The following is a 63,437-nucleotide window of genomic DNA, read 5'->3' as shown; positions in this document are numbered from 1 at the left end:
ACATGAGACAGTGATGGTGGGTTGTGTTTAGGAGTAGTATTAACATATTAGAGACAGTGATGGTGGGTTGTGTTTAGGAGTAGTATTAACATGAGACACAGTGATGGTGGGTTGTGTTTAGGAGTAGTATTAACATGAGACACAGTGATGGTGGGTTGTGTTTAGTTAACATGAGACACAGTGATGGTGGGTTGTGTTTAGGAGTAGTATTAACATGAGACACAGTTAACAAGTATTAACATGAGACACAGTGATGGTGGGTTGTGTTTAGGAGTAGTATTTGAGACACAGTGATGGTGGGTTGTGTTTAGGAGTAGTATTAACATGAGACACAGTGATGGTGGGTTGTGTTTAGGAGTAGTATTAACAAGAGACACAGTGATGGTGGGTTGTGTTTAGGAGTAGTATTAACAAGAGACACAGTGATGGTGGGTTGTGTTTAGGAGTAGTATTAACAAGAGACACAGTGATGGTGGGCTGTGTTTAGGAGTAGTATTAACAAGAGACACAGTGATGGTGGGCTGTGTTTAGGAGTAGTATTAACAAGAGACACAGTGATGGTGGGCTGTGTTTAGGAGTAGTATTAACAGGAGACACAGTGATGGTGGGTTGTGTTTAGGAGTAGTATTAACATGAGACACAGTGATGGTGGGTTGTGTTTAGGAGTAGTATTAACAAAGACACAGTGATGGTGGGTTGTGTTTAGGACCTATTAACACACAGTGATGGTGGGTTGTGTAGGAGTAGTATTAACATGAGACACAGTGATGGTGGGTTGTGTTTAGGAGTAGTATTAACATGAGACACAGTGATGGTGGGTTGTGTTTAGGAGTAGTATTAACAAGAGACACAGTGATGGTGGGTTGTGTTTAGGAGTAGTATTAACATGAGACACAGTGATGGTGGGTTGTGTTTTTGAGTAGTATTAACATGAGACACAGTGATGGTGGGTTGTGTTTAGGAGTAGTATTAACATGAGACACAGTGATGGTGGGTTGTGTTTAGGAGTAGTATTAACATGAGACACAGTGATGGTGGGTTGTGTTTAGGAGTAGTATTAACATGAGACAGTGATGGTGGGTTGTGTTTGATGGTGGGTTGTGTTTAGTATTAACATGAGACACAGTGATGGTGGGTTGTGTTTAGGAGTAGTATGAACATGAGACAGTGATGGTGGGTTGTGTTTAGGAGTAGTATTAACATGAGACACAGTGATGGTGGGTTGTGTTTAGGAGTAGTATGAACATGAGACACAGTGATGGTGGGTTGTGTTTAGGAGTAGTATTAACATGAGACAGTGATGGTGGGTTGTGTTTAGGAGTAGTATTAACATGAGACACAGTGATGGTGGGTTGTGTTTAGGAGTAGTATTAACATGAGACAGTGATGGTGGGTTGTGTTTAGGAGTAGTATTAACATGACACAGTGATGGTGGGTTGTGTTTAGGAGTAGTATTAACATGAGACACAGTGATGGTGGGTTGTGTTTAGGAGTAGTATGAACATGAGACAGTGATGGTGGGTTGTGTTTAGGAGTAGTATTAACATGACACAGTGATGGTGGGTTGTGTTTAGGAGTAGTATTAACATGAGACAGTGATGGTGGGTTGTGTTTAGGAGTAGTATTAACATGAGACACAGTGATGGTGGGTTGTGTTTAGGAGTAGTATTAACATGAGACAGTGATGGTGGGTTGTGTTTAGGAGTAGTATTAACATGAGACACAGTGATGGTGGGTTGTGTTTAGGAGTAGTATTAACATGAGACACAGTGATGGTGGGTTGTGTTTAGGAGTAGTATTAACATGAGACACAGTGATGGTGGGTTGTGTTTAGGAGTATATTAACATGAGACACAGTGATGGTGGGTTGTGTTTAGGAGTAGTATTAACAAGAGACACAGTGATGGTGGGTTGTGTTTAGGAGTAGTATTAACAAGAGACACAGTGATGGTGGGCTGTGTTTAGGAGTAGTATTAACAAGAGACACAGTGATGGTGGGTTGTGTTTAGGAGTAGTATTAACAAGAGACACAGTGATGGTGGGCTGTGTTTAGGAGTAGTATTAACAAGAGACACAGTGATGGTGGGCTGTGTTTAGGAGTAGTATTAACAAGAGACCCAGTGATGGTGGGCTGTGTTTAGGAGTAGTATTAACAAGAGACACAGTGATGGTGGGTTGTGTTTAGGAGTAGTATTAACATGAGACACAGTGATGGTGGGTTGTGTTTAGGAGTAGTATTAACCTAAACACAGTGATGGTGGGTTGTGTTTAGGTTTAACATGAGACACAGTGTGGGTTGTGTTTAGTAGTATTAACATGAGACACAGTGATGGTGGGTTGTGTTTAGGAGTAGATTTAACATGAGACACAGTGATGGTGGGTTGTGTTTAGGAGTAGTATTAACAAGAGACACAGTGATGGTGGGTTGTGTTTAGGAGTAGTATTAACATGAGACAGTGATGGTGGGTTGTGTTTTTGAGTAGTATTAACATGAGACACAGTGATGGTGGGTTGTGTTTAGGAGTAGTATTAACATGAGACACAGTGATGGTGGGTTGTGTTTAGGAGTAGTATTAACATGAGACACAGTGATGGTGGGTTGTGTTTAGGAGTAGTATTAACATGAGACACAGTGATGGTGGGTTGTGTTTAGGAGTAGTATTAACATGAGACACAGTGATGGTGGGTTGTGTTTAGGAGTAGTATGAACATGAGACAGTGATGGTGGGTTGTGTTTAGGAGTAGTATGAACATGAGACAGTGATGGTGGGTTGTGTTTAGGAGTAGTATTAACATGAGACACAGTGATGGTGGGTTGTGTTTAGGAGTAGTATGAACATGAGACAGTGATGGTGGGTTGTGTTTAGGAGTAGTATGAACATGAGACAGTGATGGTGGGTTGTGTTTAGGAGTAGTATTAACATGAGACACAGTGATGGTGGGTTGTGTTTAGGAGTAGTATTAACATGAGACACAGTGATGGTGGGTTGTGTTTAGGAGTAGTATTAACATGAGACACAGTGATGGTGGGTTGTGTTTAGGAGTAGTATGAACATGAGACAGTGATGGTGGGTTGTTTTTAGGAGTAGTATTAACATGAGACACAGTGATGGTGGGTTGTGTTTAGGTATAGTATTAACCTAAACACAGTGATGGTGGGTTGTGTAGGAGTAGTATTAACATGAGACAGTGATGGTGGGTTGTGTTTAGGAGTAGTATTAACATGAGACAGTGATTGTGGGTTGTGTTTAGGAGTAGTATTAATATTATGAGACACAGTGATGGTGGGTTGTGTTTAGGAGTAGTATTAACATGAGACACAGTGATGGTGGGTTGTGTTTAGGAGTAGTATTAACATGAGACACAGTGATGGTGGGTTGTGTTTAGGAGTAGTATTAACAAGAGACACAGTGATGGTGGGTTGTGTTTAGGAGTAGTATTAACAAGAGACACAGTGATGGTGGGCTGTGTTTAGGAGTAGTATTAACAAGAGACACAGTGATGGTGGGTTGTGTTTAGGAGTAGTATTAACAAGAGACACAGTGATGGTGGGTTGTGTTTAGGAGTAGTATTAACAAGAGACACAGTGATGGTGGGTTGTGTTTAGGAGTAGTATTAACAAGAGACACAGTGATGGTGGGTTGTGTTTAGGAGTAGTATTAACAAGAGACACAGTGATGGTGGGTTGTGTTTAGGAGTAGTATTAACATGAGACACAGTGATGGTGGGTTGTGTTTAGGAGTAGTATTAACATGAGACACAGTGATGGTGGGTTGTGTTTAGGAGTAGTATTAACAAGAGACACAGTGATGGTGGGCTGTGTTTAGGAGTAGTATTAACATGAGACACAGTGATGGTGGGTTGTGTTTAGGAGTAGTATTAACAAGAGACACAGTGATGGTGGGCTGTGTTTAGGAGTAGTATTAACATGAGACACAGTGATCGTGGGTTGTGTTTAGGAGTAGTATTAACATGAGACACAGTGATGGTGGGTTGAAATGTACATTTACATTTTTGCACATTTATAAAAAAATTTAAACTGAAAAATCACATTTCCATAAGTATTAAGACCTTTTACTCAGTACTTTGTTGAAGCACCTTGTCAGCAATTACAGCCTTGAGTCTTCTTGTGTATGATGCAACAAGCTTAGCAAACTTGAATTTGGGGAGTTTCTCTCATTCTTCTCTGCAGATCCTCTCAAGCTCTGTCAGGTTGGATGGGGAGCGTAGCTGCACAGCTATTTTCAGGTCTCTCCAGAGATGTTCCATCAGGTATGTCCTGCCTCTGGATGGGCCACTAAAGGACATTCAGAGACTTGTCCCAAAGCCACTCCTGCGTTGTCTTGGCTATGTGCTTAGTGCCATTGTCTTGTTGGAAGGTAATGCATGGTCTGGAGCAGGATTTCATCACGGATCTCTCTGTACTTCGCTCCGTTCATCTTTCCCTCGATCCTGACTAGTCTACCAGTCCCTGCTGCTGAAAAATCCCCACAGCATTATGCTGCCACCACCATGCTTCATCGTAGGGATGTGCCAGGTTACCTCCAGACGTGACACTTGGCTATTCAGGCCAAAGAGTTCCATCTTGGATTCATCAGACCAGAGAATCTCATTTAGGTGCCTTTAGGCAAGGTTCAAGCTTGCTGTCATGTGCCTTTTACTGAGGAGTGGCTTCCATCTGGCCACTCGACCATAAAGGCCTGATTGGTGGAGTGCTGCAGAGATGGTTGTCCTTCTGGAAGGTTCTCCCATCTCCACAGAGGAACACTGGAGCTCTGTCAGAGTGACCATCGGGTTCTTGGTCACCTACCTGACCAAGGCCCTTCTCCCCCGATTGCTCCATTCTTCCATTTAAGAATGATGGAGGCCACTGTGTTCTTGGGGACCTTCAATAGTGCAGACTTTTTGATACCCTTCCCGAGTTCTTTGCCAAGACCCAATCCTGTCTCGGAGCTCTACGGACAATTTCTTCGACGTCATGGCTTGCTTTTTGCTCTGACATTTACTTTCAAATCATGTCCAATCAATTGAATTCACCACAGGTGGACTCCAATCACATTTGAAAGATAATGAATGGGAACAGGATGCACCTGAGCTCAATTTCGAGTCTCATAACAAAGGTTATGTATACTTATGTAAATTCAAAAAACAGATTATGATTTGTCTTTATGGTGTATTGTGTTTAGAATGATGAGGGAAATTGTTTATTTAATCCATTTTAGAATAAGGCTGTAACGTAACAAAATGTCAAAATAGGTAAATGGGTCTGAATACTTACACTGTATGAATGTTTTGAGGGAAATAGTGACACAAGGAATGAATACAGAGTGAATAACTAATATCAATAACGAGTAAAAATTACATGTCTGTTTCACTGTACCGAGTTGATGTGCAGGGTTACGAGGTAATGAGGTGTTTGTGTACAAACATATAAGGGAAAGGGGGATACCTAGTCAGTTGCACAACTGAATGCATTCAACTGAAATGTGTCTTCTACATTTAATTCAACCCCTCTGAATCAGAGAGGTGCGTGGGGCTGTATAAATGGACGTAATTGATGCCCGGGAGCAGTTGTTGTTGTGGGTTAACTGCCTTGATCAAGGGCAGAACTGCACAATTTACTGCTTTTGCCAGTTCAGGAAGTCAAAACAGCAACCTTTACTGGCCCAACGCTCTTAACCGCTAGGCTACCTGCTGCCCCATAGGGAGGGGTAAAGTGACTAGGCATCAGGAGCGATAATAGACTAAGTGAGCATAGACGTAACTTACTGTAGCTCGTCTGGTGGTCTTGTGTCACTGGGCAGCTCGCGGCTGGATTTCCCTTTGTAATCCATGATAGTTTGCAAGCCCAGCCACATGCTTCTCGCTTCAGAGCCACCAGAGTAGGATTCAGCCTTAGTCCTGTATTGATGCGTTTACGGTTTGATTGCTCATCGGAGGTCATAGCAGAATTTCTTTAACCGTCCGGATTAGTGTCCCGTTCCTTGAAAGCGGAAGCTCCAGCCTTTAGCTCTGTGCAGATGTTGCCTGTAATCCATGGCTTCTGGTTGGTACGTCTGTAGGTCACTGTGGTGACAATGTCGGCGATAAACTTATTAATGAAGTGGTGAATGACGTGATCAATTCCTCAATGTTATTGGATGAATCCCGGAACATATTCCAGTCTGTGCTAGTGAAACAGTCCTGTAGCTGAGCATCCACCTGATCGGACCACTTCTGTATTGAGCGTGTCTCTGGTACATCCTGTTTGTTTTTGCTTGTAGGCAGGAAGCAGGAGGATAAAGATATGGTCTGATTTGCCAAAGGGAGGGCTTTTTATGCATGTGTAGAGTATAGGTGAACTAGAGTTTTGTTGCCCCTAGTTGCACAGGTGAGGATGAAAAAGAGGAGCACCCTTTTTGGTTCTAGATAGAATTATTTTTGGTTCCAGGTAGAACCTTTTTGTGTTCCATGTAGAACCCTCTGTGGAAATGGTTCTACATGGAATCCAAAAATGTTCTACCTGGAAAGATAAAGGGTTCTTCAAAGTGTTATCCTATGTGGAGAGCCAAATAACCCTCTAAGGTTCCAAATAGCACCATTTGTTTTCTAAGAGTGTAGACAAATCAACAAGATGTATATGTCCTCGTTCAGCCACGACTCTGAGAAACATATATTACAGTTATTCAGGTCCTGTTGACAGGAGAGTCTCGAGCTCTTCCAATATGTTGGTCTATTTGGGGGTCTATTTGATGACCGACGTAATCTCGTCAGGATGCCTGCTCGCTTGACTCTCTGTTGCCGGGGATCAGGGTCTGGTCCGGAGTAAGCAGAATGTCCAAAGTTGCAGACTCGTTGAAGTAGACATGTTCATCCAAATCAAGTTTAGTGATCACTGTTCTGATGTTTAGAAGCTGTTTCGGCCATAGGAAATGATGGCAGAGACATTAAGAACTAAAAAAGTTAAGACCAGCATAAAAAACACAAAATAGCATCCACTGCAGCACCATCTCCTTCTATCACCAGCCTCCTCTGCTGTACATAAGGGTCAACAGTGTAACAGAATATGATAGTGGCTAATACTACTATAGATATCAGTGTTTGTGTGTTAAATGTGACTTGGTCAAGTACTAGCCAGTGCTGTGTTTCATTAGTTTATTATGTTGTTATTGACCCAACATCATTGAGGACATTATTATTAGGTACCAGTACTAAACACAATGGCCAACAGTGTCTGTGTCCCAAATGGCACCCTATTCCCTAAATAGTGTACTACTTTTAACCAGGGCACATAGGGTGCCATTTGGGACACATTCAGTGTAACAGAATATCACCGTGGCATTATATTACTGCCCAAATGTATAAGGACAATGTTTGATGAGAGGAGGCTGCAGTAATGTTGAGATGCCAGTAGGAGGAGCTATTGTCTAGAACACTGGAACCTTCAGTAGCACTATGATGCAGCTGATGAGGAGTGATGGGATTTAGTCACATTTTGCCTGTTTAAAAATGTAGGTCCACTCCTCAACATAAGAAATATAACTGTGCTGACTTTCATCCATTTTCAATTTACACTGAAATGCTTCCTATTCACAAGAGACCTCACCACACATAGAATAATGCAGTCCTAAACCACAGTCAATGTGTGTGTGTGTGTGTGTGTGTGTGCGTGCGCGCGTGCGTTTGTATGGTTTTACTATCCTTGTGTGGACCAGAAGTCCTGACAAGGACTGTAAAACAAAGTTGGACAAGTGGGTGCATTTCACAGGTCCCCACAAGTAACAAGGCTATTTTTGGAGCAGGATGTCTTCCCTTAAGCCTATAGGTTCCCCTACAGGAACTCCACCCTCCCGTTCAGCTGAAACAGTGGCGCAGGGAATACAAAAATATTCTTAGAAATATTTAACCTCCACACATTAACAAGTCCAATACCTCAAATGAAAGATAAACACCTTGTTCATCTACCCAGTGTGTCAGATCCCGTTCCAGAGTACAGGCCTCGGTGTAACGCTCAGTCCTTTGACGATGAACGCGAATGAGACCATCAACCCTGTTGATACAAAACCACGACTCGTCAGTGAAGAGCTCTTTTTGCCAGTCCTGTTTGGTCCAGCGACGGTGGGTTTGTGCCCATAGGCGACGTTGTTGCTGGTGATGTCTGGTGAGGACCTGCCTTACGACAGGCCTACAAGCCCTCAGTCCAGCCTCTCTCAGCCTATTGCAGACAGTCTGAGCACTGATGGAGGGATTGTTCATTCCTGGTGTAACTCGGGCAGTTGTTGTTGCCATCCTTTACCTGTCCTGCAGGTGTGATGTTCGATTGTACCGATCCTGTGCAGGTGTTGTTACACGTGGTCTGCCACTGCGAGGATGATCAGCTGTCCATCCTGTCTTCCTGTAGTGCTGTCTTAGGCGTCTCACAGTACGGACATTGCAATTTATTGCCCTGGCCACATCTGCAGTCCTCATGCCTCCTTGCAGCATGCCTAAGGCACGTTCACGCAGATGAGCAGGGACCCTGGGCATCTTTCTTTTGGTGTTTTTCAGAGTCAATAGAAAGGCCTCTTTAGTGTCCTAAGTTTTCATAACTGTGACTTTAATTGCCTATAGTATGTAAGCTGTTAGTGTCTTAACGACCATTCCACAGGTGCATGTTGATTAATTGTTTATGGTTCATTGAACAAGCATAGGAAACAGTGTTTAAACCCTTTACAATGAAGATCTGTGAAGTTATTAGAAGTTATCTTTGAAAGACAGGGTCCTGAAAAAGGGACTTTTCTTTTTTTGCTGAGTTTATATGACATATATGATGTATACTGTATATATATTAATATATATTAAATATAATGTATATATATATTTATATTTGATATATATTGTATATATTTACAAAAATTATAAATAGGGAATTGGAAAAGATTCAGACAATTTCATTGATTGAAGCCACAATCTATCTGCAATATTGAAGCTGAGCTACCCCCCTAAAAAAAGTGTGTGTGTGTGTGTGTGTCACTTGCTGTTTATCCTCACAGCTTGGTGATAGCAGCTATCATTCAACCTGGTGGTCAGTCTTTAGGCTGCTGTACAGCTTGACGGATCGTAAAGGATGGAACATTTATCCTCCTATATTTGTGGTTCTGAGACTAAAACAGCTTCAGAACGATCAATGTAGAAGTACAGTAATACAGATCTGTTCGATAAGCGATTGTTGTTGTTTTTGTTGATGATGATAATGATGATGACTTTACTGTATCCATTAGGACATTGTTTTACATCATACATCATGTCATCTTAAATAGACAGATGTAGACAGACATGCAACACATCACACACATTACAGACAGACAGTATTCACATAGACAACCATATAGCACAATACAACACAACACAATATGAGCCTGGTTCATTTTCAGTAATGAGGCCCTGTACCCCATTTACAGTTTATACTTCAATGTATCAGGTGGAGTTATTTACCAGCTATAGAGTGAGTCGTTGTTTATGTTTCTAAGACTGCAGGGTGGGAGATGCAACAATGGCCTTGAGAACAGCAGGAAGTGTGTTGGTGGTCTTTCTCTGGTCTGTAGCAGGTATGGTCTCATTCTTATCTTTAAGCTGATCTGTTTATCAGTCTACAGAATTTTCTAAAAGCATAACCATTTTTATGTTCTACTGGCGACACATTTGGCGTCTCCACTCCATTTTAAACAGTTGTCTTTCACACCTCACTGAGTGAAGCTTATCTGTGGTTTCCATTCACACTCAACCAAAGAGTATCAATGTCTCAACTCAGCAACTATGGAACAAAGTGTTAGTGTGAGTCAAAAGACCTTGAACTTAATGTAACGTACTTGTGATGTCTGTGTTTCAGTGGCACTGGGTCAGAATGGCTGGAGTGTTACATACACCACTCAGAGTATCTGTACCTTGAAGGGGTCAACAGTGGAGATGTCCTGCTCTTACACATATCCCAGTGGTTATATCGTCACATCAACCTTCTGGTTCATAACAAATAATGCTGAGGGGAATCCTGTTAGTCTGAGTGGTGACCCAGACTACAAAGGTCGTGTGATGTACCATAGAGATAAGAAGAATGGCCACACCCTGACAATCACAGACCTGAGAGAGAGTGACTCAGCTACGTACATGTTCAGCTTTATAACAGATCAGACCAGAGGGAGATATCCTGTTAGTCCTGGAGTCACTCTGTCTGTAACAGGTAACATTCTATATACTGGCAGTCCTGGAGTCACTCTGTGTGTTACAGGTAACATTCTATATACTGGCAGTCCTGGAGTCACTCTGTCTGTTACAGGTAACATTCTATATACTGGCAGTCCTGGAGTCACTCTGTCTGTAACAGGTAACATTCTATATACTGGCAGTCCTGGAGTCACTCTGTCTGTAACAGGTAACATTCTATATACTGGCAGTCCTGGAGTCACTCTGTCTGTAACAGGTAACATTCTGTATACTGGCAGTCCTGGAGTCACTCTGTCTGTAACAGGTAACATTCTGTATACTGTCAGTCCTGGAGTCACTCTGTCTATAACAGGTAACATTCTATATACTGGCAGTCCTGGAGTCACTCTGTCTGTAACAGGTAACATTCTGTATACTGGCAGTCCTGGAGTCACTCTGTCTGTAACAGGTAACATTCTATATACTGGCAGTCCTGGAGTCACTCTGTCTGTAACAGGTAACATTCTATATACTGGCAGTCCTGGAGTCACTCTGTCTGTAACAGGTAACATTCTATATACTGGCAGTCCTGGAGTCACTCTGTCTGGAGTAACAGGTAACATTCTATATACTGGCAGTCCTGGAGTCACTCTGTCTGTAACAGGTAACATTCTGTATACTGGCAGTCCTGGAGTCACTCTGTCTGTAACAGGTAACATTCTATATACTGGCAGTCCTGGAGTCACTCTGTCTGTAACAGGTAACATTCTATATACTGGCAGTCCTGGAGTCACTCTGTCTGTTACAGGTAACATTCTATATACTGGCAGTCCTGGAGTCACTCTGTCTGTAACAGGTAACATTCTATATACTGGCAGTCCTGGAGTCACTCTGTCTGTAACAGGTAACATTCTATATACTGGCAGTCCTGGAGTCACTCTGTCTGTAACAGGTAACATTCTGTATACTGTCAGTCCTGGAGTCACTCTGTCTGTAACAGGTAACATTCTATATACTGGCAGTCCTGGAGTCACTCTGTCTGTAACAGGTAACATTCTGTATACTGGCAGTCCTGGAGTCACTCTGTCTGTAACAGGTAACATTCTATATACTGGCAGTCCTGGAGTCACTCTGTCTGTAACAGGTAACATTCTATATACTGGCAGTCCTGGAGTCACTCTGTCTGTTACAGGTAACATTCTATTGTCTGATGTTCTGTTTAATCTTCATTGCCCCTTTAGGTCTGGAAATTGTGTTGATTTTTATTAATCTAATACAAATAATGAGCTGGCGAACAGAAAATGATTTAGTGTAGAGGTGCTGACTAACGGAGAATAAACTGGAAGCTGTAACAACAAAGAGAGTCACACTCCATATGTATAACCTCTCAGTCATTTATTGGATAAAAAACACCAACGTTTCGACATCACCTTCTTCAGGGTAAATGTATTGCATCATGTGACGACACTAGACAACAGGTGATTCAGGTTGATGTTGTCTACTCCAGACCTGCAGGTGAAGGTGACTCCTACATGGTGGGCAACATGGAAGACACTGACCTGTAGCACCACCAGCTGTCCTCTGACTGGTAACCCCACCTACATCTGGTACAAGAACGGACAACATCTAGATGAGAGTACCTCCCCCCAGTACAAATACTCAGTCTATAATGACTATGATGCCAGTTATTCCTGTGCTGTAAAAGGCCATGAGGATCTCCACTCTCCTGCAGTGTGTGAGTGTTCATTTAATACATTATACTGTGTGTTGGTTTCACTATGAGAACTTGAGAACTTTGAGCATTTCTAGAAAGAACTGAGAACACAATCCAATTGACCTCTTGTTATGTCACTGTGTTTCAGGTGTTCAGGGTCAGAGCTGCAGCAGAGTGACTTACACCAAGAGGAGAATCTGTGTCTTGAAGGGGTCAACAGTGGACATATCCTGTACTTATGTTGGTTATTATTCCACCACATCAACTTTCTGGTTTAGAAGTGATAAGTCGACCCCTGAAGACCTAACCACAGACCCAGGGTATGCAGGTCGTGTGGAATACACTGGAACATACAGAGGTCCCTTCACCCTGAGAATCACAGATCTGAGAGAGGAGGACTCAGCTGAGTATCGCTTCACTTTTAAAACATACAGCATTGAATGGGGTCATAGTTTCCCAGGAACAACTCTGACTGTCACAGGTAATACTACACTTACAGAACATGATGATATACTGGTAATACTACACTTACAGAACATGATGATATACTGGTAATACTACACTTACAGAACATTATGATATACTGGTAATACTACACTTACAGAACATTATGATATACTGGTAATACTACACTTACAGAACATGATGATATACTGGTAATACTATACTTACAGAACATTATGATATACTGTCCCTACTTTATCTCTAGTTGTAGTAGGTTGAAATGATGAGGTTTGTTATTTTATGTTGTTATTCTCTCTTCATTCAGACCTGCAGGTGAAGGTGACTCCTGGCACAGTGACAGAAGGATCATGGGTTATACTGACATGTAGCACCACTTGTACTCTGACTGAAATCCCCAACCCCACCTACATCTGGTACAAGAATGGAGAAGAGCTATTTTCTGACTCCTCTCCCCAGTATCAATACTCAGTCAGTAGAGGAGGTTCTGACAGCTACTCCTGTGCCTTAAGAGGCCATGACAAACTCAGCTCTTCCAAAGTCACAGTGGGTGAGTTTGGTGATTTACCTCCAGAGATTTCCTCTCTTATGGTAAACAGACTTGATATTTTCAGTCAATTCAGATTACTGATTTATAAGTAACTATAGCTCATTACTATCTAACATGTTAGTCATACTGAGAATCATACAAATAAGCTAATATCATCACCATCTTCACCATCATCATCATCATCATCATCATCATCATCATGTGCTTCATCATTTGTTCCAGATACTTCTTCTCTGAGCTGCTTAAAGGTGACCTACACCAGTAGAGGCATCTGTTCCTTGATACCATCAGTGGACCTGCCTTGCACTACCATATATCCCACAGGTTAGACTGTGTTATATTTAAGTCTGGTAGAGTCATTTTGGAAACCAGAAAGTGTGTTTTTATATGATCTCATTCAGACCTGCAGGTGAAGGTGACTACTGACACAGAGGCAGGGAAGAGGACACTGACCTGTAGCACCACCTGTACTCTGACTGGTAACCCCACCTACATCTGGTACAGGAATGGACAGTCTCTTGCTTGGCTCACTTCCCAACAACACTCTGTCTGGAGTTCTGAAACAGAAAGTTACTCCTGTGCTGTTAAAGGCCATGAGGATCTCCGCTCTCCTGCAGTGTGTGAGTCTGGATTCTATTGGGATCATTTGTAGCTAACCTTTCTTTATAACAAAGTAAGGCAATTTTCTAACTTCAAGGTATATCTGAACAAAACTATTGAATGTATTTTCAGGTAATCAGGGTCACAACTGCTGGAGGGTGACTTACACCAAGAGGAGAATCTGTGTCTTGAAGGGCTCCACAGTGGACATATCCTGCTCTTACACTCATCCCACTAGTTATATAGAACAAGGTTCATTCTGGTTTACACAGAAACACCCTGTAGATCTCAGTTCATATCCAGAGTCTGCAGGTCGTGTGCAGTACAATAGGAAAACAGAGAAACACCACACCATGACAATAACACACCTGACGGAGAAGGACTCAGCTGAATACAAATTTAGAATAATAACAACAGATGAGGGGAGATTTTCTGGTCTTCCTGGTGTGATGTTGACTGTCACAGGTAATACTTCACCTACAGTTGTTACTGTAATAGGACAAGTCTAATCACATGACAAGCCTGTCTGGAGTCAAATATGACTGATGTTTCCTCTTAGATATCCTGTTGGAGATGGATCCTACGTCTGTGTCAGAGGGGGAGAGAGTCACACTGAGATGTAGAACCCAATGTGCAGTCGGTCTCAACCCCACCTACATCTGGTACAAGAACGGACAAAGTCTGACCAACCCAATCACCAGTTATAACAGCCTGATCCTAGACCCAGTCACCAGTTATAACAGCCTGATCCTAGACCCAGTCACCAGTTATAACAGCCTGATCCTAGACCCAGTCACCAGTTATAACATCCTGATCCTAGACCCAGTCAGCAGTGAGGATGCAGGGAACTACTCCTGTGCTTTAGAAGGCTTAGAGAGAATCCTCTCTCCAGAAGAGACTCTCACTGTCAGATGTGAGTACATGGAGTGTTGATATATCTACAGTGAAAGTCATTGATATCATCTCTGCAATACATGGTTCTACATGTCAGTGTAATATACTAATCTCTCCTAATTTACATCATCTCTGTAATACATGGTTCTACATGTCAGTGTAATATACTAAGCTCTACTCATTTACATCATCTCTGTAATACATGGTTCTACATGTCAGTGTAATATACTAATCTCTACTAATTTACATCATCTCTGTAATACATGGTTCTACATGTCAGTGTAATATACTAATCTGTACTAATTTACATCATCTCTCTAATACATGGTTCTACATGTCAGTGTGATATACTAATCTCTACTAATTTACATCATCTCTTGCTTCCTTACATGGTATATGAGTTCTTATTTGTTCTGTCATCTTCAACACCAGATGGTCCAAGGAACACTTCAGTGTCAGTCAGTCCCTCTGGTGAAATAGTGGAGGGCAGTTCAGTGACTCTGACCTGCAGCAGTGATGCCAACCCACCTGTGCAGAGTTACACCTGGTACAAGAAGAATGGAGGTCACTATCAGTTCTCCAATGTGAACACAGGACCACATCACGTCTTCTATCTTATCAAGTCATCTGACACTGGAGAGTACTACTGTGAGGCCTGGAATGCGATTAAAACAGGGAGGTCTGAGTCAATCAACATGGATGTGAAATGTGAGTAAAGTCCAGCTCAGTATCACATGTGTTCCTGTTAATGTTTTGTATTAGTGGATTCTATTTTTAATAGTCTGGCTTCACAGATTTTGATATGTCATGTGAGGTTGTAATTGCACCTTTATAACCCTCTGACAAATTCTCCTTTACTAGATGCTCCAAAGAACACCTCAGTATCAGTCAGTCCCTCTGGTGAAATAGTGGAGGGCAGTTCAGTGACTCTGACCTGCAGCTGTGATGCCAACCCACCTGTGGACAAATACACCTGGTACAAGAAGAACGTAACCTCACCAAAAGCATCAGGACAGAGTTACAACATCACTAACATCATCTCTGAGGACAGAGGAGAATATTACTGTGAAGCTGAGAATATAATATCATCTAATAACTCTACAGCTCTGATGATCATTGTAGCAGGTAAAGTTACATATTCAATACAAAACTACATGTTTCAATCTAATCTCACTATACTTTGGATTATTACACCTTAGTTTATAACTATATTAGTATATTTATAACTACAACTATATATTTATAACTATAACTACATTGGGTTATAAGATCCCTTAACAAGTATTGCATTAATGTCCTGTATTATAGTGTAGTTTATTATATGATGCCATGTACTCATATCATCTGTATTATATTATAGGGAAACAAACCTCAGTTCTGACTGCAGCTGTAGGAATCATAGTGGTTGTTCTGGTTCTCATCCTCTGTCTCTCTGGACTCATGTGGTTCAGGTGAGTGAAAATGCACATTATCATGTTGTTCATTATTTAAACGTAGCAGTCTGTTTTGTTGTTAACTTCATTAATTAATTAATTAATGTGCAAAACAGGAAGAAGGCCTCCAAATCCACCTCTGACACAAGAGACACAGCAGACGATGGACAGGTGAATCTGTTGGAATCAGAAGATGACTGTGTATTCTTTGTGGAACATTTTCTTCCTCATGTTGTCTGTCCTCTCTTCCCATCAGGGAGACTCTAGTCCAGTGTATGACAACGTCTCAAGCCTGGCCATGAGCCCTACAGACAACCCCACAGACAACCAGGATGACATTCACTACGCCAGCGTCCACTTCTCTCATTCCAAAAACCAGGAAGTGCCTCTGTACTCCACCGTCCAACTGCCTCCATCCCAGAAACAGGAAGAAGATGTCCAGTACTCTGCTGTGAAATTCAACCTCCCCAGTGCTGCCACCTGGTGAGCATATTCTGCATTAATGTCATTCATATGCTGCAGTTTATTGTAGGAGATGTCATCAATATGCAAAACAGTTGACCCCTAGTGACCACTAGTGATGTCATTTCCTAACACTTGTCTATTCCCCAAAATACCAACCCAACAATGGACATCTCAATACAATTACATGTCTATAATGTGGGAGTGATTTGATGATGGCTTTAAGGAAATGTTCTTCTGTGTTCCAAATGGCAGCCTATTCCTTATTTAGTGAGCCCCACAGGCCCTTGTCAAAGTAGTGCACTTTAAAAGGTATAGGGTGCCACCATTTGGGACACAAACTTTGTTTCATTTCTGTTTCTCTGCTTCAGACCCGCAGCAACACAAGCATCTGAGGAGAACCCATCTGTTCTCTACAGCACAGTCAACAAACCATGAAGACCGGAACATTACAGAACCAAGAAAACCTGAACAGAACTAACCCCGAACCAAAAAGACCTGAACAGAACTAACCCAGAACCAAGAAAACCTGAACAGAACTAACCCCGAACCAAAAAGACCCGAACATTACAAACCCAGAACCAAGAAAACCTGAACAGAACAAACCCGGAACCAAGAAGACCTGAACACAACAAGTTTAACAAAAACCTTTTATATCTGGACCCGTATATTATAACTAAGTGGTATAATTAAGCAATAATGTCAGAGGGGGTGTGGTATATTGGCCAATATACTGTACCACGGCTAAGGACTGTTCTTAAGCACGACACAACGCAGAGTTCCTGGATAGAGCCGTTAGCTCTGGTATATTGGCCTATATACTGTACCACGGCTAAGGACTGTTCTTAAGCACGACACAACGCAGAGTTCCTGGATACAGCCCTTAGCTGTGGTATATTGGCCTATATACTGTACCACGGCTAAGGACTGTTTTTAAGCACAACACAACGCAGAGTTCCTGGATACAGCCCTTAGCTGTGGTATATTGGCCTATATTTATTTTATTTTTTATTTTTATTTATTTCACCTTTATTTAACCAGGTAGGCTAGTTGAGAACAAGTTCTCATTTGCAACTGCGACCTGGCCAAGATAAAGCATAGCAGTGTGAACAGACAACACAGAGTTACACATGGAGTAAACAATTAACATGTCAATAACACAGTAGAAAAAAAAGGGGAGTCTATATACATTGTGTGCAAAAGGCATGAGGAGGTAGGCGAATAATTACAATTTTGCAGATTAATAACACTGGAGTGATAAATTATCAGATGGTCATGTACAGGTAGAGATATTGGTGTGCAAAAGAGCAGAAAAGTAAATAAATAAAAACAGTATGGGGATGAGGTAGGTAAAAATGGGTGGGCTATTTACCGATAGACTATGTACAGCTGTACCACGGCTAAGGACTGTTCTTAAACACGACACAACGCAGAGTTCCTGGATACAGCCGTTAGCAGTGGTATATTGGCCATAAACCACAAACCCCCTGAGGTGCCTTATTGCTGTTATAAACTGGCTACCAACATCAATAGAAAAGTTTTAAAGTATTTTTGCGTCATACCGTGCTGTATTGTCTGATATACCAACACAATCTCACACTCAATTTGTGCAAATATGAACAAAAACTATTTCAGCAGATTTCATGTTTTTTTGCGTTTTTGTGTGGATTAATTCATGGGAAAAGACACTCCTTTTTTAGCGATTTAATTTTTAGGAAAATACACACATTTTGTGCGACTTCATTCATTGGAAAATACATTTTTGGCGGCAAACTTTTCAAAATGATCAGAGCAATTGTCACGACTTCTAAAGAAGGTAACTCCTCTCCCCAGCGATCCATTTTTCCTTTTCTGTTTGTTTTGTCTTTGGTTCTTTTTCACACCTGGTTTCATTTGCGTTAATTTCTGTGTGTATAAGGGTAACCTGTTGCCTGCCTAAGTTTGTGCGCGATTAGTCTTTTTATTTGATGTGCTCAGTGTTATTTGTTTTCACGGTTACGTAAGTGTATATAGTGTCAGAACTGTGTTTGTTCCTCCGTGCGTTTGCACGGGTTCTCTGTTACGAGGGCGTTGTCCTCTTCGATTGTGCCATTCCAGTGTTGGTGGACTGTCTTCTTAAAGCACGCTTCTCAGGCATCCCTGCTCTCCTGCGCCTGAAAACATGATCATGATTTATAAAAAGAGCTAATAAATTATAAAACCTGCTCCAAAAATATTAAAACGTGTGTGTGAATTTATATGAAACGTGCTCATGACTGCTAGTTTCTCATGTCTGAGGCAATTCTGGATACGTCTGATGAATGTAGGATAATACAACACATTAGATCTGGATACGTCTGATGAATGTAGGATAATACAACACATTAGATCTGGATACGTCTGATGAATGTAGGATAATACAACACATTAGATCTGGATACGTCTGATGAATGTAGGATAATACAACACATTAGATCTGGATACGTCTGATGAATGTAGGATAATACAACACATTAGATCTGGATACGTCTGATGAATGTAGGATAATACAACACATTAGATCTGGATACGTCTGATGAATGTAGGATAATACAACACATTAGATCTGGATACGTCTGATGAATGTAGGATAATACAACACATTAGATCTGGATACGTCTGATGAATGTAGGATAATACAACACATTAGATCTGGTAAAAGATAATTACAGAAAAACGTTGAACTTTCTGTACCATAATCTTTGAAATGCAAGTGAAAGGCCATAATGTATTATTCCAGCCCATGATCAATTTACGTTTTGGCCACTAGATGGTAGCAGTGTATGTGCAAAGTTTATAACTGAGCAAATGAATGATTGCATTTCTGTTCATATGTTGTATCAAGACTGCCCAACTGTGCCTAATTTGTTTATTAATAATCAAGTTCAAAACTGTGCACTCTCCTCCAACAATAGCATGGTGTTCTTTCACTGTAATAGCTACTGTAAATTGGACAATGCAGTTAGAATAACAAGAATTTAAGCTTTCTGCCAATATCAGATATGTCTATGTCCTGGGAAATGTTCTCACCTTCAATCTCATGTTAATCGCATTAGCCTACTTTAGCTCAATCGACCCAACGATCCTGAAGAAGTTAAAGCCATCATCAACAGCAGCGTGGAAGAATGGAAGAACAGTCTAGCTTACTACTGTACAGTTCCCATTCATTTGATCTACTAAGTGGAGTGTGACAGTGGGGGCACCTTTCCATCCCTTTCCTGCTCCTTCAGTAATCAAGGTATTTATCTTAAGTCTACTAGCTACATGGCCTGGTTTTGTGGTTGTGTCCATTTGTGTGGCTCTCACTAACTCCATGGTGTTGAATCCACTCAATGGGTAAGTTGTGTGTGTGTACTGCTTCTGCAAACTTTACATTATGGCCAGCCAGGCATCCAGCTTAGGATGCTCCTCCATTGTTCATGAATTCACTCACAAACACACAAACACTCAACGTGTACATGGTCATCCACCTGAACTCAACCCTGTTGGTGCTGTCCTCTATTGAGTTGAACCTGTCCTTTATTGAAGCTGGGTTGTGTTCATTAGTGCACACATCATAACAAAATGTGTTGCAACCAAGGGGAAAAAAGCTTTTAATATTGCACAAGTTCAGATAGTTTTCTACTTTCTGTTTCTCAGTGTTTCTTCTGTGTTGTGCCTTATGAACATTACCCCGTCCTTTACTGACTTCTTCTCTGTAGTGGCCTGTTGTTGTTATTGTTGTATTGACCATGTTGTCTTCTGTTGATATTTCCCCAGCGGCCTGGCTGCTTTGGGCCGGGCTGTGAGGTGGTGGTGGTGGTCTCTGGGGGCTGGTCTAGGCGGAGAGGTAGAGGCAGGAGGAGCCTGCAGTGGCTGTGGGTGTTGCCCATGTCAAGCCACGCCCGGGGCCTGGCGGGGGCTGAGTACATAACAGCTGAGCTGGACTGCTCTGCCCTCCCTACAGACTCTGGTAGGAGGCAGCCAAGCAACGGCAACAGACCCAGGAACAGGTGAAGAATGGATGAAGGGGGACGACACACAGAGAGACACACGCATGGCTGGGGTACAGTACTGTCCTACAAGAAGCAGACTTAACATCCCCTAACTAAACACACACACATGGCTGGGGTACAGTACTGTCCTACAACAAGCAGACTTAACATCCCCTAACTAAACACACACACATGGCTGGGGTACAGTACTGTCCTACAACAAGCAGACTTAACATCCCCTAACTAAACACACACACATGGCTGGGGTACAGTACTGTCCTACAACAAGCAGGCTTAACATCCCTAACTAAACACACACATGGCTGAGATACAGTACTGTCCTATAACAAGCAGACTTAACATCCCCTAACTAAACACACACATGGCTGGGGTACAGTACTGTCCTACAACAAGCAGACTTAACACCCCTAACTAAACACACACACATGGCTGGGGTACAGTACTGTCCTACAACAAGCAGACTTAACACCCCCTAACTAAACACACACATGGCTGAGGTACAGTACTGTCCTACAACAAGCAGACTTAACATCCCCTAACTAAACACACACATGGCTGGGGTACAGTACTGTCCTACAACAAGCAGACTTAACACCCCTAACTAAACACACACACATGGCTGGGGTACAGTACTGTCCTACAACAAGCAGACTTAACATCCCCTAACTAAACACACACACATGGCTGGGGTACAGTACTGTCCTACAACAAGCAGACTTAACACCCCTAACTAAACACACACACATGGCTGGGGTACAGTACTGTCCTACAACAAGCAGACTTAACATCCCCTAACTAAACACACACATGGCTGAGGTACAGTACTGTCCTACAACAAGCAGACTTAACATCCCCTAACTAAACACACACATGGCTGGGGTACAGTACTGTCCTACAACAAGCAGACTTAACATCCCCTAACTAAACACACACATGGCTGGGGTACAGTACTGTCCTACAACAAGCAGACTTAACATCCCTAACTAAACACACACATGGCTGAGGTACAGTACTGTCCTACAACAAGCAGACTTAACATCCCTAACTAAACACACACATGGCTGGGTTACAGTACTGTCCTACAACAAGCAGACTTAACATCCCTAACTAAACACACACATGGCTGGGGTACAGTACTGTCCTACAACAAGCAGACTTAACATCCCCTAACTAAACACACACATGGCTGGGGTACAGTACTGTCCTACAACAAGCATACTTAACATCCCCTAACTAAACACACACATGGCTGGGGTACAGTACTGTCCTACAACAAGCAGACTTAACACCCCCAAACACACACATACTTGACTTATTTACACAAGGCTCCATGGGAAATTAAATGCGTAGGCCTGTTTGATCAGACCCCCTTTTGAGAAACATGTTAAAGTTGACAATCAGTCTGCAACTACCACAAGACAGTCATATCTTCTCCCTTCCTGTCCTGCCTGTGATGTAAGATACCTGACTTTCAGTCTCCTCTCCCATCTTCTCTAACTCTAACATAATAGAGGTTAGATTAGTCAAATAAATCCCTGACTGAAGGGGAGTAGAAATGTAATTACACTGTAACAAGCATTGCAGTTCATTGTAATAACAAAATGTAACTGGTGGTAATTGCAGTCTGTAATTACAGAGATGTAACAACAAATGGTTGTTACCATGCTTGTTTCAAAAAGTGTTCACTAAATTCAATCATTTATTTTATTTTAATTTTACTTTATTAAACCTTTATTTAACTAGGCAAGTCAGTTAAGAATAAATTATTATTCACAATGATGGCCTACCCTGGCCCAACCCCGGCAAATTCTGCCCGCCCTATGGTATTTCCCAAACACTGCCGGTTGTGTACAGCCTGGAATCGAAACAGGGTTAGTGCCTCTAGTATTGAGATGCAGTGACTTAGACCCCTGCACCACTCGGGGGCCCCACATTTAGTATTTTGTTTCTTCTCAGCTGCATCTGATTAAGTAATAACTATCACAAGGTTGTAATCTCTCGTGGACTGATGCGGTGGGTGTCCCGAGATTAGATCGGCTCTAATTACCTACCCGTGAACACACACTCTTCAAAAGTTCCACTCAATGTTGTTGTTAGCACTTGCACCCAAAAAGTGTACCATCTGGGTTAATCTTAAGCCTACCCCCTACTTTTTCGAACATTCTGTTAAAAATCGCGCAACATTTTGGCGTCCTGCTACTCATGCCAGGAATATAGTATATGCATATGATTAGTATGTGTGGATAGAAAACACTCTCACGTTTCTAAAACTGGTTAAATCACGGCTGTGACTATAACAGAGCGTCTGTTTCATCGAAAAGCGCAGGAAAATCTGATCACTGAAAGTGGAAAAAAATATCCATGCGCCACTCCCAGGAATTGTTAAAGGTGAACCGTATTAAATGAGGCCGAGGTTGCAGTACCTACAGCTTCCACAGGATGTCTAGAGTCTCCTCATTTGCTTCGGATTTGATTCTTGGTAGAACCGACCCAAGGGCACCGATTCCCTCCGACCTCCAACTGGATGTATTGGCTCAGTTTTTTCCGGACATTTTTTCCAGACGACCACCTATCGAATTTACATCGCCTCCTGATGAATTTGATCGCTTATTAACGTGTACTAATACCTAAAGTTGCATTACAAAAGTATTTCGAAGTGTTTTGTGAAAGTTTATCGTCGACTTTTTTACTTTTAAAAAATGACGTTACGTTATGAAACGCTATTTTTTTCCGTTTATCACAGTCTTCATAGATCGATATCTAGGCTATATATGGACCGATTTAATCGAAAAAAAGACCCAGTATTGATTATGGGACATCAAGGAGTGCCAACAAAGAAGATGGTCAAAGGTAATGAATGTTTTATATTTTATTGTGCGGTTTGTGTAGCGCCGACTATGCTAATTATTTTGTTTACATCCCCTGCGGGTCTTTTGGGGTGTTACATGCTATCAGATAATAGCTTCTCATGCTTTCGCCGAAAAGCATTTTAAAAATCTGACTTGGTGCCTGGATTCACAACGAGTGTAGCTTTAATTCAATACCCTGCATGTGTATTTTAATGAACGTTTGCGTTTTAACTAATACTATTAGCGTTTAGCGTAGCGCATTTGCATTTCCAGAGCTCTAGATGGGACGTCTGCGTCTCAAGTAGGAGCAAGATTAACAGATCAGATACAGTATAGGTCAACCTCACTGACTGGCGTCTACCATGTATAGTTAGCTAGTTAGCTAGTGTTTAGCTACATTCAGAAGTAACTAATGTTACTCATAGTGTGCTGACATAAGTATATAGCTAGCTAACTAAGGTTAACATGCTAGGTGTGTCTTACATAATACCATTGAGGTACCGATACCCTGTGAACAAGGTTCAGGGAAGATTAGACCATTGAGGCCAGCTAGCTTTAGAGTAGTCATTACAGCATAGCTATTTGCCAGCTTAGGTAGCTAGCTAGTCAACGTAAAAAAACTAGCATAACAGGTAAGAAGCAGTTGGAGAGAAGTTTTTAACAGTACAATGGCAGGTTCTTAAAGTAACTGTCCAGTGAAACTCTCACTTTTAAAAGTTAATATTCTGTTAAAAAAATTATTGAATTATTTTATCAATTTGAGAAAAAGTTTGAAACATCACAAAATGTGGAAAAAGTCAAGGGGTCTGAATACTTTCTGAATGCTCTGTAAGATATAACTGGAACTCAAGGTTTCCTACGTCAGGAATAAAACATTTTTCAATGTAAAAATAAGTATAAAAAATGTTAAGGTCCCTTTCATATTCATAATTGTTTCAAAGTCATAACTGACCCTAGAACTCCTACTCTAAGTGTGAATAGAGTCGTCCTGTGGCTCAGTTGGTACAGCATGGAGCATGGGTTCCATTCCTGCTGGGACTTCCCATACAAAAAATATATTCATGCATGACTGTAATGACCGTGTGAATTTGGATAAAAGTGTCAACTAGATGGCATATATTATTAAATACTATTATAAACTGGGTAGTTTTGGTCCTGGATGCTGATTGGCTGAAACAGCATTTCAGAAGACTATACTGTATATCAGACAATATACCACAGGTATGACGTAAAAAGGCTTGTTTACTGTTCTATTTATGTTGTTAACCAGTTTAAAATAAGCCGTGGAACAGTATGTTGGTCATATAACACAAACCTCTGAAGTGCCTTGTTGCCATTATAAAGTTAAGCAATAAGGCTTGAGGAGGTGTGGTATATGGCCAATATACTACCGCTAAGGGCTGTTCTTATGCACAATCAGCTAATCAGCATTCAGGGCTCAAACCACCCAGTTTATAATGGTCAATATTCCACACCTCCACAGGCATTATATCACTTAGTTTAAATATACAGGTCCTGAGTCACAAGGTTATTGTCAAACTTCTTCTGTTCAGGTCTTTTTGGTTCTGGGTTTGTTGTGTTCAGGTCTTCTTGGTTCTGGGTTTGTTGCGTTCAGGTCTTCTTGGTTCTGGGTTTGTTGATTTTGGGTCTTCTTGGTTCTGGGTTTGTTGGGGTCGGGTCTTCTTGGTTCTGGGTTTGTTGCGTTCGGGTCTTCTTGGTTCTGTGTTTGTTGCGTTCGGGTCTTCTTGGTTCTGGGTTTGTTGCGTTCGGGTCTTCTTGGTTCTGGGTTTGTTGCGTTCAGGTCTTCTTGGTTCTGGGTTTGTTGTGTTCAGGTCTTCTTGGTTCAGGGTTTGTTGCGTTCAGGTCTTCTTGGTTCAGGGTTTGTTGACTGTACTGTAGAGAACAGAGCAGTCCTCCTCTCCTGCTTGTGCTGCTGCGGGTCTGAAGAGAGAAACAAAAATGAAACAAATACAGTGTCCCAAATGGTGGCATCCTATAGGGCTCTGTATAAAGTAGTGCACTAAATAGGGAATAGGGTGCCATTTGGAACAGAAGAACAGTTCCTCAAAACTATCACCACATCACTCCCTCATTATAGACATGTCATATTAACTGTCTTGAGATGTCCATTGTTGGGTTCATAGTTTGGCTTCATAGTGTTCATTAAGGATCAACTATTTTTCTTATTCATGACATCTCCTACAATAAACTGCAGCATATGAATGACCTTAATGCAGAATATGCTCACAAGGTGGCAGAACTGGGGAGGTTGAATTTCACAGCAGCGTAGTGGACATCCTCATCCTCTTTCTGGGGTTGAAGCACTTGGACGGTGGAGTACAGAGGCACTTCCTGGTTTTTGGAACGAGAGAAGTGGACACTGGCGTAGTGAACATCATCCTGGTCGTCTGTGGACTCTGTCTGTGCTGCAGTAGAGTTCTTGGCCATGTTTGAGATGTTGTCATACACTGGACTAGAGTCTCCCTGATGGAGAGAGAGGACAGACAACATGAGGAGTGGAATGTCCCACTAAGCATACACAGTCATCACAGTCACCTTCTGATTCCAACAGACTCACCTGTCCATCGTCTGCTGTGTCTCTTGTGTCAGGGGGATTTGGAGGCCCTCTTCCTGTTTTATAAATGAATGAATGAATGAATGAATGAATGAATTATTGAATCTTCTAAAGTGAAATAATAAACAACAAAAAACTCACCTGAACCACATGAGTCCAGAGAAACAGAGGATGAGAACCAGAACCACTGTGATTCCTACAGCTGCAGTCAGAACTGAGGTCTGTTTCCCTAAAATAAAATATGGATGATATGAGAACACAGCATGTTCTAATGAACTGAATATTATTATGATAATAAAACAGAATATCAATGTAATACTTGTTAATACTTGGGGATTTTATAAACAAACCTGTAGTTATTAACAGAAGAGAAATAATCCAAAGTATAATTATTAAGATTTATCTTGAAAAGTAATTTTGTATTGACTGACACTGAGGGGTTCTTTGGAGCATCTAGTAAAGGAGAATATGTCAGAGGGTCAGGATTGTAGTATACTACCTCAAATGACTTCATGCCAAAAATAAATCATATCTAGTCAGAGAACTAACTATCACTTACACAAAACATGAACAATAATACATTTGGAGATACTTTAGGACTTGAGTGTCTCTACTAAACTATTCTTCAAGTGTCTGAGGTACTGAACATTCTAACTATAGACATGCAAACATCTATGACATTGTCTGTAATTTCTATGTAATTATGAATATTTATAGATAAAGTTTTGACCTTAAATGTTTTATATTTTCTAAGTAGAATAGTAGTTTAATTCATACTCACACACTGCAGGAGAGTGGAGGTCCTCATGGTGTTCTACAGCACAGGAGTAACTGTCCACAGAATGACCCAACACTACTAGGGTATTACTAGAGTATTGATGGGAAGTGGGCTCATCTAGACGTTGTCCGTTCTTGTACCAGATGTAGGTGGGGTTGTCAGTCAGAGTACAGGTGGTGATACAGGTCAGTGTCTTATCCTGATGTCCACCAGTCACCTTCACCTGAAGACCTGGAGAAAAAACAATATCACTGTAAATCCCTTTATCACTGACTTATCACTCTAATACAAAGATGGAAGAAATCCTACGTTATAGAGACTATTGTACATACACACCACAACAATTTTCAGAACTAATTGTAATTGAACATAAAAACACCTTTACTGTACCTGTGACAGACAAAGTCACTCCAAGTTTGCCAGTAAATGTCCCTCCTTCCTGATCTGTTAATAATCTGAACTTGTATGTAGCTGAGTCTCTCTCTCTCAGGTCTGTGATTCTCAGGGTACAGTCTTTCTTCTTATCTCCATTATACACCAGACGACCTGCATACTCTGGGTTCTGACCTAGATCTTCAGTCTCAATTTTAGTGAACCAGAAGGTTGATGTGACTTTATGACCTCTGGGATATCTGAAAGAGCAGGTCAGATCCACTGTTGACCCCTTCAAGGTACAGATACTCTGAGTGGTGTAAGTCACACTCCATCCTCTCTGACCCAGTACCACTGAAACACACAGTCACACAACACAACATTTATTAAATGAAAATTAATGCAAAAATACATAAAGTGAAGTAGATGCCAAACAGAACAACATTATGACTCTTAACCTTTTAGACATGTTTATAAATTGTAACACAGGGCAACTAAAACAGTTATGAAAGGGACCATACCTGCTACAGACCAGAGAAAGACCATCAACACACTTCCTGCTGTTCTCAAGGACATTGTTGCATCTCCCACCCTGCAGTCTTAGGAACATAAACAACAACTCAATAGCTGGTGAAATACAACATACATCATCATCTTTACAACAACAACAACAACAACTTTTTGAACAGGTCTGTATTATTGTAAACACATATTTCTACATGGATTATTCTGAACCTGTTTTATTCTCAGAACCCCAAATATAGGAGGATAAATGTTCAATCCTCTACGGTCCGTCAAGCTGTACAGCAGCCTAAAGACTGACCACCAGGTTCAATGATAGCACCTATCCCCAAGCTGTGAGGCTAAACAGCAAGTGACACACACACACACACACACACACACACACACACACACACACACACACACACACAGAGATCATCTGTATTGAAGGCACATTAGGCCCATGGAGTCTGTATCAAAGTCTAGAGAGCTGGTTGTTATGGATGTAGAAAAGTTAGAACACACTTCTTACACAGTATAGATGTCAACCCTCCTCCCTATCAGTCTGGTCCTAAAGGGCCCTCAGATAAATCCACTGTGTAACACACACACTTACCCACACCGGGGGAGACACTTTATGAATACTGGCCCTGACCAAAACACAGCTCATAACATAACAACAAGTAAAATGATACATTACCCTCAAGAATATGACAAAAACAAATAACCAGAAACTATATTTCAAGATATTGTCAAGAGTAGTTCCAGAGTGAAGTGAAGAGGAGAGGTCTTGTACAGTGAGTCAACTGTCTGGCAGTGAGTGAAGTGTTGAAACCTTATAAAAGCAGTCGGAACACAAGTAGTGGATGCAGAACTGTCCTTCCTGTTTAGTAAAGACATTAACATCCACGACAACCAGACCAACACGCCAGAAAAGGACTGTTACTGTAATAGAACAGAAATTGTGTAAAAGACAAGTCTGGGCATATATATATATATATTTTTTTAAATGTGTCAATTTTCACTGTGGTCTTTTATACTACATACAGAACCATGTAAACAATGTGTTGACTATACTATTTATAACGTTAACATTTTAATGACCTACCTTGCCCTTCTGAGTTCTGTATATACAGGTCAAAGTTCCATGATGTTATTCAATTAGAACCCATTCAATTTAAACACCCATGACCATCACTCCTAATTAGCTGCATCAAAGTGGTACTGAAGGTTCCAGTGTTCTAGACTAGAACTCTCCCTACTGGCATCTCAACATTACTGCAGCCTCCAGTCCTCATGATGTCCTCATTCATTTGGGAAGTAATGGGAATAAAATGAATGATGTTCCTGTCATTCCAGCCATTATAATGAGCCCATCCTCCTGTATACCAGCCTCCTCTGTTGTACAGTACTGGTAGAAGCTGTATCTAGGAGAGGCAGGAATGAACATCACCATAGCCTGCTGTACTGACTGTGTGGTCTATGGTAGTCTGCTGTCCATTCATATTGTAATTAGGTTATCAAAAGCAATGTACAGTCTTTGTGCATATATTTGACCTATGGGTGGTCCCGGGAACCAAACCCATAACGTTGTAGGTGCCATGTTCTACCAACTGAGCTACAGAGGAACATATTCTGAATAGTGTAATGGGCATATATAGATTTCTGATATGATTCAGGAGGCCTGTGAGAGGACAGACAGGAAAGTAGAACAGGGAAGTGACACTGAGTGTGTGCATCTAAACCAACAAAACCACAACCCACCATCACTGTGTCTCATGTTAATACTACTCCTAAACACAACCCACCATCACTGTGTCTCATGTTAATACTACTCCTAAACACAACCCACCATCACTGTGTCTCATGTTAATACTACTCCTAAACACAACCCACCATCACTGTGTCTCATATTAATACTACTCCTAAACACAACCCACCATCACTGTGTCTCATGTTAATACTACTCCTAAACACAACCCACCATCACTGTGTCTCATGTTAATACTACTCCTAAACACAACCCACCATCACTGTGTCTCATGTTAATACTACTCCTAAACACAACCCACCATCACTGTGTCTCATGTTAATACTACTCCTAAACACAACCCACCATCACTGTGTCTCATGTTAATACTACTCCTAAACACAACCCACCATCACTGTGTCTCATGTTAATACTACTCCTAAACACAACCCACCATCACTGTGTCTCATGTTAATACTACTCCTAAACACAACCCACCATCACTGTGTCTCATGTTAATACTACTCCTAAACACAACCCACCATCACTGTGTCTCATATTAATACTACTCCTACACACAACCCACCATCACTGTGTCTCATGTTAATACTACTCCTACACACAACCCACCATCACTGTCTCATGTTAATACTACTCCTAAACACAACCCACCATCACTGTGTCTCATATTAATACTACTCCTACACACAACCCACCATCACTGTGTCTCATGTTAATACTACTCCTAAACACAACCCACCATCACTGTCTCATGTTAATACTACTCCTACACACAACCCACCATCACTGTGTCTCATGTTAATTCTACTCCTAAAACATTCACGAAACATTCACTCAATCACTCTTACTCTTACCGTCACTCTTACTTTAGGTCATTTTCAAAAAGTCCCCACTATAATGTACTCTTCTCAAACCGAAAAAAATATTACTGTATAAGCAACATGTACAGGATATATCTCTCAATCAAATGTTCAAAAAAAGTATCCACTATAATCTACCACTGTCTGAGCCCTTAAAATAACATGCAAACCTCTCCACCACAGTCTACTGCTCTCAGAACCCTCACAAGAACATGCAAACCTCTCCACCAAAGTCTACCACTCTCAGAACCCTCACAATAACATGCAAACCTCTCCACCACAGTCTACTACTCTTAGAATCCTCACAAGAACATGCAAACCTCTCCACCACAGTCTACTGCTCTCAGAACCCTCACAAGAACATTCCAAAAGAGGAATACCTATGTGAGAATGCTGTTCATCGACTACAGCTCGGCATTCAACACCATAGTACCCTCCAAGCTCGTCATCAAGCTCGAGACCCTGGGTCTCGACCCCGCCCTGTGCAACTGGGTTCTGGACTTCCTGACGGGCCGCCCCAGGTGGTGAGGGTAGGCAACAACATCTCCTCCCCCGCTGATCCTCAACACTGGGGCCCCACAAGGGTGCGTTCTGAGCCCTCTCCTGTACTCCCTGTTCACCCACGACTGCGTGGCCATGCACGCCTCCAACTCAATCATCAAGTTTGCGGACGACACAACAGTGGTAGGCTTGATTACCAACAACGACGAGACGGGAGGAGGTGAGGGCCCTTAGAGTGTGGTGTCAGGAAAATAACCTCACACTCAACGTCAACAAAACTAAGGAGATGATTGTGGACTTCAGGAAACAGCAGAGGGAACACCCCCCCCATCCACATCGATGGAACAGTAGTGGAGAGGGTAGCAAGTTTTAAGTTCCTCGGCATACACATCACAGACAAACTGAATTGGTCCACTCACACCGACAGCATCGTGAGGAAGGCGCAGCAGCACCTCTTCAACCTCAGGAGGCTGAAGAAATTCGGCTTGTCACCAAAAGCACTCACAAACTTCTACAGATGCACAATCGAGAGCATCCTGGCGGGCTGTATCACCGCCTGGTATGGCAACTGCACCGCCCTCAACCGTAAGGCTCTCCAGAGGGTAGTGAGGTCTGCACAACGCATCACCGGGGGCAAACTACCTGCCCTCCAGGACACCTACACCACCCGATGCTACAGGAAGGCCATAAAGATCATCAAGGACATCAACCGCCCGAGCCACTGCCTGTTCACCCCGCTGTCATCCAGAAGGCGAGGTCAGTACAGGTGCATCAAAGCTGGGACCGAGAGACTGAAAAACAGCTTCTATCTCAAGGCCATCAGACTGTTAAACAGCCACCACTAACATTGAGTGGCTACTGCCAACACACTGTCAATGACACTGACTCTACTCCAGCCACTTTAATCATGGGAATTGATGGGAAATGATGTAAATATATCACTAGCCACTTTAAACAATGCTACCTTATATAATGTTACTTACCCTACATTATTCATCTCATATGCATACGTTGATACTGTACTCTATATCATCGACTGCATCCTTATGTAATACATGTATCACTAGCCACTTTAACTATGCCACTTGGTTTACATACTCATCTCATATGTATATACTGTACTCGATATCATCTACTGTATCTTGCCTATGCTGCTCTGTACCATCACTCATTCATATATCCTTATGTACATATTCTTTATCCCCTTACACTGTGTATAAGTTTTTTTGGAATTGTTAGTTAGATTACTTGTTCGTTATTACTGCATTGTCGGAACTAGAAGCACAAGCATTTCGCTACACTCGCATTAACATCTGCTAACCATGTGTATGTGACAAATAAAATTTGATTTGATCTGATTTGAACAGACTGTTTCAAAAATGCTTGCTATTTCCTAATAGAATATGATGTCATACTGAGGAGGATGAGCTGGCCAATAAGTGATCTAGAGGAGTATGAGCTGGCCAATAAGTGGTCTACTGTAACTATTCTGTCAGCTAAATAGCCCTCACAGTTAACATAACTCTAATACAGGATGGCAGAACAATTTTACAGGCTGCGTAACAAGGCTGCACTACCAGACCCCACCACAGGGACATAGTATAAATGGCCTCCAATACCAGACCCCACCACAGGGACATAGTATAAATGGCCTCCAATACCAGACCCCACCACAGAGGTCATAGTATAGACAGCCTGCACTACCAGACCCCCACTGGGACATAGTATAGACAGGCTGCACTACCAGACCCCCCCCACAGGGACATAGTATAGACAGGCTGCAATACCAGACCCGACCACAGGGACATAGTATAGACAGGCTGCACTACCAGACCCCACCACAGGGACATAGTATAGACAGCCTGCACTACCAGACCCGACCACAGGGACATAGTATAGACAGGCTGCACTACCAGACCCCACCACAGGGACATAGTATAGACAGCCTGCACTACCAGACCTGACCACAGGGACAAAGTATAGACAGGCTGCAATACCAGACCCGACCACAGGGACATAGTATAGACAGGCTGCACTACCAGACCCAACCAAAGTGAGATAGTATTGGCAGGCTGCAATACCAGACCCCACCACAGGGACATAGTATAGACAGTCTGCACTACCAGACCCCACCACAGGAACATAGTATAGACAGGCTGCACTACCAGACCCCCCACAGGGACATAGTATAGACAGGCTGCAATACCAGACCCGACCACAGGGACATTGTAAAGACAGGCTGCACTACCAGATCCGACCACAGGGACATAGTATAGACAGGCTGCACTACCAGACCCCACCACAGGGACATAGTATAGACAGCCTGCACTACCAGACCTAACCACAGGGACATAGTATAGACAGCCTGCACTACCAGACCTAACCACAGGGACATAGTATAGACAGGCTGCACTACCAGACCCAACCAAAGGGAGATAGTATTGGCAGGCTGCAATACCAGACCCCACCACAGGGACATAGTATAGACAGTCTGCACTACCAGACCCCACCACAGGAACATAGTATAGACAGGCTGCACGACCAGACCCAACCACAGGACATAGTATAGACAGTCTGCACTTACCAGACCCCACCACAGGGACATAGTATAGACAGTCTGAACTACCAGACCCCACCACAGGAACATAGTATAGACAGGCTGCACGACCAGAACCCAACCACAGGACATAGTATAGACAGGCTGCAATACCAGACCCGACCACAGGGACATAGTATAGACAGGCTGCATTACCAGCCACCACCACAGGGACATAGTATAGACATGCTGCACTACCAGACCCCACCACAGGAACATAGTATAGACAGGCTGCACTACCAGACCCAACCACAGGGACATAGTATAGACAGGCTGCACTACCAGACCCCACCACAGGGACATAGTATAGACAGGCTGCACTACCAGACCCGACCACAGGGACATAGTATAGACAGGCTGCACTACCAGACCCCACCACAGGGACATAGTATAGACAGGCTGCACTACCAGACCCTACCACAGGGACATAGTATAGACAGGCTGCACTACCAGACCCCACCACAGGGACATAGTATAGACAGTCTGCACTACCAGACCCCACCACAGGAACATAGTATAGACAGGCTGCAATACCAGACCCGACCACAGGGACATTGTAAAGACAGGCTGCACTACCAGATCCGACCACAGGGACATAGTATAGACAGGCTGCACTACCAGACCCCACCACAGGGACATAGTATAGACAGCCTGCACTACCAGACCTGACCACAGGGACATAGTATAGACAGGCTGCAATACCAGACCCGACCACAGGGACATAGTATAGACAGGCTGCACTACCAGACCCAACCAAAGGGAGATAGTATTGGCAGGCTGCACGACCAGAACCCAACCACAGGACATAGTATAGACAGGCTGCAATACCAGACCCGACCACAGGGACATAGTATAGACAGGCTGCATTACCAGCCACCACCACAGGGACATAGTATAGACATGCTGCACTACCAGACCCCACCACAGGGACATAGTATAGACAGGCTGCACTACCAGACCCAACCACAGGGACATAGTATAGACAGGCTGCACTACCAGACCCCACCACAGGGACATAGTATAGACAGGCTGCACTACCAGATCCGACCACAGGGACATAGTATAGACAGGCTGCACTACCAGACCCCACCACAGGGACATAGTATAGACAGCCTGCACTACCAGACCTGACCACAGGGACAAAGTATAGACAGGCTGCACTACCAGACCCCCCCCACAGGGACATAGTATAGACAGGCTGCATTACCAGCCACCACCACAGGGACATAGTATAGACATGCTGCACTACCAGACCCCACCACAGGAACATAGTATAGACAGGCTGCACTACCAGACCCAACCACAGGGACATAGTATAGACAGGCTGCACTACCAGACCCGACCACAGGGACATAGTATAGACAGGCTGCACTACCAGACCCCACCACAGGGACATAGTATAGACAGGCTGCACTACCAGACCCTACCACAGGGACATAGTATAGACAGGCTGCACTACCAGACCCCACCACAGGGACATAGTATAGACAGTCTGCACTACCAGACCCCACCACAGGAACATAGTATAGACAGGCTGCAATACCAGACCCGACCACAGGGACATTGTAAAGACAGGCTGCACTACCAGATCCGACCACAGGGACATAGTATAGACAGGCTGCACTACCAGACCCCACCACAGGGACATAGTATAGACAGCCTGCACTACCAGACCTGACCACAGGGACATAGTATAGACAGGCTGCAATACCAGACCCGACCACAGGGACATAGTATAGACAGGCTGCACTACCAGACCCAACCAAAGGGAGATAGTATTGGCAGGCTGCAATACCAGACCCCACCACAGGGACATAGTATAGACAGTCTGCACTACCAGACCCCACCACAGGAACATAGTATAGACAGGCTGCACGACCAGACCCAACCACAGGACATAGTATAGACAGTCTGCACTTACCAGACCCCACCACAGGGACATAGTATAGACAGTCTGAACTACCAGACCCCACCACAGGAACATAGTATAGACAGGCTGCACGACCAGAACCCAACCAAAGGACATAGTATAGACAGGCTGCAATACCAGACCCGACCACAGGGACATAGTATAGACAGGCTGCATTACCAGCCACCACCACAGGGACATAGTATAGACATGCTGCACTACCAGACCCCACCACAGGGACATAGTATAGACAGGCTGCACTACCAGACCCAACCACAGGGACATAGTATAGACAGGCTGCACTACCAGACCCCACCACAGGGACATAGTATAGACAGGCTGCACTACCAGACCCCACCACAGGGACATAGTATAGAAAGGCTGCAATACCAGACCCGACCACAGGGACATAGTATAGACAGGCTGCATTACCAGCCACCACCACAGGGACATAGTATAGACATGCTGCACTACCAGACCCCACCACAGGGACATAGTATAGACAGGCTGCACTACCAGACCCTACCACAGGGACATAGTATAGACAGGCTGCACTACCAGACCCCACCACAGGAACATAGTATAGACAGGCTGCACTACCAGACCCAACCACAGGGACATAGTATAGACAGGCTGCACTACCAGACCCCACCACAGGGACATAGTATAGACAGCCTGCACTACCAGACCCGACCACAGGGACATAGTATAGACAGGCTGCACTACCAGACCCCACCACAGGGACATAGTATAGACAGGCTGCACTACCAGACCCTACCACAGGGACATAGTATAGACAGGCTGCACTACCAGACCCCACCACAGGAACATAGTATAGACAGGCTGCACTACCAGACCCCACCACAGGGACATAGTATAGACAGGCTGCACTACCAGACCCCACCACAGGGACATAGTATAGACAGGCTGCACTACCAGACCCGACCACAGGGACATAGTATAGACATGCTGCACTACCAGACCCCACCACAGGGACATAGTATAGACATGCTGCACTACCAGACCCCACCACAGGGACATAGTATAGACAGGCTGCACTACCAGACCCCACCACAGGGACATAGTATAGACAGGCTGCACTACCAGACCCCACTCCAAGGTGGCATAGCCATTGACTATAGAGGAGTTTGATTTATGATTTACCCAAAATACTACAACAATATAGGAATACATTCTGTTTTTTTTATTTTTTTTATTTCACCTTTATTTAACCAGGTAGGCTAGTTGAGAACAAGTTCTCATTTGCAACTGCGACCTGGCGAAGATGAAGCATAGCAGTGTGAACAGACAACACAGAGTTACACATGGAGTAAACAATTAACAAGTCAATAACACAGTAGAAAAAAAAGGGGAGTCTATATACATTGTGTGCTACCCTGGGGCGGCAGGGTAGCCTAGTGGTTAGAGCATTGGACTAGTAACCGAAAGGTTGCAAGTTCGAATCTCCGAGCTGACAAGGTACAAATCTGTTGTTCTGCCCCTGAACAGGCAGTTAACCCACTGTTCCTAGGCTGTCATTGAAAATAAGAATTTGTTCTTAACTGACTTGCCTAGTAAAATAAAGGTCAAATTACATTTTTAAAAAAGGCATGAGGAGGTAGGCGAATAATTACAATTTTGTAGATTAACACTGGAGTGATAAATGATCAGATGGTCATGTACAGGTAGAGATATTGGTGTGCAAAAGAGCAGAAAAGTAAATAAATAAAAACAGTATGGGGGTGAGGTAGGTGAAAATGGGTGGGCTATTTACCAATAGACTATGTACAGCTGCAGCGATCGGTTAGCTGCTCAGATAGCAGATGTTTGAAGTTGGTGAGGGAGATAAAAGTCTCCAACTTCAGCGATTTTTGCAATTCGTTCCAGTCACAGGCAGCAGAGTACTGGAACGAAAGGCGGCCAAATGAGGTGTTGGCTTTAGGGATGATCAGTGAGATACACCTGCTGGAGCGCGTGCTACGGATGGGTGTTGCCCTCGTGACCAGTGAACTGAGATAAGGCGGAGCTTTACCTAGCATGGACTTGTAGATGACCTGGAGCCAGTGGGTCTGGCGACGAATATGTAGCGAGGGCCAGCCGACTAGAGCATACAAGTCGCAGTGGTGGGTGGTATAAGGTGCTTTAGTGACAAAACGGATGGCACTGTGATAAACTGCATCCAGTTTGCTGAGTAGAGTGTTGGAAGCAATTTTGTAGATGACATCGCCGAAGTCGAGGATCGGTAGGATAGTCAGTTTTACTAGGGTAAGTTTGGCGGCGTGAGTGAAGGAGGCTTTGTTGCGGAATAGAAAACCGACTCTTGATTTGATTTTCGATTGGAGATGTTTGATATGAGTCTGGAAGGAGAGTTTACAGTCTAGTCTTTGGCAGTTTACAGTCTTAGTTTACAGTCTTAGTTTACAGTCTTACAGTTTACAGTCTACAGTCTAGTCTTTGGCAATGTTAACACATTTCCCATGCCAATAAAGCCCCTTGAATTGAATTGTAGACCTCTCACTCTCTCTCTCTCTCTCTCTCTCTCTCTCTCTCTCTCTCTCTCTCTCTCTCTCTCTCTCTCTCTCTCTCTCTCTCTCTCTCTCTCTCTCTCTCTCTCTGTCTCTCTATCTCTCTCTCTCTCTCTCTCTCTCTCTCTCTCTCTCTCTCTCTGTCTCTCTATCTCTGTCTCTCTCAAGCCTGACCAGAGAAGACGAGACATGACACCATTGCAACCCTGACCACCGTGCATCAAGGGAGTAAGAGCAGTATGAGGAAGAGCAGAATAATGCATTTTGAAGAAGAGGATGAGGGACTGTGTGATGAGGATAAGGGACTGTTCCCTATTTTAAAAGGGAACAGGAGGCTTGGATAGAATGGGGGTGTTGGGTTGTATCACCCCTTTTGTAGTCCTCTGACACACAGCACAGACAGAACACTGGACATACAGTATGAGTGTGTGAAGTGTCAGTCAAAGTGAAGAGTGCACCTCTGATTTCCGTCTCCCTCGACCTGAGCTGTGAAACATGTCATCATTGATGTCACATGATCAACATCATCTTTAGACCCTATTGTGGACACTGTCTGACCTGCTAATTTACTGACAATTCAAACTTCTGCCTGGACAAGACAATTCAACCTTCTGCCTGGACAAGAAAATTCAAACTTCTGCCGGACAAGACAATTCAAACTTCTGCCTGAACAAGACATTTCAAACTTCTGCCTGGACAAGACAATTCAAACTTCTGCCGGACAAGACAATTCAAACTTCTGCCTGGACAAGACAATTCCAACTTCTGCCTGGACAAGACAATTCTGTCGGGCAAAACAATGGTTTTATATTGCTGCTTTGTTTGTCTGTTAACATAGACATACATAATGTAGACCAACATACAGTTTGTTTGTCTGTTAGCCTAGACATACATAATGTAGACCTACATACAGTTTGTTTGTTTGTTAACCTAGACATACATAATGTAGACCAACATACAGTTTGTTTGTCTGTTAGCCTAGACATACATAATGTAGACCTACATACAGTTTGTTTGTTTGTTAACCTAGACATACATAATGTAGACCAACATACAGTTTGTTTGTCTGTTAGCCTAGACATACATAATGTAGACCTACATACAGTTTGTTTGTTTGTTAACCTAGACATACATAATGTAGACCAACATACAGTTTGTTTGTCTGTTAGCCTAGACATACATCATGTAGACCAACATACAGTTTGTTTGTCTGTTAGCCTAGACATACATAATGTAGACTAACATACAGTTTGTTTGTCTGTTAGACTAGACACATAATGTAGACCTACATACAGTTTGTTTGTCTGTTAGCCTAGACATACATAATGTAGACTAACATACAGTTTGTTTGTCTGTTAGACTAGACACATAATGTAGACCTACATACAGTTTGTTTGTCTGTTAACCTAGACATACATAATGTAGACTAACATACAGTTTGTTTGTCTGTTAGACTAGACACATAATGTAGACCTACATAGAGAATTTGAGTGTGAATTATGCTTTGCATGTGAATCTATGTGTAATACATTTTTGATGGTGTTTCATTTATTTAGGGTTAATATTTTACATATATTTTTAAGTGCAGAAAAACAGCATGGGCAGCGCCATTGAGGACTGTCTCCATTTTAAAGTAGTTAATTTACTCTTCTTCGTCTTCGGTGAGTTTAATGACGTGGTTTCAAGTATAAGACTTGTGCATGCTATTTTGAGGGCTCTGGGAGCAATAGATTGTTCGGGAGACTTATTGTAAGAGTGAAAGTAGGAGTAAGAGTGTCACGCCCTGGTCGAAGTATTTTGTGTTTATCTTCATTTATTTGGTCAGGCCAGGGTGTGGCATGGGTTTTTGTATGTGGTGTGTTGGTATTGGGATTGTAGCTTAGTGGGGTGTTCTAGTTAAGTCTATGGCTGTCTGAAGTGGTTCTCAATCAGAGGCAGGTGTTTATCGTTGTCTCTGATTGGGAACCATATTTAGGCAGCCATATACTTTGAGTGTTTCGTGGATGATTGTCCTTAGTTTCCTGATGGCCTTGTTCTGTGGTAGTTTACACAAGTATAGGCTTTTTCGTTTTGTAGTGTTTGTGTTTAGTGTGTTTGTCATTAAACATGAATCGCAATCTACACGCCGTATTTTGGTCCGACTCTCTTTCACCTAAAGAAAACCGTAACAAAGAGTGATTGACTGGATACTTCATAAGAGCTTTAGGAGTAGTATTAACATGAGACACAGTGATGGTGGGTTGTGTTTAGGAGTAGTATTAACATGAGACACAGTGATGGTGGGTTGTGTTTAGGAGTAGTATTAACATGAGACACAGTGATGGTGGGTTGTGTTTAGGAGTAGTATTAACATGAGACACAGTGATGGTGGGTTGTGTTTAGGAGTAGTATGAACATGAGACACAGTGATGGTGGGTTGTGTTTAGGAGTAGTATTAACATGAGACACAGTGATGGTGGGTTGTGTTTAGGAGTAGTATGAACATGAGACACAGTGATGGTGGGTTGTGTTTAGGAGTAGTATGAACATGAGACACAGTGATGGTGGGTTGTGTTTAGGAGTAGTATTAACATGAGACACAGTGATGGTGGGTTGTGTTTAGGAGTAGTATGAACATGAGACACAGTGATGGTGGGTTGTGTTTAGGAGTAGTATTAGCATGAGACAGTGATGGTGGGTTGTGTTTAGGAGTAGTATTAACATGAGAGACAGTGATGGTGGGTTGTGTTTAGGAGTAGTATTAACATGAGACACAGTGATGGTGGGTTGTGTTTAGGAGTAGTATTAACATGAGACACAGTGATGGTGGGTTGTGTTTAGGAGTAGTATTAACATGAGACACAGTGATGGTTGGTTGTGTTTAGGAGTAGTATGAACATGAGACACAGTGATGGTGGGTTGTGTTTAGGAGTAGTATTAACATGAGACACAGTGATGGTGGGTTGTGTTTAGGAGTAGTATTAACATGAGACACAGTGATGGTGGGTTGTGTTTAGGAGTAGTATTAACATGAGACACAGTGATGGTGGGTTGTGTTTAGGAGTAGTATTAACATGAGACAGTGATGGTGGGTTGTGGTTTTGTTGGTTTAGATGCACACACTCAGTGTCACTTCCCTGTTCTACTTTCCTGTCTGTCCTCTCACAGGCCTCCTGAATCATATCAGAAATCTATATATGCCCATTACACTATTCAGAATATGTTCCTCTGTAGCTCAGTTGGTAGAACATGGCACCTACAACGTTATGGGTTTGGTTCCCGGGACCACCCATAGGTCAAATATATGCACAAAGACTGTACATTGCTTTTGATAAGTAAATGGCAATATTTATGGACAGCAGACTACAATAGACCACACAGTCAGTACAGCAGGCTGTGGTGATGTTCATTCCTGCCTCTCCTAGATACAGCTTCTACCAGTACTGTACAACAGAGGAGGCTGGTATACAGGAGGATGGGCTCATTATAATGGCTGGAATGACAGGAACATCATTCAATTTATTCCTATTACTTCCCAAATGAATGAGGACACCATGAGGACTGGGGGCTGCAGTAATGTAGCGTGCCAGTAGGTGGGGCTCTAGTCTAGAACACTGGAACCTTCAGTACCACTTTGATGCAGCTAATTAGGAGTGATGGTCATGGGTGTTTAAATTGAATGGGTTCTAATTGAATAACATCATGGAACTTTGACCTGTATATACAGAACTCAGAAGGGCAAGGTAGGTCATTAAAATGTTAACGTTATAAATAGTATAGTCAACACATTGTTTACATGGTTCTGTATGTAGTATAAAAGACCACAGTGAAAATTGACACATTTTTTAAATAAAATAAATATATGCCCAGACTTGTCTTTTACACAATTTCTGTTCTATTACAGTAACAGCCCTTTTCTGGCTTGTTGGTCTGGTTGTCGTAAGGACAGTTCTGCATCCACTACTTGTGTTCTGACTGCTTTTATAATGTGTCAACACTTACTTCTTGTTTTCACTCACTACCAGACAGTTGACTCACTGTACAAGACCTCTCCTCTTCACTTCACTCTGGAACTACTCTTGACAATATCTTGAAATATAGTTTTTGGTTATTTGTTTTTAGTCATATACTTGAGGGTAATGTATCATTTACTTCATGTTATGTTTTGAGCTGTGTTTTAGTTGTTTACATCAGGGCCAGTATTCATAAAGTGTCTCCCCCGGTGTGGGTGATTGTGTGTGACACAGTGGATTTATCTGAGGGCCCTTTAGGACCAGACTGATAGGGAGGAGGGTTGACATCTCTACTGTGTAAGAAGTGTGTTCTAACTTTTCTACATCCATAACAACCAGCTCTCTAGACTTTGATACAGACTCCATGGGCCTTATGGGCCTTCAATACAGATGATCTCTCTGTGTGTGTGTGTGTGTGTGTGTGTGTGTGTGTGTGTGTGTGTGTGTGTGTGTGTGTGTGTGTGTGTGTGTGTGTGTGTGTGTGTGTGTGTGTGTGTGTGTGTGTGTGTGTGTGTGTGTGTGTGTGTGTGTGTGTGTGTGTGTGTGTGTGTGTGTGTGTGTGTGTGTGTGTGTGTGTGTGTGTATGATAGGTGCTGTCATTGAACCTGGTGGTCGGTCTTTAGGCTGCTGTACAGCTTGACGAACTGTAGAGGATTGAACATTTATCCTCCTATATTTGGGGTTCTGAGAATAAGACAGGTTCAGAATAATGTAGAAATATGTGTTTACAGATCTGTTCAATAAGTTGTTGTTGTTGTAATGATGATGATGTATGTTGTATTTCACCAGCTAGTGAGTTGTTGTTTATGTTCCTAAGACTGCAGGGTGGGAGATGCAACAATGTCCTTGAGAACAGCAGGAAGTGTGTTGGTGGTCTTTCTCTGGTCTTTAGCAGGTATGGTCCCTTTCATAACTGTTTTAGTTGCCCTGTGTTTCAATTTATAAACATGTCTAAAAGGTTAAGAGTCATAATGTTGTTCTGTTTGGCATCTACTTCACTTTATATATTGGTCTTCTACTCCTCATTGAGAGATGCTTATGTGTGGTTTCCATTCACATCCAACTCAGTAACTATGGCAACAAAGTTTGGACCAACAATACTGTTAGTGAGAGACATTTTTGCATTAATTTTAATTAAATAAATGTTGTGTTGTGTGGCTGTGTTTCAGTTGTACTGGGTCAGGATGGATGGAGTGTGACTTACACCCCTCAGAGTATCTGTGCTTTGAAGGGGTCAACAGTGAAGCTGACCTGCTCTTTCAGATATCCCAGAGGTCATAAAGTCACATCAACCTTCTGGTTTACTAAAATTGAGACTGAAGATCTAGGTCAGAACCCAGAGTATGCAGGTCGTCTGGAGTATCATGGGGACAAGAAGAAAGACTGTACCCTGAAAATCACAGACCTGAGAGAGAGAGACTCAGCTATGTACAAGTTCAGATTCATAACAGATCAGGAAGTAGGGACATTTACTGGCAAACTTGGAGTGACTTTGTCTGTCACAGGTACAGTAAAAGTGTTTTATGTTCAATTACAATTAGTTCTGACAATTGTTGTGGTGTGTATGTACAATAGTCTGTATAACATAGGATTTCTTCCATCTTTGTATTAGAGTGATAAGTCAGTGATAAAGGGATTTACAGTGATATTGTTTTTTTCTCCAGGTCTTCAGGTGAAGGTGACTGGTGGACATCAGGATAAGACACTGACCTGTATCACCACCTGTACTCTGACTGACAACCCCACCTACATCTGGTACAAGAACGGACAACATCTAGATGAGAGCACCTCCCCCCAGTACAAAGACCCAGTCTCCAGTAACTATGAAGACACTTATTCCTGTGCTGTAAAAGGCCATGAGGACCTCCACTCTCCTGCAGTGTGTGAGTGTTCATTTAATACATTATACTGTGTGTTGGTTTCACTATGAGAACTTGAGAACTTTGAGCATTTCTAGAAAGAACTGAGAACACAATCCTAATGATCCTCTTGTTATGTCACTGTGTTTCAGGTGTTCAGGGTCAGAGCTGCAACAGAGTGACTTACACCAAGAGGAGAATCTGTGTCTTGACGGGGTCAACAGTGGACATATCCTGTACTTATGTTGGTCATTATTCCACCACATTATCATTCTGGATTAGAAGTGATAAGTCGACACCTGAAGACCTAACCACTGACCCAGGGTATGCAGGTCGTGTGGAGTACACTGGAACATACAGAGGTCCCTTCACCCTGAGAATCACAGATCTGAGAGAGGAGGACTCAGCTGAGTATCGCTTCACTTTTAAAGCAAACAGCATTGAATGGGGTCATAGTTTCCCAGGAACAACTCTGTCTGTCACAGGTAATACTACACTGTATGATACAACTGTATATCATAATGAATTACAGGATAAATATATGAACCATCCTGTTAACACAGAGGTGTATGTGGTTTTATACATATTGTTTCAGGTCTGCAGGTGAAGGTGACTCCTGCTGCAGAGGGACAGAAGACACTGACCTGTATCACCACCTGTACTCTGACTGACAACCCCACCTACATCTGGTACAAGAACGGACAACGTCTAGATGAGCCCACTTCCCAACAATACTCTAGTAATACCCTAGTAGTGTTGGGTCATTCTGTGGACAGTTACTCCTGTGCTGTAGAACACCATGAGGACATCCACTCTCCTGCAGTGTGTGAGTATGAATTAAACTACTATTCTACTTAGAAAGTATCAATTATTTAAGGTCAAGAAGAAGGGTATTACTGCTTTATCTATCAATATTCATCATTACATAGAAATTACAGACAATGTCATAGATGTATGCATGTCTATAGTTAGAATGTTCAGTACCTCAGACACTTGAAGAATAGTTTAGTAGAGACACTCAAGTCCTAAAGTATCTCCAAATGTATTATTGTTCATGTTTTGTGTAAGTGATAGTTTTAGATAGTTCTCTGACTTTAGATATGATTTATTTTTGGCATGAAGTCATTTGAGGTAGTATACTACAAACCTGACCCTCTGACATATTCTCCTTTACTAGATGCTCCAAAGAACCCCTCAGTGTCAGTCAATACAAAATTACTTTTCAAGATAAATCTTAATAATTATACTTTGGATTATTTCTCTTCTGTTAATAACTACAGGTTGGTTTATAAAATCCACAAGTATTAACAAGTATTACATTGATATTCTGTTTTATTATCATAATAATATTCAGTTCATTGGAACATGCTGTGTACTCATATCATCCATATTTTATTTTAGGGAAACAGACCTCAGTTCTGACTGCAGCTGTAGGAATCACAGTGGTTCTGGTTCTCATCCTCTGTTTCTCTGGACTCATGTGGTTCAGGTGCGTTTTTTGTTGTTTATTATTTCACTTTAGAAGATTCAATAATTCGTTCACTCATTCATTCATTCATTCATTCATTCATTTGTTTGTTTACAAAACAGGAAGGCGGCCTCCAAATCCCCCTCTGACACAAGAGACACAGCAGACGATGGACAGGTGAGTCTCTTGGAATCAGAAGGTGACTGTGATGACTGTATTCTTTGTGGAACATTTCCACTCCTCATGTTGTCTGTCCTCTCTCTCCATCAGGGAGACTCAAGTCCAGTGTTTGACAACATCTCAGGCATGGCAATGACCCCTACTGCAGCACAGACAGCAGCCACAGACGACCAGGATGATGTTCACTACACCAGCGTCCACTTCTCTCGTTCCAAAAACCAGGAAGTGCCTCTGTACTCCACCGTCCAGCTGCCTCAACCCCAGAAACAGGATGAGGATGTCCACTACGCTGCTGTGAAATTCAACCTCCCCAGTGCTGCCACCTGGTGAGCATATTCTGCATTAAGGTCATTCATATGCTGCAGTTGATTGTAGGAGATGTCATCAATAAGCAAAACAGTTGACCCTTTGAGACCACTATGAACCCAAACTATGAACCCAACAATGGACATCCCAGGACAGTTACTATGACATGTCTATAATGAGGGAGTGACGTGATGATGGTTTTGAGGAACTGTTCTTCTGTTCCAAATGGCACCCTATTCCCTATTTAGTGCACTACTTTAGACAGAGCCCTATAGGGTGCCACCATTTGGGACACTGTCTTCGTTTCATTTTTGTTTCTCTCTTCAGACCTGCAGCAGCACAAGCAGCTGAGGAGGACTCCTCTGTTCTCTACAGTACAGTCAATAAACCCTGAACCAAGAGGACCTGAAAACAAAAAACCCAGAACGAAGAACACCTGAACACAACAAACCCAGAACCAAGAAGACCTGAACACAACAAACCCAGAACTAAGAAGACCTGAACGCAACAAACCCAGAACCAAGAAGACCTGAAAACAACAAACCCAGAACGAAGAAGACCTGAACACAACAAACCCAGAACCAAGAAGACCTGAACACAACAAACCCAGAACCAAGAAGACCTGAACACAACAAACCCTGAACTAAGAAGACCTGAAAAAACAAACCCAGAACCAAGAAGACCTGAACGCAACAAACCCAGAACCAAGAAGACCTGAACACAACAAACCCAGAACCAAGAAGACCTGAAAGCAACAAACCCAGAACCAAGAAGACCTGAAAACAACAAACCCAGAACGAAGAAGACCTGAACACAACAAACCCAGAACCAAGAAGACCTGAACACAACAAACCCAGAACCAAAAGACCTGAACACAACAAACCCAGAACCAAGAAGACCTGAACACAACAAACCCTGAACTAAGAAGACCTGAAAAAACAAACCCAGAACCAAGAAGACCTGAACACAACAAACCCAGAACCGAGAAGACCCGAACACAACAAACCCAGAACCAAGAAGACCTGAACACAACAAACCCAGAACCAAAAAGACCTGAACACAACAAACCCAGACCCAAGAAGACCTGAACACAACAAACCCAGAACCAATAAGACCTGAACAGAAGAAGTTTGACGAAAACCTTGTGTATCTGGACCTGTATATCTAAACTAAGTGATATAATGCCTGTGGAGGTGTGGAATATTGACCATTATAAACTGGGTAGTTTGAGCTGTGAATGCTGATTGGCTGACCGGCGTGGTATACCAGACCGTATACCATGGGTATTAACATTTGTATTTACTGGTCTAAGTACATTGGTAACCAGTTTAAAATAAGGCACCTCGGGGTTTGTGGTGCATCCAAGCACTCCGCGTTGCATTGTGCATAAGAACAGCCCTTAGCGGTAGTATATTGGCCATATACCACACCTCCTCAGGCCTCATTGCTTAAGTTTATAATGACAACAAGGTACTTCAGAGGTTTGTGTTGTATGACCAACATACTGTTCCACGGCTTATTTTAAACTGGTTAACAACATAAATAGAACAGTAAACAAGTATTTTTACGTCATACCCGTGGTATATTGTCTGATATACAGTATAGACTTCTGAAATGCTGTTTCAGCCAATCAGCATCCATGAACCAAGCTACCCAGTTTATTTAATAATATATGCCATCTAGTAGACACTTTTATCCAAATTCACACGGTCATTACAGTCATGCATGAATACATTTTTCGTATGGGAAGTCCCAGCAGGAATGGAACCCATGCTCCATGCTGTACCAACTGAGCCACAGGACGACTCGATTCACACTTAGAGTAGGAGTTCTGATCTAGGGTCAGTTATGACTTTGAAACAATTATGATTTAGAAAGGGACCATAACATTTTTTTACATCTTTTTTTTACGTTGAAAAATGTTGTATTTCTGACATGGAAACCTTGAGTTCCAGTTATATCTTACAGAGCATTCAGAAAGTAGACCCCTTGACTTTCTCCACATGTTGTGATGTTTCAAACTTTTTCTCAAATTGATGAAATAATTCTCTCCTCATCAATCTACACACAAAGCCCCATAATGCTGAAGCAAAAAAGGTTTTTAGATAATTTAGCAAATGTATAAATACAAAAAAACTACAAAATCACATTTACATAAGTATTCAGACCCTTTAATCAGTACTTTGTCGAAGCACCTTTGGCAGCGATTACAGCCTTGAGTCTTCTTGGGTATGACGCTACAAGCTTGGCACACCTGTTTTTGGGGAGTTTCTCCCATTCTTATCTGCAGATGCTCTCAAGCTTGGTCATGTTGGATGGGGAACGTCACTGAAAATATATATTTAGGTCTCTCCAGAGATGTTCGATCAGGTTCAAGTCCGGGCTCTGGCTGGGCCACTCAATGACATTGAGATTTCTCCCGAAGCCACTCCTGCTTTGTCTTGGCTGTGTGCTTGTGGTCCTTGTCGTATTGGAAGGTTGAACCTTCACCCCAGTCTGAGGCCCTGAGCTCTCTGGAGCTGGTTTTCATCAGGATCTCTCTGTACTTTTCTCCATTCATATTTCCCTCGATCCTGACTAGTCTCCCAGTCCCTGCCTCTGAAAAATATCCCCTCAGCCTAATGCTGCCAACACCATGCATCACCGTAGGGATGGTGCCAGGTTTCCTCCAGACGTGACGCTTGGCATTCAGGCCAAAGAGTTCAATCTTGGTTTCATCAGACCAGATAATCTTGTTTCTCATGGTCTTAGGGTCTTTTGGTACCTTTTGACAAACTCCAAGCAGACTTTCATGTGCCATTGGCTTCCAACTGGCCACTCTACCATAAAGGGCTGATTGGTGGAGTGCTGCAGAGATGGCTGTCCTTCTTGAAGGCTCTCCCATCTCCACAGAGGAACTCTGGAGCTCTGTCAGAGTGACCATCGGGTTCTTGGTCACCTCGCTGACTAAGGCCCTTCTCCCCCGATTGATCAGTTTGGTCAGGTGGCCAGCTCTAGGAAGAGTCTTGGTGGTTCCAAATTTCTTCTATTTAAGAATGATGGAGGCCACTGTGTTCTTGGACCTTCAGAAATGTTTTGGTACCCTTCCCCATATCTGTGCCTCAGCACAATCCTGTCTCTGATTCTAAAGACATATCCTTCGACCTCATGATTTTTGCTCTGACATGCACTGTCAACTGTGGGACCTTATATAGATGGGTGTGTGCCTTTCCAAATCATATCCAATTAATTGAATTTACTACAGGTGGTCTCCAATCAAGTTGTAGAAACATCTCAAGGAAGATCGATAGAAACAGGATGCAGCTGAGTTCAATTTCGAGTCTCAAAGCAAAAGGTCTGAACAGTTATCTAAATAAGATATTTCTGTTTTTCAGTTTTAATACATTTGCAAACCTTTCTAAAAACCTGTTTTTGTTTTGTCATTATGGGAAAGTGTGGTATATTTTTATTTAATCTATTTTAGAATAAGGCTGTAACGTAACAACATTTGAAAAAAGTCAGGGGGTCTGAATGCTTTCCCAATGCATTGTATATAATTCTATATTTTTCATGTTATGTTTCTGAAACAAACTTGTGAGACTTTTGCCTCAACGTCCAGGAAAGAGTTCTGCTTGATGCAACGTTTCTTAATGCTTTTATCAAATGTTATTTTTTGTAAACTGTGTTGTGACATTTTTAAAAATAGACTTTTAAGAATAAACTTTATTGTCATTGTTTTTACCTTGTTATAACAGTATCTTCAGTGGAGAGAAAGTGAAACACTTTCAAAATCACACCTCTTGTACTTTACAGTAACTACAGTAACTACAAATAAGACATTTACATTAGTTTGGAGAGCAATAGTGGTTCATTCATCTTCATCATTATTATCATGTCGGTACAAAAACTACACAGACACTTTCAGAAGGAGCAATGTCCAGCACCTAGACACACAACCAGTAAATAGTATTCATTGTCATTTTTAAAACACACAACATGACATAACATCTATGTTTGGAGTGTGGAGGGTAATTCAGTCAGCGAGGGCATTCCATTCCAGAACACAGAGAGATAGAACATTCTGGAATGTTTGATGATTGATAATAATACATCTCACAGTTAACAAGTTCAGACCAGGCAGTGAGATTATTGCCTGATATAAGAATGACAGTTCCCCATTTTGTCCAACTAGTAGTTAGAGAATGCATTACATCATTGTTAAGTGAGAATGTGATGTCATATAGAATGAGTGTTATGGTCTCCAACATGGCGTGGCTCTTGACCCCCTAACTGTTGACCGACCTTCCCAGGTAGGTTGTCTCTCTTTGTGGACAGAGAGGGCCAAGGAGTGGAGGGGAGAGTGGAGATCCCATGGAGAGATACCTTTTACGCCCCTGACAGCACCACTGAGTGTTTTGGGATAGAGCTTGGGGCAGGGGCAGTGGGGGTAAATATGCGTCCTTCTGTTAGGCCACACCCACAGGAAGTGTCATTAAATTATGTTGTCGAAAAGATGCATGGACTGCATGATGTTCTAATCTTGGAAGGGAGGCAGGAAGGGACAAAAAACACAAAGGGTAAGAAGCAGTTGGAGAGAAGGTTTAATAGAATAACAGAAGCAGGTCCTTAAAGTAACTGTCCAATGAAAATCTCACTTTTAAATCCTGATATTAAAGTACATTTTATACACTATATGCTGTATGTTTACACACGTTAAAATATCCTGTTATCCATACATAGTTTAATGTAGCCTGTTACCCATATATAGTCTAATGTAGCCTGTTATCCATACATAGTCTAATGTAGCCTGTTATCCATACATAGTCTAATGTAGCCTGTTGCCAATACATAGTTTAATGTAGCCTGTTACCCATATATAGTCTAATGTAGCCTGTTATCCATACATAGTCTAATGTAGCCTGTTGCCAATACATAGTCTAATGTAGCCTGTTGCCAATACATAGTCTAATGTAGCCTGTTACCCATACATAGTCTAATGTAGCCTGTTACCCATACATAGTCTAATGTAGCCTGTTACCAATACATAGTCTAATGTAGCCTGTTACCCATACATAGTCTAATGTAGCCTGTTACCCATACATAGTCTAATGTAGCCTGTTACCCATACATAGTCTAATGTAGCCTGTTACCCATACATAGTCTAATGTAGCCTGTTACCCATACATAGTCTAATGTAACCTGTTATCCATACATAGTCTAATGTAACCTGTTACCCATACATAGTCTAATGTAGCCTGTTACCCATACATAGTCTAATGTAGCCTGTTACCCATACATAGTCTAATGTAGCCTGTTACCCATACATAGTCTAATGTAGCCTGTTACCCATACATAGTCTAATGTAGCCTGTTATCCATACATCGTCTAATGTAGCCTGTTACCAATACATAGTCTAATGTAGCCTGTTATCCATACATAGTTTATTGTAGCCTGTTATCCATATATATTCTAATGTAGCCTGTTATCCATACATAGTCTAATGTAGCCTGTTACCCATACATAGTCTAATGTAGCCTGTTACCCATACATAGTCTAATGTAGCCTGTTACCCATACATAGTCTAATGTAGCCTGTTATCCATACATCGTCTAATGTAGCCTGTTACCAATACATAGTCTAATGTAGCCTGTTATCCATACATAGTTTATTGTAGCCTGTTATCCATATATATTCTAATGTAGCCTGTTATCCATATATAGTCTAATGTAGCCTGTTATACATATATAGTCTAATGTAACCTGTTATCCATATATAGTCTAATGTAGCCTGTTATCCATATATAGTCTAATGTAACCTGTTATCAATATATAGTCTAATGTAGCCTGTTATCCATCTATAGTCTAATGTAGCCTGTTATCCATATATAGTCTAATGTAGCCTGTTATCCATATATAGTCTAATGTAGCATGTTATCCATATATAGTCTAATGTAGCCTGTTATCCATCTATAGTCTAATGTAGCATGTTATCCATATATAGTCTAATGTAGCCTGTTATCCATATATAGTCTAATGTAGCATGTTATCCATATATAGTCTAATGTAGCATGTTATCCATATATAGTCTAATGTAGCCTGTTATCCATATATAGTCTAATGTAGCCTGTTATCCATATATAGTCTAATGTAGCATGTTATCCATATATAGTCTAATGTAGCCTGTTATCCATATATAGTCTAATGTAGCATGTTATCCATATATAGTCTAATGTAGCCTGTTATCCATCTATAGTCTAATGTAGCCTGTTATCCATATATAGTCTAATGTAGCCTGTTATCAATATATAGTCTAATGTAGCATGTTATCCATATATAGTCTAATGTAGCCTGTTATCCATATATAGTCTAATGTAGCCTGTTATCCATATATAGTCTAATGTAGCATGTTATCCATATATAGTCTAATGTAGCCTGTTATCCATATATAGTCTAATGTAGCATGTTATCCATATATAGTCTAATGTAGCCTGTTATCCATATATAGTCTAATGTAGCATGTTATCAATATATAGTCTAATGTAGCATGTTATCCATATATAGTCTAATGTAGCCTGTTATCCATATATAGTCTAATGTAGCCTGTTATCCATATATAGTCTAATGTAGCATGTTATCCATATATAGTCTAATGTAGCCTGTTATCCATATATAGTCTAATGTAGCATGTTATCCATATATAGTCTAATGTAGCTTGTTATCCATATATAGTCTAATGTAGCATGTTATCCATATATAGTCTAATGTAGCCTGTTATCCATCTATAGTCTAAGGTAGCCTGTTATACATATATAGTCTAATGTAGCCTGTTATCCATATATAGTCTAATGTAGCCTGTTATCCATTTATAGTCTAATGTAGCATGTTATCCATATATAGTCTAATGTAGCATGTTAACCATCTACAGTCTAATGTAGCATGTTATCATGTCCAGTCCAACTCCCGTACGGACTCGGGAGTGTCGAAGGTCAAGAGCTACTCGTCCTCCGTAACATAACCCAACCAAGCCACACTGCCCACTGAACCTGGAAGCCAGCCACACCGATGTGTCAGAGGAAACACTGTGCACCTGGCGACTGTGTCACACCCGACACGCCACAGGAGTCGCCAGAGCGCAATGGAACAAGGACGTCCCTGCCTACCAAACTCTCCCCTAACCCGGAAGACGCTGGGCCAGTTATCTGCCGTCCGATGGGTCTCCCGGTCGCGGCCGGCTGCGACAGAGCCTGGACTGAACCAGGATCTCTAGTGGCACAGCTAGTAACTGTGATGCAGTGCCTTAGACCACTGCACCTCTCAGGAGGCCTGGACCAAGTTTCTCCTGATGTGTTTGATGATGATTTACTTTGTATTGCTGTCAGACATTATTACTTATTATATATTTTATATTTTATAATATTATATTATTTTTTTGTTTAAAAACATGTAATCAGCACATTACATACATTTAAACATTTGCAGTTTTTTACATTTTATAATAATTATAATTTTATATTACGTAATAATATATTGTTCAGTGTCATGATATCACGTGTTTTGTCAGCACATGTTTCATTATTACGTATTTTATATACGTTAAATACATGTTTACCTTTGCAGTTTTTACAGGTTTAGTGTCAATACAGTAGAAGCATCATGTTGTAAATAAGATCAACATTTAAGACAATAAATACACAGATTATTTGATCAACTAATAATACATTGATTCACAACTATTTCCATTTCCAGTCAGCTCTTGTTTCTTGAATTACTGCCTAATAGACACATGATGGCGACATTGTATCATTTAACCATGAGAGGCTCGGCCAGCGTCTCCTCAACTCAGTCCTGGGGACCCTAAGGGGTGAACGTTTTGGTTTTTGCCCAAGCACTACACAGCTGATTCAAATAATCACATCTTACTGTCGAGTTGATTACTCAAACACAGAGGCAGTGCTGCTTAGTTGTCTTATTAACCTTCTAGTCACTGAAATGACCCTAGTTTAACCCTTTGTGTGTTCCTCCAGTGAAGGGTATTCAGCTGTATAAGCACAGCCAGTATTTCTTTTCACTAAAACAGCTGTTTTGCAATGAAGGTCTACAGCAGCTTCAACAGCACTCTGCAGGGTAGCACCATGGTGTAACCGGAGGACAGCTAGTTTTCGTCCTCCTCTGGGTACAATGACTTCAATACAGAACCTAGAGGATCATGGTTCTCAACCCCTTCCATAGACTTATGAAGTAATGATGACAACTTCCGGACGATGTCCTCCAACCCATCAGAGATCTTGCAGCTTGAACTGACATGCTGTCTGACCAATCAAAGTATTAGATATTTAATCTAGTTCTGAAAGCATTAGATACAGCCAACTAGCACTATAGTGCATAACATGTGCTGAGTAGTTGACTCAAAGAGAACGTCAATAGTTGAACAGTATTGAAAAAAATGTATTTCTTTAAAAATGAAGGAGAAGCAATAGAGAGTGGGAGAGAGCTAGCAAACTCTACTTTGCTTTTTGCTTTCACTTTCACTTACTTAGCCAGCATCTAATGCAGCTAGCTAGTTTAGTTACTCAAATAACCGTCTCAAACAGAGAGAGATGGTATGTTAGCTAGCTGGCTACGGCTATCCAACACTAGACCTCTTCCAAGACAAGGTAAGATTTTGGTTTTATTCATTTATTACCACCTGGGCCCATCGGTGTAACTGCTACACTGCTTGCTGACTGTACACTGTACTAGATGATTGTAGTGTGTTTACTAACGCATTAGTTCTAGTAGATGTTGACAATACGTTAGCTAATATGGTGACAATGATGTAGGCTGTGTGTAGCATTAGCAGTCATGATATGAAGGTTTGGCTTGGAAAGGTTTTTTTGCCTGCTCACAGACAGCTGATGTGTTGTGCACTGAAGTCCACAAGTGAAGGGAAAAGGTGAGAGGAGTATAGTGCAGCGATGCGAGAAGGAATTCTGTAATTGGCAATGTGATCATGCTGTTTGTATGTGTCTGCTTTGAAAGTGAACTGTGTTTGAATGTAATCAGAGGTGTATTCATTCCACCGATTCTGTTGAATCAGCTAGATGCAGGCCAGAGTGTGCAAGGCGGTATTGAATGTGTCACTGTCTGTCACCTTGATTACTCTAATGTTTCTCTCGACCTGTGAACCTACGTTGTAACCTTTCATTCATAGGCTAGGTTGTAACAACCTCATGGCTATAAGGAACACTAGAGTATCATGGCATGTAGTAATTTAAATATATTGATGTTACATTGAGCTGGGTGAACGGAATATGAATGACAGTCATCCAAAATGCTGTGATAGAAATAAGGCCATGCTCATAAAAAATGTGCGTCCTCCCTCATCTTAAATGTGTCTGTTTGTCTGACTCTCTATCTCCCCGCCATAGTATTGACAGGCTGCACTACCAGACCCCACCACAGGGGCATAGTATATACAGACTGCACTACCAGACCCAGCCACAGGGGCATAGTATATACAGACTGCACTACCAGACCCCACCACAAGGAGCATAGCCATTATTACAGGAGTTTGATTTCTGATTTAACCAAATCACTACAACAAAAAATAAATACATGCTATATATCTAACATTGATTTATTGTGATGTTTAGCTACAATGTTTCCTGAGGGGAAGACCTCTCCTCCCCTCATGACTCCAGTAGTGGATCTCTCCTCCCCTCAGGACTCCAGTGGTGGACCTCTCCTCCCCTCATGACTCCAGTGGTGGACCTCTCCTCCCCTCAGGACTCCAGTGGTGGACCTCTCCTCCCCTCAGGACTCCAGTGGTGGACCTCTCCTCCCCTCAGGACTCCAGTGGTGGACCTCTCCTCCCCTCATGACTCCAGTAGTGGATCTCTCCTCCCCTCAGGACTCCAGTGGTGGACCTCTCCTCCCCTCAGGACTCCAGTGGTGGACCTCTCCTCCCCTCATGACTCCAGTGGTAGACCTCTCCTCCCCTCAGGACTCCAGTGGTGGACCTCTCCTCCCCTCATGACTCTAGTGGTGGACCTCTCCTCCCCTCAAGACTCTAGTGGTGGACCTCTCCTCTCCTCAGGACTCCAGTGGTGGACCTCTCCTCCCCTCATGAATCTAGTGGTGGACCTCTCCTCTCCTCAGGACTCCAGTGGTGGACCTCTCCTCTCCTCAGGACTCCAGTGGTGGACCTCTCCTCCCCTCATGAATCTAGTGGTGGACCTCTCCTCTCCTCAGGACTCCAGTGGTGGACCTCTCCTCCCCTCATGAATCTAGTGGTGGACCTCTCCTCTCCTCAGGACTCCAGTGGTGGACCTCTCCTCCCCTCATGAATCTAGTGGTGGACCTCTCCTCTCCTCAGGACTCCAGTGGTGGACCTCTCCTCTCCTCAGGACTCCAGTGGTGGACCTCTCCTCCCCTCATGAATCTAGTGGTGGACCTCTCCTCTCCTCAGGACTCCAGTGGTGGACCTCTCCTCTCCTCAGGACTCCAGTGGTGGACCTCTCCTCCCCTCATAACTCTAGTGGTGGACCTCTCCTCCCCTCATGACTTCAGTGGTGGACCTCTCCTCCCCTCAGGACTCCAGTGGGTGAGTATGTTTATTTCTGGTTATTCCACAGTATACATTTCTACAGTTATTGGTTCTATAATCTGTCTCAAATAGTACCCTGTTCCTACATTCCTTGTATTTTGACTGTGGTCACCTCCATCCCTTCCTCTCCTCCTTCTACATTCTGTGCTGTAGGTGAGGGGAGATATAATTAGAATGTAGAACTCTGATACTCTCTATGTTCTGTACTGTAAATGTGGGGAGATAGAGAGTATCAGAGTTCTACATTCTAAATCTAGGTTATGTACTGTAGGTGTGGAGAGGGAGAGAGTATCAGAGTTCTACAAGAGAGATTATATGCCTCTGTCAACTTCAAGAATCCCAACATGTCCACTTGCACCTTGGAGAGGCTAAAGGTGGGATGAAATTAATGCTGTCATATGCATTTAACTATGTGAGATGTGCTTTCAATTTTTTAGCTTGAACTTAAGGAGTGTGTACTTTTGGGACCATGCCATCGGTTCAATTGTACTTTTGGGACTATGCCATTGGTTCCATTGTACTTTTGGGACTATTTGTTCCAGTGTACGCTTAGGACTATGTGATTGATTCTATTGTACTTTTGGGACGATGCTATTTGTTGTATTGCACTTTTAGGATAATCTTTATTCAACCTTTATTTTATCCAGGCAAGTCAATCAAGAACAAATTCTTATTTACAATGGCGGCCTTTCAAGAGGCATAAGGTCTCCTGTGGGGACGGGGGTTAAAAAAGGCAATGCAAACTAGTGACAATGGCTGACAACTAGAAACAGCTACATGTCTCAATAACCTGTTATTCTATATGTTCTTTGAACTCGTCCAAGGAAACACATTCCAAGATCAAGGGGCTGAATGGGCTTTTTTCCATGTTTGGTTCTAGTTTTCAGTACTGTTAGTATAAAACAAGATTGAGATCTGAGTTTGTATGTGGTTTCATTTCTTGCTAGAAGAGAGGGTATATGAAATGGCAGTTTTCCTTAAATGGTCTTCTGAATAAGAATGTACCAGTGTTTGAGCCTGGGTGTTGCTACTGATGTCCACCTGACAGCACTGTAGAGATCACAATGGTGAGTTAGACGTCTCTGCGTGACACACAGAGTCAAGAGCCTTCAGTGTACAGCTTGAGTCTTGCACATAAATAGAAAAACAAGCCAGTAATAAAACCCAATATAATGTTATTGGTTTCATCGTACTTTGGGACAATGCTATTAATTCAATTGTACTTTTGGGACTATGCTATTTGTTCCATTGTATGTATTTGGACTGCACCTGCAGTTTGTCCTCCTGTCCAGGGACTGGAGCTGGAGAGCACCAGGCTGTTAATCAGGTACCCAGACCGCTGGGTCCAGAGAACCCCTCCCTCTCCTCAGAGGACCAACTCTATAGGCCTCAACACCTCCTCAGCCTCCCAGTATGCCTCCACAGGGTAAAGACATCCATCTGTCATTCAAAACATCATTATGAGTTATTCTAAAGTGTTACCATCAACTCATATAAACTTTTGAAATGTACAAAGTGACGGAAGGAGGAAGCAGGAGCTCAGGTGCAGGTGTTTGTGTTTTCATACTGTGTGTGTCTCTCTCCCAGGACCAGGAGGATGGCTCCCATCAATGGTGACGAGTGTTTCTTCTGGAGGACCACCGGCTGTTTCTATGGTGACAAGTGTTGCTTCAAAGACAAGCCTGACCAGAGAGGAAGAGACAGGAAACCATGGCAACCTTGTCCACCATGACAACCCTGACCACCATGCATCGACTGGATAGTAGAGAGGGAGGAGAATGATGAAGATGAAGGAAGAGGATGAGGGACTGTGTCCCTACTTTAAAAGGGAACAGGAGGCTTGGGGGGTCATCCCATTTTTCGTCCTCTGGCACCGGCCACAGATCCCAGACAGAACACTGGACATATATAATGAGTGTGTGAAGTGTCAATCAAAGTGAAGAGGAGTGAAGAGATCTCTTTCACACAAGCACACACTGGAAATTCAGAGCAGCTTTCCTTGGCCTTGGCATAATGACAGCTCACTGTTGTCTGTTGTTTCTAGCTAGCTAATGTTGATAGCTAGATGACAGGTAACTAACTAGCTCACTAGTTAACTATGGGGTCTTGCTGTAATTCATCTGCAGCACATCATATTGTTCACAATCCAGTCCATTGAAAGTAGCTGTGTGATGCATAAAAATGCTTGTTTATCACTGAATAACAGCAGCATCATGTAGCTAACAAGATAGCTGAGATCACTAGTTCACTCAATTAAAACACCAGTTCAACATAAGTCCCAATAACAGTACTTTTAAGTGCATGACTGTTTTATTCTATATACATTTTTGACATTTTCTACATTCTATTTTGTATATTTTCATTGGACTAGTAGTAACATATGAAGCCTGGAAGCTGCAGTAATGTTGAGATGTCAGTAGGGAGAGCTCTAGAAATGAACACTGGTACCAAAGATACTCCCCTTTCATCTGTTCTGGAACCTTCAGTACCAGCTGATGAGAAGATGGGAATGGGTCACATGTTGTCTCTTGTAAAACATGTAGGTCCACTCCTCATATAAAGAAATGTAACTACAGTATTCTGACTTTAGACCATTTTCTATTTAGATACAGTAACATCCCTTATGTGACATGCTGTTCCTGCATGTTAATGACCTGACTAGGCTACTTTAAAATGTGTCAACCACAGAACTCACACATAGGCTACGCCTGCTTCTACTAACTCTTACAGTAGACTACTTCTTGTTTCCACACAGTGACAGTAAGTTGACTAACTCTACAAGACCTCTCCCCTTCACTTCACTCTGTAAGTACACTTGACAATATCTTGAAATATAGTTTTAGTTTTTATGTTTTTAGCCAAACATCACATGACTTCCTGTATCTTTGTACTTGTTGGTTTATATTGAACTGTGTTTTGGTTCTTACATCAGGGCCTGTATTCATAAAGTGTCTCAGATGGTCCATATAATTATGATCTAAAAGGCTAAACTGATCCCAGATCAGCTCTCCTACTCTGATACACTTTGTGAATACTGACCCTGGACTGTGGTTTCATGTGTTTAGTTTAGTTCAGTTTATTCATTTACATGTTTAAAACATGATCAGTAGAGTATACCAGTAATACCCAGATCTCCATTCAATAGGGTCATGTTCACTGTCATAGTATATCAGGGTCAAGTATAACTGTGTGTGTGTGTGTGTGTGTGTGTGTGTGTGCGTGTGTGTGCGTGTGCGTGTGTGTGCACGTGTGGTGTTTGGTGTGTGAGGGTGTGTGTGTGAGTTCATATGTATTTTGACATATTAATCTGATTGTTGGATATACAGTCACAACCTAAATGATTGTAGCATACAATATAGCTCACAAATACTGAGCTATATTGTATGCTACAAAAGGTGGGATATACAATGTAAATGAGGTTTCACATAAATACTTGTACATGCTATTTTAAGAGCTCTGAGAGCAATAGATTTGTTGTGGATACATTTTGAAAATGGCCTAAAGAAAGAGTAAGAGTGATTGAGTGGATGCTTCGTAAGAGATTTAGGAGTAGTATAGACACAGTGATGGTGGGTTGTGTTTAGGAGTAGTATTAACATGAGACACAGTGATGGTGGGTTGTGTTTAGGAGTAGTATTAACATGAGACACAGTGATGGTGGGTTGTGTGTAGGAGTAGTATTAACATGAGACACAGTGATGGTGGGTTGTGTGTAGGAGTAGTATTAACATGAGACACAGTGATGGTGGGTTGTGTTTAGGAGTAGTATTAACATGAGACACAGTGATGGTGGGTTGTGTGTAGGAGTAGTATTAACATGAGACACAGTGATGGTGGGTTGTGTTTAGGAGTAGTATTAACATGAGACACAGTGATGGTGGATTGTGTGTAGGAGTAGTATTAACATGAGACAGTGATGGTGGGTTGTGTGTAGGAGTAGTATTAACATGAGACACAGTGATGGTGGGTTGTGTTTAGGAGTAGTATTAACATGAGACACAGTGATGGTGGGATGTGTTTAGGAGTAGTATTAACATGAGACACAGTGATGGTGGGTTGTGTTTAGGAGTAGTATTAACATGAGACACAGTGATGGTGGGTTGTGTTTAGGAGTAGTATTAACATGAGACACAGTGATGGTGGATTGTGTGTAGGAGTAGTATTAACATGAGACACAGTGATGGTGGGTTGTGTTTAGGAGTAGTATTAACATGAGACACAGTGATGGTGGGTTGTGTTTAGGAGTAGTATTAACATGAGACACAGTGATGGTGGGTTGTGTGTAGGAGTAGTATTAAAATGAGACAGTGATGGTGGGTTGTGTTTAGGAGTAGTATTAACATGAGACACAGTGATGGTGGGTTGTGTTTAGGAGTAGTATTAACATGAGACACAGTGATGGTGGGTTGTGTTTAGGAGTAGTATTAACATGAGACACAGTGATGGTGGGTTGTGTGTAGGAGTAGTATTAACATGAGACACAGTGATGGTGGGTTGTGTTTAGGAGTAGTATTAACATGAGACACAGTGATGGTGGGTTGTGTTTAGGAGTAGTATTAACATGAGACACAGTGATGGTGGGTTGTGTTTAGGAGTAGTATTAACATGAGACAGTGATGGTGGGTTGTGGTTTTGTTGGTTTAGATGCACACACTCAGTGTCACTTCCCTGTTCTACTTTCCTGTCTGTCCTCTCACAGGCCTCCTGAATCATATCAGAAATCTATATATGCACATTACACTATTCAGAATATGTTCCTCTGTGGCTCAGTTGGTAGAACATGGCACCTACAACGTTATGGGTTTGGTTCCCGGGACCACCCATAGGTCAAATATATGCACAAAAACTGTACATTGCTTCTGATAACTAAATGGCAATATTTATGGACAGCAGACTACAATAGACCACACAGTCAGTACAGCAGGCTGGTGATGTTCATTCCTGCCTCTCCTAGATACAGCTTCTACCAGTACTGTACAACAGAGGAGGCTGGTATACAGGAGGATGGGCTCATTATAATGGCTGGAATGACAGGAACATCATTCAATTTATTCCTATTACTTCCCAAATGAATGAGGACACCATGAGGACTGGGGGCTGCAGTAATGTAGCGTGCCAGTAGGTGGGGCTCTAGTCTAGAACACTGAACCTTCAGTACCAACATATGGGTGGTCCTGGTAACCAAAACCATAACGTTGCAGGTGCCATGTTCTACCAACTGAGTTACAGAGGAACATGTTCTGTATAGTCTAATGTTTCTCACGGTGTCTCATGTGAATACTACTCCTAAACACAACCCACCATCACTGTGTCTCATGTTAATACTACTCCTAAACACAACCCACCATCACTGTGTCTCATGTTAATACTACTCCTAAACACAACCCACCATCACTGTGTCTCATGTTAATACTACTCCTAAACACAACCCACCATCACTGTGTCTCATGTTAATACTACTCCTAAACACAACCCACCATCACTGTGTCTCATGTTAATACTACTCCTAAACACAACCCACCATCACTGTGTCTCATGTTAATACTACTCCTAAACACAACCCACCATCCTAAACACAACCCACCATCACTGTCTCATGTTAATACTACTCCTAAACACAAACCCACCATCACTGTGTCTCATGTTAATACTACTCCTAAACACAACCCACCATCACTGTGTCTCATGTTAATACTTACTCCTAAACACAACTCCACCATCACTGTGTCTCATGTTAATACTACTCCTAAACACAACCCACCATCACTGTCTTATGTTCATACTACTCCTAAACACAACCCACCATCACTGTGTCTCATGTTAATACTACTCCTAAACACAACCCACCATCACTGTGTCTCATGTTAATACTACTCCTAAACACAACCCACCATCACTGTGTCTATACTACTCCTAAATCTCTTACGAAGCATCCACTCAATCACTCTTACTCTTTCTTTCGGCCATTTTCAAAATGTATCACAACAAATCTATTGCTCTCAGAGCTCTTAAAATAGCATGTACAAGTATTTATGTGAAACCTCATTTTACATTGTATATCCCACCTTTTGTAGCATACAATATAGCTCAGTATTTGTGAGCTATATTGTATGCTACAATCATTTAGGTTGTGACTGTATATCCAACAATCAGATTAATATGTCAAAATACATATGAACTCACACACACACCCACACACACCAAACACCACACGTGCACACACACGCACACACACACACACACACACACACACACACACACACACACACACACACACACACACACACACACACACACACACACACACACACACACACACACACACACACACACACACACACACAGTTATACCTGACCCTGATATACTATGACAGTGAACATGACCCTATTGAATGGAGATCTGGGTGTTACTATTAAACTCTACTGATCATGTTTTAAACATGTAAATGAATAAACTAAACTAAACTAAACACATGAAACCACAGTCCAGGGTCAGTATTCACAAAGTGTATCAGGTAGAGCTGATCTGGGATCAGTTTAGCCTTTTAGATCATAATTATATGGACCATCTGAGACACTTTATGAATACAGGCCCTGATGTAAGAACCAAAACACAGTTCAATATAAACCAACAAGTACAAAGATACAGTAAGTCATGTGATGTTTGGCTAAAAACATCAAAACTAAAACTATATTTCAAGATATTGTCAAGTGTACTTACAGAGTGAAGTGAAGGGGAGAGGTCTTGAACAGTTAGTCAACTTACTGTCACTGTGTGGAAACAAGAAGTATTCTACTGTAAGTATTAGTAGAAACAGGCGTAGCCTAAGTGTGAGTTCTGTGGTTGACACATTTTAAAGAAGCCTAGTCAGGTCATTAACATGCAGGAACAGCATGTCACATAAGGGATGTTACTGTATCTAAATAGAAAATGGTCTAAAGTCAGAATACTGTAGTTACATTTCTTTATATGAGGAGTGGACCTACATGTCTTACAAGAGACAACATGTGACCCATTCCCATCTCCTCATCAGCTGGTACTGAAGGTTCCAGAACAGAACAGATGAAAGGGGAGTATCTTTGGTACCAGTGTTCTAGACTAGAGCTCTCCCTACTGACATCTCAACATTACTGCAGCCACCAGGCTTCATATGTCCCTACTAGTCGATGAAAATATACACAATTTAAGATGAAATAACATTTGAAAATGTAAATATATATATAGAATAAACCAGGCACACGTGAAAATACTGTGTTATTGGGAGTTAAATTGAACTGGTGTTTGAATTGAGTGAACTAGTGAGCTCAGCTAGCTTGTTAGCTACATGAAGTGGCTGTTATTCAGTGATAAACAAGCATTTCTCTGCATTACACAGCTACTCTGAATGTACTGGATTGTGAACAATATGATATGCTGCCGCTGAATTACAGCAAGACCCCATAGTTAGCTTGTGAGCTAGTTAGTTAGCTTGTGAGCTAGTTAGTTACCTAACTTTTAGCTATCGTAGTTAGCTAGCTAGCTAGAAACAACAGACAACAGTGAGCT

At 42.1% G+C, this 63,437-nt stretch overlaps 3 protein-coding genes across 4 annotated transcripts; 2 read left to right on the top strand and 1 right to left on the bottom strand.

The window, feature by feature from the left end:
• The first annotated feature begins 9,479 nt into the window (after nt 1-9,479).
• On the top strand, nt 9,480-16,808 carry LOC112239341 (titin). The gene is made up of 15 exons (XM_042313185.1): nt 9,480-9,566; nt 9,848-10,195; nt 11,666-11,893; nt 12,021-12,353; nt 12,642-12,884; nt 13,107-13,208; nt 13,286-13,504; nt 13,617-13,949; nt 14,044-14,397; nt 14,811-15,086; nt 15,240-15,503; nt 15,739-15,829; nt 15,928-15,982; nt 16,068-16,294; nt 16,645-16,808. Coding segments are annotated over exons 1-15 (3,129 nt in total). The 5' UTR covers nt 9,480-9,511; the 3' UTR covers nt 16,646-16,808.
• Nucleotides 16,809-25,364: 8,556 nt separating this feature from the next.
• LOC121843549 lies at nt 25,365-62,886 on the bottom strand. 2 transcript variants are annotated; one of them, XM_042313187.1, is made up of 7 exons: nt 62,613-62,886; nt 27,382-27,459; nt 26,879-27,214; nt 26,492-26,719; nt 25,852-25,939; nt 25,714-25,766; nt 25,365-25,619 (listed from the first exon to the last, which is right to left on the bottom strand). In XM_042313187.1, the coding sequence occupies exons 2-6, from the start codon at nt 27,434-27,436 to the stop codon at nt 25,742-25,744; spliced, it is 732 nt and encodes a 243-aa protein (XP_042169121.1). In that variant the 5' UTR covers nt 27,437-27,459; nt 62,613-62,886; the 3' UTR covers nt 25,365-25,619; nt 25,714-25,741. The 2 variants fall into 2 exon arrangements, with proteins under 2 accessions (XP_042169121.1, XP_042169122.1); XM_042313188.1 differs by lacking the exon at nt 62,613-62,886 and adding an exon at nt 28,470-29,109.
• On the top strand, nt 41,102-45,831 carry LOC121843548. Its single transcript, XM_042313186.1, has 9 exons — nt 41,102-41,245; nt 42,333-42,410; nt 42,685-43,020; nt 43,180-43,398; nt 43,527-43,859; nt 43,970-44,200; nt 44,776-44,863; nt 44,965-45,348; nt 45,656-45,831. Coding segments are annotated over exons 2-9 (1,647 nt in total). The 5' UTR covers nt 41,102-41,245; nt 42,333-42,355; the 3' UTR covers nt 45,657-45,831.
• Nucleotides 62,887-63,437: the final 551 nt, after the last annotated feature.

This window comes from Oncorhynchus tshawytscha, unplaced genomic scaffold (genome assembly GCF_018296145.1).
Source record: "Oncorhynchus tshawytscha isolate Ot180627B unplaced genomic scaffold, Otsh_v2.0 Un_contig_4805_pilon_pilon, whole genome shotgun sequence".
NCBI classification, from domain to species: Eukaryota; Metazoa; Chordata; class Actinopteri; order Salmoniformes; family Salmonidae; genus Oncorhynchus; species Oncorhynchus tshawytscha.
This window is presented reverse-complemented; position numbering and strand designations above follow the sequence as displayed.

Excerpts from the sequence above, each read along its gene's own strand:
- LOC112239341 (XM_042313185.1), top strand. The coding sequence starts at position 9,512 with ATGGCCTTGAGAACAGCAGGAAGTGTGTTGGTGGTCTTTCTCTGGTCT. Across the intron at positions 12,885-13,106 it reads CTCTTCCAAAGTCACAGTGG|ATACTTCTTCTCTGAGCTGC; the intron begins GTGAGTTTGGTG and ends CATTTGTTCCAG. Across the intron at positions 15,830-15,927 it reads TCTGGACTCATGTGGTTCAG|GAAGAAGGCCTCCAAATCCA; the intron begins GTGAGTGAAAAT and ends TGTGCAAAACAG.
- LOC121843549 (XM_042313187.1), bottom strand. The coding sequence starts at position 27,436 with ATGTCCTTGAGAACAGCAGGAAGTGTGTTGATGGTCTTTCTCTGGTCT. Across the intron at positions 27,215-27,381 it reads CTTTCTCTGGTCTGTAGCAG|TGGTACTGGGTCAGAGAGGA; the intron begins GTATGGTCCCTT and ends TGTGTGTTTCAG. Across the intron at positions 25,940-26,491 it reads CCTCCACTCTCCTGCAGTGT|GGAAACAGACCTCAGTTCTG; the intron begins GTGAGTATGAAT and ends ATTTTATTTTAG.
- LOC121843548 (XM_042313186.1), top strand. The coding sequence starts at position 42,356 with ATGTCCTTGAGAACAGCAGGAAGTGTGTTGGTGGTCTTTCTCTGGTCT. Across the intron at positions 43,399-43,526 it reads CCTCCACTCTCCTGCAGTGT|GTGTTCAGGGTCAGAGCTGC; the intron begins GTGAGTGTTCAT and ends ACTGTGTTTCAG. Across the intron at positions 43,860-43,969 it reads AACAACTCTGTCTGTCACAG|GTCTGCAGGTGAAGGTGACT; the intron begins GTAATACTACAC and ends ATATTGTTTCAG.